At 51.6% G+C, this 70,353-nt stretch overlaps 1 protein-coding gene and 1 long non-coding RNA gene across 9 annotated transcripts; one reads left to right on the top strand and one right to left on the bottom strand.

Moving 5' to 3' along the window:
• Window positions 1-15,937: 15,937 nt before the first annotated feature.
• On the top strand, window positions 15,938-54,757 carry FBXO25 (F-box protein 25). 8 transcript variants are annotated; one of them, XM_017339324.3, is made up of 11 exons: window positions 15,938-16,585; window positions 21,714-21,854; window positions 29,916-30,019; window positions 31,274-31,323; window positions 34,254-34,346; window positions 40,641-40,734; window positions 41,646-41,830; window positions 49,097-49,276; window positions 50,339-50,482; window positions 53,421-53,447; window positions 53,890-54,757. In XM_017339324.3, exons 2-11 carry the CDS (start codon window positions 21,721-21,723, stop codon window positions 53,977-53,979), a joined length of 1,101 nt encoding a protein of 366 aa, XP_017194813.2. In that variant the 5' UTR covers window positions 15,938-16,585; window positions 21,714-21,720; the 3' UTR covers window positions 53,980-54,757. The 8 variants fall into 8 exon arrangements, with proteins under 8 accessions (XP_017194813.2, XP_008249788.2, XP_017194815.2 ...); XM_008251566.4 differs by having other exon boundaries at window positions 16,314-16,585; window positions 49,094-49,276; XM_070047258.1 differs by having other exon boundaries at window positions 16,541-16,670.
• Window positions 54,758-62,095: 7,338 nt separating this feature from the next.
• LOC138843403 (uncharacterized) lies at window positions 62,096-67,541 on the bottom strand. The gene is made up of 2 exons (XR_011378087.1): window positions 65,421-67,541; window positions 62,096-65,053 (listed from the first exon to the last, which is right to left on the bottom strand). It is a non-coding gene; the product is annotated as an uncharacterized lncRNA (long non-coding RNA).
• Between the last annotated feature and the right edge of the window lie 2,812 nt (window positions 67,542-70,353).

The following is a 70,353-nucleotide window of genomic DNA, read 5'->3' as shown; positions in this document are numbered from 1 at the left end:
CAGGGAACACAGGGCTGGCAGACAGCACACTGTGCATTGAGCTGTTAGGTCAATGTGAGTTTTCACAGCAGCCACAGGAAATGGATACAGCTCCTCCTTTCCCACTGATCTGCAGCTCTGAACATCAGGCTGACACCGCCCAACCCTCCAGATGGTGGAATCTGGGGCACATTTCTCTTTTCTTGTCTTTTTAAATTTGAAAGACAGACAGATGGACAGAGAGCTCCCATCTGCTGGTTTACTCCTGAAATTCCCATAGCAGCCAAGACTGGGCAGAAGCCAGGAATCCCATCCAGCTCTCCCACGTGGGTGGCAGGGACCTAACCACATGGACCATCCCCTGCTGCCTCCCAGGTGCCCACTGGCTGGAGGCTGGATCAGAAGCCGGGAGCCTGGACCTGAACCAGGCACTCAGGCATGTCACACAGCAGCTGAGCCACAGTGCCACACTTCTGCCCTGAGAGCACTTCTGAATCATGCCCCTCGCGGCATTTATAGGATTCCATTTTACAAAACCGATAGTTACAGAAATATTAACGTGTACAATTTCTCATCTCTAGAAATCTGGACAAAGATATACAGGATTTAGCATCTCATTTTATGTTTCTTCTTTTTTTTCCCATGGGATATTCTCAAAATTGTCAAAACCATGGGAGATACCGATATTTGCTGTTTTATATATGGGAGTATAGGGCTGATGCTGTGGCACAGTGAGGGGTGCTGTCATCCCATATAAGTCCCAGCTGCTCCACTTCCAATCCAGCTCCCTACTATGACCTGAGAAAGCAGCAGAAGATGGCCCAGGTGCTTGGGCCCCTGGACCCACATGGGAGACTTAGATGGAGTTCCTGGCTCCTGGCTTATGCCAGGCACGGCGGCCATCTGGGGAGTGAATCAGTGGATGGAAGATACCTCTCTCTGTGTGTGTCTTTCCCCCTCTCTCTGTGTCACTCTGCATTTCAAATAAATAATAAATCTTTAAACTCAGGAGTGGGCAGAGCACCAGCCACCTGAATGGATGCAGAGACCATGAGGCTCCAGCCTGGCCTGGAGGCCTGCCCCTCTGTGGGGCCCTTCCTGCTGCTGCAGCTGCATCTGTTCCCAGAGACAGCCCTTCATAACCACTGCTTTGCCAAGGTCTTTGAACATGAAATTATGCTCAGGAAAACACAAGGGCACTGCCATGGAATCCCGACGGTGTGTAGAGACCCCCACTGCTGGGGTGTTGGACCAGGTCCCCACTGCGGCCCTGGCTCCCACTTGCCTCGATGGTCAGACCCTCTGTGGCATTTGCAGACCCAGGAAGAAACCACATCCACACGGACACCACCACACATTCTGACTCCAAAAATGAGGCAGGGGGAGGCCAGTGTAGGCCCAGAATGTGCAGGACGCAGCATCTCTGGCCCCCAGGCCTCTCCAGCTCGCCCCTCCCTCAGCCAGCTCCACACCGACTTCCCTGAGAGCTTGCAGCATGCCTGCGTGTCTGCAGTTTGCACTCCAGCCCTGTCCAGGGAAGCAGCCTCTCCAGTGTGTGTGTGTGTGTGTGTGTGTGTGTGTGACTGTGTGTGAATTTCAGTAATAGTGCAAGGTGTATGTGTGCGCGTGTGTGTGACTGGTAATATCTGGTTGTGCACCCACGTGTTTGTGTCTATGGATGTAAATGTGTCTGTGCACACACTCACATATATGAACACACATGCAGGTTCGTATGAACACATATGTGGCAGTGTATGCACATGCATGTGAAGGGCATTCACAAATACAGATGTGGAAAGGAACCTTGCAGGCACTCAAGACAGGAGATCATCCTGGCACTCCCAGGTGGGCCCAAGGTAAAAACGTGGTCCTCGCACCGGCGAGGGGTGGGTGAGGGGAGCACAGAGGCAGAGGTGAGCGGGAGTGAGGGAGAGAGAGGAGAAAGAGACACAGAGAGAAGGAGACAGAGATAGAGAGTCAGGACAGAGGGACAGAGAGAGGGGGAGAGAGAGAGGACAGACGGGCGGGGGGAGAAATGGGGATGGGGAGGAGGGAGAGACAGGGCAGAGGGAAGAGGAGAAAGAGAGACTCAGAGAGAAGGAGACAGAGACAGAGAGTCAGACAGGGCAGAGGGACACAGAGAGAGAGAGACAGGAAGAGAGAGAGACGGGGCAGAGGGACAGAGAGAGACAGAGAGACAGGGAGAGACAGGGAGGCTGCCACATGGAGCTCGGTCCTCCCCATAGCCAGCCCTGAGTGCTGCCTCATCCTGACCGATTCTCCCAGCCACATGCAGTGCCCTTCGTCATCCAGACAGGAGTGTGCCGCCCTGGTCCTCCCAGGACCCGGCACACCTGGAAGGGCAGAGAATAAGGAAGAGATGCAGGCCTCTTCCCTCTCCTTGGCTGCTGTTCTGACCAGGTTCCCGGCTCTGGGCTGGGGCAGCCCTGGGCCCTCTCTGCCTCTGCTTGGGAGAAGCTGGCGCCCAGAGGGTTCCAGAGCTGCAGGGTGCAATGGCTGGGACCTGGTACCCCAAAGAGGCCTGGTTCCTGTGTCCTGGCCTAGTGCTGCCACAGAAAGACTTTCTTGTCCCTGTCCCCAACCCGACACCGCCCAAGATACCCTGTCACTCTGTCACCATCATGAAAAGTGCTCTTGGCAATAAACACACAGGAATAATTCATCTTCAGCTTGTCTTAGGAACTGGCCCTGTGGCATTTACAGCACCTGCTGGGAGATGTTCTTGCTCCTAGAAACCAGCATTGCTAAGAGGAAGCCACACAGTTTCCCATGCTCAAGGCAGAGCCCACCGTGTTCTGGTGCCATGGCGTGACTTTGCCCTGCCCCCTCAATGCCACACCCTGGCCCCTCTGGCGTGTGCCCTGGGCGACCATGAATGAGAACTGCCTGGGGCCATCTTCAGAGGGCACAGCTCAGCCCCAGGCGGGCCCAGGGTCAGCAGGGAGGCCCCACAAGCCCCACCTTTACCTGGAATCCTCTGAATGAGGACAGGGTCGCAGGGAGCAGGAGCCCATGGGTCCCAGATTTCCAACTCAGAGCCCAGTTACTGGAACAGAGCAAGGGGAACAGCAGGACCCACAAGGGCAGCGGGGCCCTAAGCCAGGCGACACTGGCAGTGGGGAGGCTGACACACAGCATGAGCTGCCTACTATTCTGCTTCAGCAACAGAACCACAGTTGGTGAAGGAATCTGATGACTGATAGGCATACAGCTGAGAACCCTCTCTGCCTTCTAGGCAGCAATTTCAGGGAGGTGTTTTTTGGTCTAATTTTTAGTACTTTGGTTCTTGGCCACCTGTTTCACAGAAATCACATCATAACACCTCTGGGTTACTGGCAAGCCAGTGTGGCCCCTGCCCCCCGTGCTGCCCTGGGCTCTCTCCCTTCCTCTTCCTCCTGACCTTCCTTCCCTGTTGTCTTTTTATTCTCTGCCTCCTCTTCCTGCTCACTCACTGCTCTCTTCTTCCTACCAACTCCCTGCTTTGACCCTGTCCCTAACACAGGGACCCGGTGTCTCTGTGCTGGGCAGAGGGGCGGTAAGGATGCTAGGTGAGAGGCATCACTGGCCCATCCACCTGCTGCCCTCCTCCTGTCCACGTGCCGGCCAGGAACAGGCTTTCCGGAACGAAGCTGTGAGGCAGTCTCTGAGAAGCGGCTCCCTCCCCTCTCCCTGCTGGTCCCTTGTGTGTACCCAGCACCTGCACACTCTGCAGAACCCCAGGAGCACAGCGCCAGGTCCCTGAGTATGGGAGGAGGCTGCGGCTCTAGCTGACATGGGAAGTGCGGGTCGGATGAGGAGAGGAAGTGTTTGTGGCAGGTGCACCTGCCAGCTGAGGCTGGGAAGGGCCTGCTCTCCAGCCAGCTTCCCCACACAGAGCATCTGGCTTTTGCAAGATAGGGTGCAGAGGCTGCCTACGGGCAATTCCCCTTCCATCCCAGGAGAGCAAGGGGTGGAGCAGGAGGCACTTCTCTGGCACCTGCAGGGACACAGTCTGCATCTGCTTCTCACAGATGCCCACAGCCCCAACGAGTACTGCAGGGAGCAAAGCTGGCCCTGGGTCAAAGGAGAGGCCTCTGTCCAGAGTGTGCGATGACTTCCCTCTCTGGCTTCCTGGACAAAGCAGTCCTCTCTCCACGCCCTTCTGTGAGACTTTACCCTCTGAGGTGGCAGAGTGGCCGCACTGCCTTGAAAGGAAGTGGAGCTGCAGAAAGGGTGTGGCTTCACCAGCTCCCATATAAGAGCAACCCAGCTCCAGGAAGCAAAACCAGCATGCAGGCTCGGACTTTGTCCCTGTGGGGCTGCCCCAGCCCAGCTTCCCTAATGTAACGAAGCCCCAGAGTCCACCTGTGCATGGGTGGGTCTGGGAAGAGGAGAGGCAGTGCCTAGCCATGGGAGTGCAGGCTGCAGTGCAGCAGAGGAACGCTGGGTTGGGTCCATATTTCTCTGCCTGCAAACTCAACAATGGGCCAGGAAAACAGCTATGGACAAGGTAACCTCAGAGTGCACACTCCACAAACCACCATGTAAACAGCCAGGCTAGAGTGCACACTCTACACACCACCTCTGTGCACAGCCAGGCTCAGAGTGCACACTCTACACACCACCTCTGTGCACAGCCAGGCTCAGAGTGCACACTCCACACACCATCATGTGCACAGCCAGGCTCAGAGTGCACACTCTACACACCACGACTGTGCACATACAGGCTCAGAGTGCAAACTCCACACACCACCATGTGCACAGCCAGGCTCAGAGTGCACACTCTACACACCACGACTGTGCATAGCCAGTCTCAAAGTGCACACTCCACACTCCACCATGTGCACAGCCAGGCTAGAGTGCACACACCACACACCACCATGTGCACAGCCAGGCTAGAGTGCACACTCCACAATCCAACAATGTACACAGCCAGGCTAGAGCATACAACACATACCACCACTGTGCACAGCCAAGCTCAGGGTGCACACTCCACACTCCACCATGTGCACAGCCAGGCTCAGAGTGCACACTCCACACTCCACCATGTGCACAGCCAAGCTCAGGGTGCACACTCCACACTCCACCATGTGCACAGCCAGGCTAGAGTGCACACACCACACACCACCACTGTGCACATACAGGCTCAGAGTGCACACTCCACACTCCACCACTGTGCATAGCCAGGCTAGAGCACACAACACACACGATCACTGTGCACAGACAGGCTCAGAGTACACTCTCCACACTCCACCCTGTGCACAGCCAGGCTCAGAGTGCACACTCCATACACCACCATATGCATAGCCAGGCTCAGAGTGCACACTCCACATTCCACCATGTGCACAGCCAGGATAGAGTACACACTCCACACACCACCATGTGCACAGCCAGGCTAGAGTGCACACACCACACACCTCCACTCTGCACAGACAGGGTGCACAGTGCACACTCCACATTCCACCATGTGCAGAGCCAGGCTAGATTACACACTCCATACACCACCACTGTGCATAGCCAGGCTAGAGCACACAACACACACGATCACTGTGCACAGCCAGGCTCAGTGTGCACACTCCACACTCCACCATGTGCACAGCCAGGCTCAGAGTGCACACACCACACTCCACTATGTGCACAGCCAGGATGCAGAGTACACACTCCACACACCACCATGTGCATAGCCAGGTTAAGACTGCACACTCCACACACCACCACTTTGCACAACCAGGGCTCAAGTACACCTCTTATATGCATCCTTGCTTTGTGAGTATTTTCATCCTCCCAGATTAATGTGGTTCCTGACGCATTCCCATAGATTCTCTCAGGTCTTTGAGAACTGGGCATACAACAGTTATAACCACACTGATGAACTGCCATCTGCTGCGTTCCTCAGTCATTCCCCTTACTACGTTCCCCTTTTCTTGAAGTCTGAAGCGCTCCCCGGTATTTTGTACAGAGCATTTCTGCTAGTTATGAGTTCTGTGGTTTGGCTTATTTTGAAACACCTTCACTGCCGCATTTTCAGACTGATTTTGCTATAGAGCCCTGCTCTTGTGTTTGTGCAATCCGAGTTTTCCACCCCATGCCTCCGGCCTGCGTGGTTCTGGTAAGAAATCAGCTGTCAGGCCGGCGCCGCGGCTCACTAGGCTAATCCTCCGCCTTGCGGCGCCGGCACACCGGGTTCTAGTCCTGGTTGGGGCGCCGGATTCTGTCCCAGTTGCCCCTCTTCCAGGCCAGCTCTCTGCTGTGGCCTGGGAGTACAGTGGAGGATGGCCCAGGTGCTTGGGCCCTGCACCCCATGGGAGACCAGGAGAAGCACCTGGCTCCTGCCATCAGATCAGCGCAGTGCGCCGGTCGTGGCAGCCATTGGAGGGTGAACCAATGGCAAAGGAAGACCTTTCTCTCTCTCTCACTGTCCACTCTGCCTGTCAAAAAAAAAAAAAGAATTCAGCTGTCAGTCTCATCCCAGAACCTCTTACATCTCGCTCTACTGCTCTCAAGGCTCTGCTTCCCTTTTGGACAGTGATGATGGGTCCAGGTGTGAATATCTGGGTTTATCCCACGAGGGAGTAAACTTGGAAGCCTGGAGTCTCTTGGATGTGTAGATGATCACTTTCCATGGAGCTTCAGAAGGCAGACCACTGCATCTTCAGATACACCTTGTGCTCTCTTCTCTCTGTCCTCACCTGCTCGGGCCCCAGCGACACCTCTGCTGGGGAATTTCATGGGCTTTGCCGGTCTCAGTTAGTGCTCCTCTTTCTTTATCTTCTTTTCTATTTTGCAGCTACATCTGGGCTGCGGTTGAGATGTAAGTGGAAGAGCAGGAAGAGACTATCAGAAATTCTCCTTGGAGCGGAGACATGCCTGTCGCTCCCCGTCTTCGTGGAGGAACGACACAGGACCCTGCGCTGTTCTTTCGTCTGCTCGGCCTTCCCCGGGTTTGCTGCTGGTTCTTCCCAGGTTGGCTGCCATCCCTCCACCTCCGTGGAAGGGCAGTTCCCCCTGCCACATTCCCCACTTCCGCGGGGGAGTGGCACACCGCCGGCCGGCTCTCTCGGGGGCTGCACAGGTGTTCCTTCAGATGTTCCCCTTAGATGTTCCTGGTGCATGCCGTCTCTCTCCTCCTTTATAGTCCTCTTCCACCAATCCCAACTCTGCTACCCACACACCAAGTACGCTGCTCTCCTCCAATCAGGAGCAGGTCCCACAGTTTATTGGTTGAACTGGAGGCAGCTGTGTAGAAGCTGTTTCCCTTCTCAGTGCCATACTGTGGGAAAGCAGATGCATAGAATAAGTCTTAATTCCAGTAACTTAGTCTAGTCCGAGTTGCTCCCAGTTGCTCCCCACAGATCCCCCTTTCTTTTTATTTTTGGCGTTGATACGCACCTGTCTTCGGTGCCCCGCAGCACACACTCTGCTCTGCTTGCTAGAGTTGCCCACAGGTTCTTACAAGTCCTATCAATCAGGCAAACCGAAACCGGGTCCTCTCTTCGCCATGTTGTGAGGAGGTTTTTAGGCGCTGATGCGTGCCTGTGTTCGGTGCCCTGCAGCGCATGCTCTGCTCTGCCTGCAGGTGCTTCCAAGTCCTATCAGGCAAACCGAATCCAAGCCTTCTCATTGCCGTATTGTGGGGAGACTTATTGGTGTTGATAATGTGCCTGTCTTCGGTGACCTGCAGCTCATACTCTGGTCGAGCTGCCTGCTGATGCTTACCGCCTTACTAATCAGGCAGACCGAATCCAAGCTCTCTCATTGCCATGTTGTGGGGAGGCCTTTCTATTTCTCTATTTCTCTATCTCCGGGCATTCCTATTTCTTCCATTTTACTTCTATCTTCCAGCATTCCTATTTCTCTCATTTTACTTCTAAACTTCTGTTTCTCTTATCCCTGTGGCTTCCCGGCGCCCGCCCCCCCGGCGGGCTCCCGGCTCGGCGTGGCTCGGCTTCGCGCGCACACTCCGCGGTCTCCACGCCCCTTCGCGTCCGCACCACGGCCTCGCGCCAGCCCCGCGTTCCCTATCTATTCACGCCCCTTGCTCTCTCTGCACGCGGCGGCTTCCGTGAGTCACACAGCGTAGCTTACGTCTCCGCCACTAGCATTCAATCCAAGTTCCCCGGACTAACCTGGCGAATTCCAACCTGGCGGCCCACGTCTCTGCCTCTGGTTCCAGATCTTCGCCTCTTGCTCCCCGGGCTGACTTGAAGAATTCCAAGCTGGCTTAAGTCTCCACCTCGGCCTGCACTCGCGGCTTCATCCTCCCTAACATTTTTCTCTACCCGGTATGTTTCCCTAAGTTTTCTTCCAACAATATTCCTCCCTCATTTCTCCTGGCCTCTCCCCACAGTCCGTATCCAAGTCTAAGTTTCTTATAGGTTTCACTTTCACTTTCAACCTGCAGTCCGTATCTGAGTCTAAGTTTCTTCTTGCTTTCACTTTAAATCCTAACTTCTTTCCCACAGTCCGTATCCGAGTCTATGCCTAGGCTTTCAATAGCTTCTTCTGGCACCTTTTTCGTCTGGCTTTTCCCTAGGCTGTTTGCTAGTCTCTCTCTCCGGTATTTTCCCATTTCTTCCCTCCTAAGTTTCCTATCCGAGTCACGGCACCATTATGTTGCTCCCCCTCTTCGTGGAGGAACGACACTAAACCCTGCCTAGGCTTCATATCCGAGTCACGGCACCATTATGTCGCTCCCCGTCTTCGTGGAGGAACGACACAGGACCCTGCGCTGTTCTTTTGTCTGCTCGGCCCTCCCCGGGTTTGCTGCTGGTTCTTCCCGGGTTGGCTACTGTCCCTTCCACCTCCGTGGAAGGGCGGTTCCCCCTGCCACATTCCCCACTTCCGCGGGGGAGCGGCACACCGCCGGCCGGCTCTCTCGGGGGCTGCACAGGTGTTCCTTCGGATGTTCCCCTTAGATGTTCCCTGGTGCATGTTGTCTCTCTCCTCCTTTATAGTCCTCTCCACCAATCCATGCTCTGCTACCCACACGCCGAGCGCGCCGCTCTCCTCCAATCAGGAGCGGCTCTTGCAGCTTATCAAGTTGGTAAGGGGCAGCTGGGTAGAAGCTGTACGCTCCACCTCCCAGCGCCACATTGTGGGAGAGCAGATGCATAGAATAAGTCTTAATTCCAGTAACAGTATAGTCCGAGTTGCTCCCCACACATGCCCTTCTTCCTTTCTGAGGTTTGGAATGTGGATGCAATGGCTAGAGCTGCCACAAATATCCTAAGCCTGAGGACGGAGACCTCACGTGTCAGAGTGCTGGAAGGGAAGGCAGCTGCCATGCTCTGGGCTTGTCAATATACAGATGTATTTCTAGATTTCTTCTGTGTGCCAGAGAAGTAAACGTATACCTGGGTTAAGCTGTTCTTATTTTGGATTTTCTGGGATAGACAATGAAATCTGTTCCTAACCCATGTATCATGCAAGCAATAAAACTCTCTAAAGTCATACAAATGAGTGAGACACCATCAGGTTGTAAAACTTACAGTTTATGGGTTTTTTTCAGGGACCTGAAATTAATAGGTATAATAAGTTGCTTCCAGTTTCTCCCCCAGAGATGATGTGATGTACCTACTTACTTACAAACATTGGAAGTTATGCTACCTAGCCTTCTCTCAGGAAGCTATGGCCTCACTTGTTTTCAACATTGTATTATGGGGCCCCCAAATCTTAGTAATTTAGGACTATTGCTCCCACGTATTCCTCTGCCCTAGCACAGGGTGTCCCCACCAACAGGGCTGATGCTGGCCCAGAGCTGCTGCTGAGTGAGCTCTGCCTGGTTGCCCTTTCTGATGCTGTGGCTCAGACCCCTTCCCATGCTTGGCTCTGTCTATGAAACACACAACCTGGGGGTGGCGTGGTGGCACAGCAGGTAAAGCTGCCGCCTGCAACACCGTCATCCCACATCGGGGCTGGTTCCTGTCCTGGCTGCTCCATTTCTAATCCAGCTCCCTGTTAAAGGCCTAAGAAAGCAGCTGAAGAGGGTCAAGTGCTTGGGTGCCTGCCACCCAGGTGGGAGACCTGGAAGAAGCTCCTGACTCCTGGCTTTGGCCTAGCTCAGCCCTGCCTGTTGTGGCCAACTGGGGAGTGAACCAGTGGGTGGAAGATTCTCTCACTCTGTATCTCTCCCTCTTTGTGTAACTGACTTGGGTCCCTGCCTGGTGCTCTTAGCATTGGCAATGGCCTCTCTGCTGCAGTCCACTGAGGCACCATGGGGAAGTGCTTCTCAGAAGGACTTTTCCAGAAGCTACAAGCTCCTGCACCTCTGCACATGGGCCTGAAATACAGGCTTCTGCTGATGCCACAACTCACTTCTGGCTCACGTCATGCACAGTGCAACCGCTCTTATGTCACTGCAGCCAAATAAAAGAAGCAGAAACACACGGAAACGTGTTTGCTGCTCTTCAGCTCCCTGCAGAAGCCACCTGGATGGTGGGCTCCAGGGACTGGTGAAGTGCAGGTGCTGCCCGGTCAGGAAGTGCCTCCCTCCCTGCAACCCCTTGCTGGGCCCGTCCTTAGTCCCCAGGCCACTGTGGCTGTCACCAACGTGGTTCTGGAGATGCTGAGCCCCAGTCATGAATCCAGCCCCTCCCTGCCTTGCCATCTTCAGGTGCAGCTGAGTTTTGCACCCAGACAGAATGGATTTTCATATTTCGATTTTGCCTTTTCCATGGGACATGAGGCATTTTTTTCTAAAAGGTCAGCACCATTCGTGTCAACATTTTCACCCATTTGCTTCTATTTCTTTTCTGATTTACAAAGAGCCCCTGCTAGTTGAATGTGCTTCAACTTATCGCCAATGCACATTAGTCATTTCTTTATTTTATTGCTCTTGACCAGACCAGAATTAATTTTCCAAAATTATGTAGTACATCAACATAATGATTTACTAAACCCAGATTGTGGGGAGCAGCCCGGACTGGACTGAGTTACTGGAATTAAGACTTATTCTATGCATCTGCTCTCCCACAATATGGCGCTGGGAGAGAAGTAAACAGCTTCCGCACAGCTGCCTCCAGTTCAACCAATAAACTGTAGGACTTGCTCCTGATTGGAGGAGAGCAGCGTACTTGGCAGGACTGCCCTGTGGCCAGGCATTACCTGCTGGACAAAGGAGTGCAGCTCTGGGGGCAGGGGAGCGGCCTTGTAGAGAGGCAGGGCAAGGCTCCCACAAATGTCCCCTCAGCGCACTGCCTGCGTCGCCATGGTAATGCTCCAAGCAGGAAGGGCTGCTCTGGGTGCTGTTTCCTGCTGAGACTACAGGGCTCCAAAGCTGACAGAATGGTATGTCTGCCTGGACTCTCCCTGGGGAACTGGGACCCCTCACAGCAGAGGCAGAGGCAGGGCTAGGCTGGAGTCTCAACAACCCTTGGGGCAGACTGACCAGTGAGGGATGCGAAAGTAGGCTAGGAGCACTGAGGCAGGGCCACTCACTAAAAATATCGCCCAGGCCACCACTGGACACCTGTGCATGGCTGTCCCCTCAGGTAAGAACCTCTGTCTACCTTACCCCTCCCTGATGAGACTCTGTGTGTATCTGCCTCCCTAAGGTGAGACCCTGTATCTGCCCCCATCAGGTGAGACCCTATGTGACTTTGCCCCTGTCTCAGGTGAGATACTGTGTGTATCCCTGACCCCCTCAGGTGAGACCCTGCGCGTATCTGCCTCCCTCAGGTGAGACCCTGTGTGTATCTGCCCCCCTCAGGTGAGACCCTGTGTGTAACTGCCCCCCCTCAGGTGAGACCCTGTGTGTATCTGCCTCCCTCAGGTGAGACCCTGTGTGTATCTGCCCCCCTCAGGTGAGACCCTGTGTGTATCTGCCTCCCTCAGGTGAGACCCTGTGTGTATCTGCCCCCCCTCAGGTGAGACCCTGTGTGTATCTGCCTCCCTCAGGTGAGACCCTGTGTGTATCTGCCCCCCCTCAGGTGAGACCCTGTGTGTATCTGCCCCCCCTCAGGTGAGACCCTGTGTGTATCTGCCCCTCTCTCAGGTGAGACCCTGTATGTATCTGTATCCCCTCAGGTGAGACCCTGTGTGTATCTGCCCCCCCTCAGGTGAGACCCTGTGTGTATCTGCCTCCCTCAGGTGAGACCCTGTGTGTATCTGCCCCCCCTCAGGTGAGACCCTGTGTGTATCTGCCCCCCCTCAGGTGAGACCCTGTGTGTATCTGCCCCCCCTCAGGTGAGACCCTGTGTGTATCTGCCCCTCTCTCAGGTGAGACCCTGTGTGTCTGTCTCCCCCTCAGGTGAGATACTGTGTGTATCTGCCTCCCTCAGGTGAGACCCTGTGTATATATACCCCCCTCAGGTGAGACCCTGTGTGTATCTGCCCCCCCTCAGGTGAGACCCTGTGTGTATCTGCACCCCCTCAGGTGAGACCCTGTGTGTATCTGCCCCCCCTCAGGTGAGACCCTGTGTGTATCTGCACCCCCTCAGGTGAGGTCCTGTGTGTATCTGCCCCTCTCTCAGGTGAGACCCTGTATGTATCTGTACCCCCACAGGTGAGACCCTGTGTGTATCTGCCTCCCTCAGGTGAGACCCTGTGTGTATCTGCCTCCCTCAGGTGAGACCCAGTGTGTATCTGCACCCCCTCAGGTGAGACCCTGTGTGTATCTGCCTCCCTCAGGTGAGACCCTGTGTGTATCTGCCTCCCTCAGGTGAGACCCAGTGTGTATCTGCACCCCCTCAGGTGAGACCCTGTGTGTATCTGCCCCCCCTCAGGTGAGACCCTGTGTGTATCTGCCTCCCTCAGGTGAGACCCTGTGTGTATCTGCCTCCCTCAGGTGAGACCCTGTGTGTATCTGCCCCCCCTCAGGTGAGACCCTGTACGTATCTGCACCCCCTCAGGTGAGACCCTGTGTGTATCTGCCCCCCCTCAGGTGAGACCCTGTGTGTCTGCCCCCCCTCAGGTGAGACCCTGTGTGTATCTGCCCCCCTCAGGTGAGACCCTGTGTGTATCTGCCTCCCTCAGGTGAGATCCTGTGTGTATCTGCCCCACCTCATGTGAGACCCTGCGCGTATCTGCCTCCCTCAGGTGAGACCCTGTGTGTATCTGCCTCCCTCAGGTGAGACCCTGTGTGTATCTGCACCCCCTCAGGTGAGACCCTGTGTGTATCTGCCTCCCTCAGGTGAGACTCTGTGTGTATCTGCACCCCCTCAGGTGAGACCCTGTGTGTATCTGCCCCCCTCAGGTGAGACCCTGTGTGTATCTGCACCCCCTCAGGTGAGACCCTGTGTGTATCTGCCTCCCTCAGGTGAGACCCTGTGTGTATCTGCACCCCCTCAGGTGAGACCCTGTGTGTATCTGCACCCCCTCAGGTGAGACCCTGTACGTATCTGCCTCCCTCAGGTGAGACCCTGTTTGTAAAGCCTCCCCCTCAGGTGAGATACTGTGTGTATCTGCCTCCCTCAGGTGAGACCCTGTGTGTATCTGCCCCCCCTCAGGTGAGATCCTGTGTGTATCTGCCCCCCCTCAGGTGAGACCCTGTGTGTATCTGCCCTCCCTCAGGTGAGACCCTGTGTGTATCTGCCCCCCCTCAGGTGAGATCCTGTGTGTATCTGCCTCCCTCAGGTGAGACCCTGTACGTAGCTGCCTCCTGCTCACGTGAGACCTTGTCTGTATCTGCCTCCCTTTCAGGTGAGTCCATGTTTGTACCTGTCCTAATATGTGAACCTGTGTTTGTTTTTTTTCCTCTTTCACGTGTGATGCTGTGTGATTTTTTTCCTCTCTCAGGCGAGCAGCTGTGCATGCCTGCCCCTCTCCTGTGAGAACTGAGTCTCAGCAAATTTCAGTTAGTTGCTCCAAGCTGTATGCTCAAAATACAGAGGACAGCCCCAGCCTGTGACCCTGCCCACCCCATGCTTCTACCTGCGGACAGTGGCTGGGCATTGTGCCAGGCTGAAGCAGAGGACTCGGTGCCTGTGGGGTCTGGGACGACCAGCCACTCTCAGGACGGGTCCTGCTGAGGTTCATGGCAGGCAGTTTCAGGAGCGTGGGTCAAGCTGTGGTGACACGGTCAACACTGTGGCCTGCCCATTCTGACATCACAAGTGCCTAAGTGCATGGCTCTGAGATCCTGTGTAAAAACCTTATCTGAACGATAATGAGACCAGGACCAAGAGATTCGAATGGCAAACGAGAGCTCTCCTGGCCCTGTGTGCCGTCCTGGACTCCCTGCTGCTGCCTGCTCACACCTGACATCCACAACCCTTGACCTCGCAGCAGGCAAACTCAGAGGGCTGTTTTTGTGCCAGGATCCTGAAATATTTGGCACACGCTCAGCACTCCTCACCCCGTTCTCTCACTGCACATTTGGCATCCGAGGTCCACATCACAGGGTAGACTCCTGAAAATCTGGGATTTCTGCTTGATATCTGTAGTGTCTCTCATGGTGCCAGGGAGCAGTGGCCATCTTGTTCATGCCACGAGGGACCAACATGAGAAGCAGCAACAAAAATGAGCTTAAATTTCCCCAACCCCTTGGCTGCCGACAGGTCTGTTTTGCTTTGAAGAAAATGAAAACACATGGTATTTTCCTCCCCGAGAGTATGAGCTTGCAAATAGACATCTGAATGCTCAAACATCTGTGGTCACCACTGCGCCACAATCCCCAGCCACTCCACCTATTTGAGAAACTTTTCCCTGCTGTGTGGGCATCTGCCCTGGTTCTTGGTGAGATTGCAGAGGGCACTACACCAGTTAACATTCTCAGGAGAGAGCTGTGTGTGACAGGGGCAAAGCACAGGCTCGGTGAGAGTTGGGGATGTGTAGGGACCCGGGTGACTCCTGGGCTGCAGCTGTTACTCTGTGAGCTACTGTGTTACTCTGTGGGCTCCTCTATTACTCTCTGGGCTCTCTGTTACTGTGTAGGCTCCTCTGTTACTCTGTGGGCTCTTCTGATGCTCTGTGGACTCCTCTGATGCTCTGTGGGTACTGTGTTACTCTGTGGACTCCTCTATTATTCTCTGGGCTCTCTGTTACTGTGTAGGCTCCTCTGTTACTCTGTGGGCTACCTTGTTATTCTGTGGACTCCTCTGATGCTCTGTGGACTCCTCTGATGCTCTGTGGGCTCCTTGTTGCTCTGTGGGTACTGTGTTACTCTGTGGACTCCTCTGTTACTCTATGGGCTCCTCTGATGCTCTGTGGGCTCCTCTGTTACTCTATGGGCTCCTCTGATGCTCTGTGGGCTCCTTGTTGCTCTGTGGGCTACCGTGTTACTCTGTGGACTCCGTTAGTATGTGGACTCCCTGTTACTCTGTGGACTCCCTGTTACTCTGTGGACTCCCTGTTACTCTGCGGACTCCTTGTTGCTCTGTGGACTCCCTATTACTCTGGATTCCTGCTACTCTGTGAGCTCTATGTTGCCCTGGGCTCCCGCTGTTCCTCTGCGGATCCCTCTGATACTCTGATCTCCTCTTATGTGGGCTCCTCCTGTTACTCTGTGGACTGCTGTTACTCTGTGGGTTCTACTTTTACACTGCAGACTTTTTTCTATCCTTGAGTTCCTTCAATTATTTTGACTCCTCAACATGCAACCTGGGGAATTCTTTCGTTGGGAACTGTGTTCCTGCTGGACAATTAGGCTACAATTGGTTCGGATGGTCCTTGATACAGGATGGCTCAACATTTATTTATTTAATTTTTTTTTTACTTCGAAGGCTGCGAATGAGGTACCCCTACAACCGTTCTGTTCCCCACTTCTGGCACGGAAACAAATCTGTGTCACTGGGCTTTGGTTGGATGATTTCGCCGGGCGGTGGGCTCCGGTGCGTTGACCACCAGGGAGGCGCTGGCGGCTCTGACGAGAGGCTGAGGGCCGGCAGCGTCTACCCAGGCTGAGGCTCTGACTAAACCAGGGCAGGTCCGGAAAGGAGGGGGAGGCAGGGGCGAGGTCGGCGGAGGACAGGGCGGAGCGCAGGGAGGGCGAAGGCTTCGGAGCCACTGGGCCGACTCTGCGACCGCGCGGCACCGCACAGCCCTGCATCGCCCGCACGGGTCACGCACGAGCTGTTTTCCAGCAGCAGCCCCTCCCGCGCGCGCTGCGGAGGCGGAAGCACTTCCCGCGCGAAACACGCACGTTCGTGCTTGGTCACTGCACTTCCAGCCGCTTCGAGCGCGCCATCTCGCTCGTTCCCGCAGAAACCCCGGAAGACAAGCGCCCCGAACTCGGATCGCAGGGCCTCCGGGCCGCCTCCGCTTCTCTCGGCACTCCAGGCCCGCAGCCGGAAGGCAGCCGGGCCACAGGGCGTGGCGGCCGCACCGCGCACCGAGCGCACGCGGCTGGGACGCGCGCCTGGGCCGGGCCTCGTCGTGTCTGGCCGCCCCGGGAAGCGAAGGGTCCGGGCGCCCACAGGGGCCGGCCTGCGGGGCGGGTCAAAGGGCGGCCCCGCCCTCCGCGCCCTGGCCCGCCCAGGGCCGCCCAGGCCCGCCCCCGGCACCCGCCGGCCGAACCCATTGCGCATGCGCGCCACGGGCCTCGGGGACGGGGTAGCAACAAGGCCACGCGGAGCCTCTGTGGCCAATCAGCGGCCGGGGGCGGGGCTTTCCGCACGCCCTGGACGCGGCGGGTGACTTCCGGCAATAATCCCAGACGCGTCGGCTTCAGGTGCGGACTGAGGCGGGGCGCGCCAGGGGCGGACGGGGCTTTGGCGTTCGGGTTGGGCACTGGGACAGTCTGGCGGACGTGCCGGGTGAGTGCGAGGCCGTGACGGTCCGGGGGGGACGAAGCCACGGGCAGTGCCGTGCCCATGTGGCCGTGGGTGGTGCGGTGGGATGGAGGTTGGTGCACCTCGCAGCCGCTGCTCTCGGTAGACGCCGCCCTCCCAGGGTCTGCCGGCTCGGCGTGGCCGGCCCCGTGGCCCCGGGTCCTGCCGGCCCCCCTGGCCCACGCCTCAGCCCGCCCGCAGCCCACCGGGACGGGCCTGGCCGCTCCGGCGCATCCTCCGCGCGCTCCTGCGCCCCCTGCCCCCCGACCTTGTGCTGCCGGCCGCCAGCCCGGCCTGTGGGTAACCGCCCTGGGCGCCTGCTCTCCTGGCTTCCGGTCAGTTGCCCTCGCCGCCCGCTTCCCCGCCGGCGGAGGGAGAGGTCCGAGCCTCTCCTGGTGAGAGGCTTTTGCCCGCGACGCCTCCTGCGGGTCAGCGCGTCTGGTCTGAGAGCGCAGACGTTTCCTCCTCACACCCCAGCCCTCTCCCTGCCGTGAGCAAGAGAGAAGCAGACGCGTATGAAGTGAAGGCCTTTTCCCTCACCCCAGCGCAGTGCAGATTAGTCTATCATAACGAAAAGTGAGAGGGGGAAGCGCCCTTTGCCAGCTGCTTTCCCCCGAATACGCGATGCCTTGCCATTGTTTCACGTTTCTGTGCTGTGTGGAGCCTTGGCCGTGCGGATCAGGGTGACCGCGCCAGCGCTGGCTGTTCCAGTTACTGCATTTACCTTCCGTCCTGCGGAGCGCGAAGACACGGAGCCCTTCGTGGACTTTCCTGTCTTGTTCTCCTTGTTTTCGTGTTCAGAGCCATCCCGGGTTAGGTCATGTTGGTGATATGGGGGATGCACGTTAATGTAACAAACGCTCCTAACCTTGTAATTTTACGTGGTGGGGTGTCCGGTGTTGCTGCTACTGAGTACTACAGCAGGGATCTTGGAGTCTCATTTTATTCCCAGCTGCGTGTCGGCATCAGTAGAGAATTAAGCCTGAAAAACGAGGATAATTGAAGCTTCCTGCCTTGTAGGGTGCGGTGAGAGTGAGGGCCGACGTGAGGTGGTGGTTGTAGGCTGTTGAGAGTCGGCCGGCACCAAGCCCCGGCAGGTGCTGGTCCTTGTTAGTACCATTAGCTAAGAAAAAGCTGCTGGTGGACGAAGAGAGCTTTGGTCAGGTCTGACTCCTGCCGAGAATTTCCACGGCACACGGGCGTGGTGAAGTCCATTCTCCTTCAGTTCCCAGCCCAGGGGTCGGGAAGAATTTAAGCGGCTCAGCCCCAGGTACTTGCCCACATGTGTCAGTGTGAAATGTACTTAATGAATGAGGTACATCACAACTGAGTGGTGTAAGAAGTAATTTCTATTGTATGTATGTATTTTCAAGGCAGAGAGCCTTCTCATCCACTGATTCCCAGCCCAAGTGCCTGCCAGGAGCTGGGACTGAGCCGGGCTGAAGCCAAGGAGCTGAGACCTCAGTCCAGATCTCCTTTGTGGGTAGCAGGGACCAAGTGCCTGAGCCATCACTTGCTGCCTCGCAGGAAGGTGGACTTGGGAGCAGAGCTGGAATTTGGACCCAGGCACTCTGATGTAGGATGTGGGAGTTGTGCCAGACACCCACTCCCAGGCGTGATACTAGTTTTTTATTTTTGCATGTGCAGATTTTCTTTTTTTTTTTTTTGCATTTGCAGATTTTCAAAACAAAGGTACTTTGAATTAAAATAAATCTATAAAGCCCTAATACATTCACATTTATTTAGTAACATTTTCTGACTTAAAAAATCATACCTTGGATTGGAAATAATTTGAATGCTGGAAACACAGGCCTTTGAGATTGCAAGTTGTCTTTTTAAAGTTTTTTTTCTGTTCCCCAAAAGCTTTTTGGTTACTGTTTTTTATTTTGTTTTATTTGGAAGAGTTAGAGAAGGAGAGATCTTCCATCCTCTGGTTCACTCCCCAGATGGCAGCAACAGCTGGGACTGGGCAAAGCCAGGAGCCTCGCCCAGAAGTGGAGCAGCCTGGACTTGAGCCCATGCCCATATGTGGTGCTGGTATCATTTGCTAACCCAGAGCACCAGCCCATGTTCTGTTGAGTCTTTGTTTAGTTCATGAACTGCATAGATTACATCTTAAGCTAGAACTTCACCGTGATCTAGAGCAGAGCCTGGCAGGCTCATGAAACACAGCGTTTCTAACGCACAGCCCTGGACTCTGACCACACTGCTGTTGGAGCAGTTCCCTGCTTCCGGTCCTTAGCAACATTTGAGCAGACGTTTGCAGCTAAAACATTCAGACCAGACTGCCCTCCTTTATCACCAAGTGGTTAAAGTCACGATGAATGATAGCACCTGGAGTTTTGGTGAGTGTAGAAGAGTTGGTTACTACTGGAAACACCCATAGGCGCTTTCTGTAAGCGTCACAGGGCTTGTTTGGGAGGCCAGAAGATAAGTGTGTTAGTGGTGAGGGCTGTGGTGTCTTCCAGCTGTGAGGCACCACGTCTGCACACCCATGTGTGCAGTCTTCCAGACGAGCTCTGTCCACAGGCAGATTTTGTTTTTTTCCTATCTCCAGTCTCCATTTGACCTTTGCTACAGACTCTAGAAAATTATCAGTCTTAAGGAAACACTGCTTATGTCTAGAGATTAAAGTCCGAATGCCTTTGGTGCCGCAGGCTGGCGGTGGCCTGGCTTCTCACCTTTCCAGACTTCCCGCTGGCCTCAGCTGGGATCAGGCCTCTGTAGGCACCTGCTATGCTTGTGGCCTCCCACTCCGGGGATGGCTGCTTTGTTCCTTGCCTCTCCAGTCCCTTGAAATACAGATGTATGTTAAGGCCACATACGTGTCCTATCACCTCAGAGCCTTCCTAACTGAATGGCTTTCTGTCTCCAATTTTAATTTTTCTGTCTTTACTACTCATCGGGTAGTCTTGTTAGAAGATTGCTTATGTGTGTGTGTGCCTGTATATGTGTGTGTTTTATACTTTGTTACAGTATGTTAATTATATTGCCTGTATATGGCATATGTGTGTCTAGTACTTTGTTTTATTGCAGTATGTTAATTATCCATTTATGTATGCAGTATATGTATCTGCATTTTTTTTTAAGATTTATTTATTATTTGAAAGAGTTACATAGAGAAGGAGAGCCAGAGAGAGAGAGAAAGAGGTCTTCCATCCACTGGTTCAGTCTCCAGTTGGCAGCAATGGTAGGAGCTACACCGATATGGAGCCAGGAGCTTCTTCTGGGTCCCCAACTTGGGTACAGGAGCCCAAGGATTTGGGCCATCTTCTGCTTTCCCAGGCCATAGCTGAGAGCTGGATCAGAAGGAGAGCAGCTGGGTCTCAAATCTGACACCCATATGGGATACCAGCACTGCAGGGGATGGCCTTTACCCTCTATGCTACAGTGTCGGCCCCATTTGCATGTATTATACTTTGTTTTATTATAGGTTAATTTTATTAACTGTGGGTAGAGTGTGTGTGTATGTGCTGTGGCTTTTTTTTTTTTTTTTTTTTTTTTTTGGTAAGTTCCTTGACCCGATGGTATACTTTTACACCTTGAGGGCAGGGGTTTTTCAGGATTACCACTTAATTTTTTTGAGAAGACATTTCTGAGTCTACAGTTTTGATATGTATTGAGAAATACTTGGGCAGTTATTAGGGTCCTAGCAGCCCTTTTTTCTGCTGTTTTCTTGAAACTGAAGTAGTCGTTGCTGCCTCCCAGTCCCTGCCCTCTTCTGTGGAGTGTTCCCCGTCTGTGGCTGGTGTTCATGCGGGCCAGGTACGCACTTTGGAGGTGGGCCACGCTAAGTCTGAGCTGCCTGGCGTGGTGGTAGCTGTGAGGCAGGTTTGGAAGATTAGGTCCAGCAACGTAGTGCAGGGGTATAAGGGATGTCTTTAAAGCAAAAAAATTTAGAAGTGGTCTGAGGTGGGGCTAAGCAGTTATGTTTTTTAAAGGTTTCCCAGACTGATTTTAATGCCACCTGCTTGTTGAAAGCCACTGGCCAAGGGAAAGGGAACCCAGTCAGTGGGGAGACCTCAGTTTAGGTTTTGGGCTTGTCAAATTGTAAGGTCTGTGAAGTAATAATGTGTCATTTAAAAAATTTTGAAAATTACAATCTTCACCTGGAAGCCAGGCCATTGGACCCCAGCAGGAAGGCCAAGAACAGAGGCAGCAGATCCTTGCATCCTTGTGTTCCTCACTGCAGAGCCAGGGGCTGAAAGACCGACGTGATTTCTTCCTCGCACGTCCAGCCTGCCTTCCAGGGCTGTGGACTCTGCTCCTGGGCATTCCTTTGGCACCATACTCGCCTGGTGATGGCCATCTTCGGTAGCTGCTAGTCCTTACTCTTTCCTCCTGGAGTCAGCCTCTCCCCACAGCTTAATCCTGAGTTCTTGGCAAACCTCAGGTCTGGGCAGATCTCTTGCCTGTGTGAGTCCCTTTCTTGGGCTCTCATTGCCCCTCTGACTTGACCTGGCTGATAGTGACTTCTCCATTCTGGCTTCTGGCCCCTCCCTCACCTCTATTGTAGTCTAGCTTCTCCCACAAATCCATTCCGTGCTATATCGTGGGTAACTCCAGGCAGTAGGACACTCTGTTTGCAGTAATATTCTGTTGGTTTTCCCACACCTAGAACCCTGCCTGTTCTTCAGGGCTGAGCTTTGATGTCACCTCTGGTCACCTTTTCACAACAGATGTAATATTGATTGGGCTGGTAAATTGACCTACATTAGGGCACTTCAAAAATTTGTTGGAAATAGAAATAAAAGATGTTTATCTTGGTGCAACAAAAGTGAAATCTGCAGTTTTTTGGTAATATTTTCTGTGAGCTTCTACAATTCAGATGTGTTTATCACTTCAGGGTGACATTATTATTTTTTTTTGGCAATTATTTTTTTTTTGGTCAATGCTATCTGGCTGATGTTGACTGATAAGCAGACATGTAAATATTAAGTAAGGATTTTAGTGGTTAAGATCGATGAACAACTGCTTGAAATAAAAATAAACTTTTGATGTATATACACATTTAACTTTTTTTTTTAGGAGAACTATGCCATTTTTGGGTCAGGACTGGAGGTCTCCTGGATGGAGCTGGATTAAAACAGAAGATGGCTGGAAAAGGTGTGACTCCTGTAGTCAGGAACTTGAAAGAGAGACTGACCAGTGCAGCCTCAGCCACAACATGTAAGTCAGCCTTATCTGTTACTCAGGGCACAACAAATAATGCTCACAAAAACCCTGGACACAGGTGTGAGAAGGAAAGTTTGCCCACCCAGGAGGCAGATGTGAGGAGACAAATGAGTTTGTCCACCCAGATGGAGGTGTGAGGAGTTGGATGAGAGTTTGCCCACCCAAGAGGCAGGGGTGAGGTGGATGAGAGTTCCAGATGGAGGTGTGAGGTGGATGAGAGTTTGTCCACCAGGAGGCAGGTGTGAGGTGGATGAGAGTTTGTCCACCCAGATGGAGGTGTGAGGTGGATGAGAGTTTGCCCACCCAGGAGGTAGGTGTGAGGTGGATGAGAGTTTGTCCACCTAGATGGAGGTGTGAGGTGGATGAGAGTTTGCCCACCCAGGATGTAGGTGTGAGGTGGATGAGAGTTTGTCCACCCAGATGGAGGTGTGAGGTGGATGAGAGTTTGTCCACCAGGAGGCAGGGGTGAGGTGATGGTTGAGAACTTGCATACCCAGGAGGCAGGTGTTGAGGATATGGCTGGGATTTTTTTCCACCAAGGACACAAGTGAGAGGAAACAGCTGAGAGTTTTCTCACTTGGGAGGCAGATTTGAGGAGACACCTGAGATTTTGCCCATCTGGACTCGGTATGAGGCCACAGTTGAGAATTTGCCTAGCCAGGTCACAGGTAGCTTAAAGTCTTTCTCTCCTTGGAATTTCGTTTATGTAATGCATTACCTTGGTTCTCTGGATGTCTTTGTCTACTTTGAGTAGTTGAGCATTTCTCAAATCATGACTGTCTTCATTTGTAGCCCTGGGATACTGAACCATTAGATACTCTCTAGTTGTTTTTTGTTTTTTTTTGACAGGTAGAGTTATAGACAGTGAGAGAGACAGAGAGAAAGGTCTTCCTTCCTTTGGTTCACTCCCCAAATGGCCGCTACGGCGGGCGCTGCGCCGATCCAAAGCCAGGAGCCAGGTGCTTCTTCCTGGTCTCCCATGCGGGTGCAGGGCCCAAGCACTTTGGCCATCCTCCACTGCCTTCTCAGGCCACAGCAGAGAGCTGGACTGGAAGAGTAGCAGCCGGGACTAGAATCTGGCGCCCATATGGGATGCTGGCACCTCAGGCGGAGGGTTAACCAAGTGAACCATGGCGCCGGCCCCTCCAGTTAGTTTTAAAAGTGGCAGAACGTGGGTGTTACAGGGTGACTGAGAAGTTCATCAGTGAAAGGTGGGAGTCCCCTCTTGGCTTCTGGTTTTAAGGGGTGCTGTTCTCAATGAGGAAGCCTTGCCTATCTTTTGGAGGGCAGCAAGGGTAGCCTGTCCACTGTGCCCTAATCCCAGAGATGAGGATCTATTCTATTTTGGATTTCAACAGGGAGATCATCCAAGTTGGGTCTGATCTTGGTTCTCATTGACATCATAATAAAATATTTATGTTTAGGGATAATGAGCCAGGAAGAAGTGCTTCGGGAGGATAGCAAGTTCCTGTCAAGTGATGTAATTGGACATTCTGGCATCACCAAAAGCTGGTGGGAGATGAGGACATCTGTCTAGCAAACCAGAGGCATAGTAAGTTGTCGGAAATGGCACTTGCCATCACTCCTGTGATAACACAACTCTCAGGATAGGAGTCCCAGATGACTGCAACGGCCGGAGCTGTGCCATTCTGAAGCCAGGAGCCTCCTCCTGGTGCCCCACATGGGTACAGGGGCCCAAGGACTTGGGCCATCCTCCACTGCCTTCCCAGACCATAGCAGAGAGATGGATCGGAAGTGGAGCAGCCAGGACTAGAACCAGTGCCCACAGGAGATGCTGAACCTGCAGGTGGAGGCCCTACCCACTATGCCACAGCACCGGCCCCTGTGTTAGTATCTCTTTAAGGCCTCTACCAGCCATTTCTGGAATAAGGCTGGATTCTGTTCCTTAGCTGTGTCACCCCACTGACTTTGTTATAATTTACTTGCTTGATAATACATTTTTTCATCCCAGCCCCTAAACCATAAGGTCTCAGCACCCTAAATCCTCATGACCTCTTTGCTAATACCATTGAGGATCTGTTGGTAAAACCGTCTGGCTCCTGCAGCATGTTGGTTGGGCCGCTGGGGAGACACCATGGGCATGGGCCTAATCCCAGATTTGCTGTTTGTCCTTCAGGATACAACAAGCATGTCGCCCCAGATTCCTCAGTATATGTGGTAGGATTTTCTAAAAACCTCCCCTCATTTTGCTGACACTGATTTAGACCAGTCATGGAGAAAAGGACATGTACTCCCAATTTTCCAGCATCACCATTGGCCTGGGTGCTACCAGGTCCCACTTTCCTGTAGTAGAGGGGGAAAGGTTAAGTTGTAGGGTACAGGCTGTGGGCAGGTAAGGGAAAGAGAACTGAGGTCTGAGGGGGGAGCCTGTACCCCTGGGGGTAGTACTGGGACAAGCTGAGTTCAAGGTAGTTGGACCCTGATGGTGAATCACTCAATAGTAAGTCATCACCCTATGTACCTGTTCCTGTGTGTCTTGTGTCTCTAGGACAGGGGCATAGCACAGGCTGTACATATCTCCTTGAAAAGTGGGGGCCTAGGGGTGAATCACGTGCAGGCATGGGTGTACAGATTTATGACCACTCTTACTGGTCCTTTACAGAAGATGCCAAGTTGGCAGATAGTATTAAAATTGAGGTCCAGATTCTCCATTCTCTAGCTTATTATTGTGTCCAGTGTTGAAAAAGAAAATTTTTTTCTTGTTTATAGCATCTAAAGTTTTCTAATTTTTTTTAAAGATTTATTTATTTTGAAAGTGACAGTTAAGAGGGGGAAGAGAGAGAGAGATCAAGATTGATCGATTGATCTTCCATCCACTGGTTTTCTCCCCATGTGGCCACTCCTGGCTGGGCAAGGCTGGAGCCAGGAGCTTCATCTGGATCTCTCACATGACTTTAGCCATCTTCCCCTGCTTTTCCCTGGCTGTTATCAGGGAACTGGATTGGAAGTGGAGCAGCCAGGATATAAACTAGTGCCTATATGGGATGCTGGTATCACAGGAGGCAGCTTTACCTGCTGTGCCATGATGCCGGCCCCAGTTTCCTAATTCTTAAGGGGTGAGTCCATGGGGCTAGATGGGGAAGGAGTGGGTTATGGTCCCTGTTTTGCTCAGGCACCCATGGCCCCTGAGGCTCTCTGTGAGCCCATGGACTAAGTTAGATCTGCAGGATCTCAGTCATGTCCTTTGGCACCTCAGGCATTTCTGGGTGCCCCCATGTGGGCTAATTTGGACCTGGTCTTCCAGATCTCAAATAGGATCCTTGGTGATAGAGCGCCTTTGGGCCCCTTGGTGGCCCCTGGGCTTTCTTCGAGGAGGGTGGTTTACAGAGTTGGTAGTGGGAGACTTTGGGCCTTGGTTGTACTGTCTCAGCAAGGCGATGGCCTGCTTGTTGCTTCAGGCATGTTGAAATACTTCTGAAAGGTGTCAGTTGAAGGGAGAGTAGTTTTTGAGTGGAGTGTTCCTTGGAGCACTTGTCAGTCATGTCCCAGGACCACATCCAGATCCTTTGTTCTGGGCTGTACCATGGGGGATGACAACATTGTAATAAACAGTGAAGTAAACAGAACCCCAGGATAAAAGTCGGGGGAGAGAGCAGTCGGTGTCAGGTCATGTAGATATTGGAGCTTGGAACATGAGTGTTTCCAAGTGTGCTTAGGGGTCAGTGGATGACAGGATTTATTTTCCGTACATAGGAAGATGCTAAGTGCACAGGAACCAAATATCTCATTGGAAAAGGTGACAGAATATGGCTGGGGAAATCTTCCTTAAGGACCAAAAAGGCTGGAGGTTTAGAAGCATAAGCGAAAGAGAGGCTAGGCAATGTAGGAAGTCCATGCCAGATAGCGATAGGAAAAAAAGAAGACCCTCTGGGCACTGTACTGCTTGGGAACGAGTCCCAGCCACTCTCATGAACCTTCATGAAGGACCAGATTTGCACAGCGTTGGCTCCTGGCCAGTTCCTGGTTGGGTTAAGAGGAGTTGGTCTGAGAGGATCAGAACGAAGTGGAGGAGGAGAGAAAGGCAGAAAGAAACGAAGACCCTCGGCTGGCGCCGCGGCTCACTAGGCTAATCCTCCGCCTAGCGGCGCCGGCACACTGGGTTCTAGTCCCGGTCGGGGCGCCGGATTCTGTCCCGGTTGCCCCTCTTCCAGGCCAGCTCTCTGCTGTGGCCAGGGAGTGCAGTGGAGGATGGCCCAAGTGCTTGGGCCCTGCACCCCACGGGAGACCAGGAAAGGCTCCTGGCTCCTGGCTCCTGCCATCGGATCAGCACGGTGCGCCGGCCGCAGCGGCCATTGGAGGGTGAACCAACGGCAAAGGAAAACCTTTCTCTCTGTCTCTCTCTCTCACTGTCCACTCTGCCTGTCAAAAAACAAAAACAAAAAGAAACAAAGACCCTCAAGCTCAAGGCGAGGTGATATTTGTTAGAAGAACTCACTGGCATTGTCTGGGTCAGCTTCCAACTCCTGCTCCAAGCTCCTGGCTGGCTCACCGCTGATGTTGTGAGGTGGATGGGTCTAGGTGCTTTTCTTAATTCCAAGAGGGAGTTGAAGGATAGGTGCAGATCCAGGTCAGCAGAGAAGCAAGGTTCATTTACACGGTGAGGGCAAGTGTGACGAGAGAGAAAGCAAGCAGGCTCAGGGCAGCTGCTCAGCAGGCTTTGTGGCCATCCCTTTGTGTGTGCTGAGAGGCATACAGGGTGGTGTTTGGAAGGAGACTTACTGAATATTCAAAGAGGGTGGAGTCTGAGGCTAGACAGAGTGCCACCCATTTCCTTGTGCTTTTTTTGGAAATCTTTGAAGTGTTATACATCATGGGTGGGGGAGTACCAGTCAAGGAAATTTTATTATAATGACATTGTAATGAGCTGAAGGTCATCCCAGGGATGCACTTGCGGCCATAGTGGATATTTTTTTTTTAAAGATTTATTTATTTATTTATTTGAAAGTCAGAGTTATAGGGAGTGAGAGAGAGAGAGAGATCTTCCATCTGCTGGTTCACTCCCCAAATGGCTGCACCAGCCAGGGCTGGGCCAGGCAGAAGCCAGGAGCTCCATCCTGTACCCACGCGGGTGCAGGGGCCCAAGCACTTGGGCCATCCTCTGCTACTTTCCCAGGTGCATTTGCAGGGAGCTGGATCGGAAGTGGAGCAGCCGGGTCTTGAACCCGTGCCCATATGGGATGCCGGCACTGCAGCTGGAGGCTTAATCTGCTTCGCCACCACGCCAGCCCCCATAGTGGATATTTTTAGTTGGCACTAACTAGTTCTGAGTGGCGGAACAGTGGAAGTGCAGTTTTCACTCCACGGAAGGAGGGTGATTGGTGGTGCATGGAAGCAGGGGCTTGGGCAGTGCAGGGGAGGGAGTGGAGGGTTTGGGTGGTTCACTAAAGGGGAGTTTGAGCAGTGCAGGCAGGGCTGCAGGGCCGTGCTGGCTTAACTCCTCTCTTCTGTGTTTGCTGCCTCCTTCAGTATGAACTCATTGTTTTGATTTGCTAAGTTAATTTGCATTTCCCTAATGATTAGTGGTGTTGAGCATCTGTTCGTGTACTTGTCCATTTGTATATCTTTACAGGAATATCTACTGAAGTCCTTTGTGCATTTTTAGATTGGGTTGTGTGTGTTGTTCAAGGTTCCATTTTTTTTTTTTTTCCTTTTTGACACGCCAGAGTTTTTGACAGTCAGAGTTTTGACAGAGAAACAGAGAGAAAAGTCTTCCTTCTGTTAGTTCACCCCCCAAATGGCTGCCATGGCCGGCGCGTTGCACCGATCCGAAGCCAGGAGCCAGGTACTTCCTCCTGGTCTCCCACACAGGTGCAGGGCCCAAATACCTGGGGCATCCTCCACTGCCTTCCCGGGCCACAGCAGAGAGCTAGACTGGAAGAAGAGCAACTGGGACTAGAACCCCAGGCTGCCAGCGCCACAGGCAGAGGATTAGCCTAGTGAGCCTTGGCGCCAACCAAGGTTCCATTGTTTCTTAACTCAGGGTAGATGATGTTTATCTTAGGCATAAAAGAGGAAGGGTTTGCTTTGAAATGTCTTGGATCTGTTGTTTACATACATGTAATGTAGAAAGATTTGTACAAAATTCATGTATATATTGTAACTTTGGAAGCATGTATTTTTCTTCCCTGTTTTTGATTTTTGTTTACCCAGTGGTATAAAACCACTGCCAAAAATGTTTCTCCCCCTGTTTAAAAGACTGTAAAAATAATAACTAAGTTAATAGTTTCTCTAAAGGAGCAATTTTCCTGCAGTTACCACTTTTGGACCCAGGCTTGGGGCTTGCAGATTCCCTAGAAGCCTGACCTGAGATCTTTGGAACCCAGCAGCTGCCCCCACCTGCCTAGGCAATGCCTGGTGGAACTGAGTTGGCTCCACTGCAGAGCCTGTTGGTGTGTGGAGCCCGCCAAGGGGTCTGGGAGCAGATCTCTAGGACACCATAACAGCAGCCTGAGGCTCTTCCCTCCCTGTGGGCAGAGTCGAGTCAGAGTGCAGGCTCCCTGTGTTTACCTGGTGCCTGCTCCACCTCATGAGACCATGGGCAGCCTCCCTTCTCCTTCCAGGTTTTCATTTTGGGTGCCAAAGGCACTCTGGGTCGTCTTCAGTGTGTTTGTTATGTCCATGAGAAAAGGTGTTTCTGATCCAAAGCGTCACATTCATGATCTGAATCAATGACAGCAAACTAGCCTAGGAGTGGTGTGTGTGTTTCCAAGTGCACCTTGCTTGTCTCGATGGTGACAGCCAGTGCCGGTGCTGATTGCTTGTCCTGACAGTGATAGAGTTACGTGTCAATCTCAACTCTCCTACTGAAGTGAACACTGGTGAGGGGAAAGGGGCTTGTATATGATTTTTATGTTAAAACGTGATGATGAAGAGATAGACAACTTTAGTGTCCTAGTTTGAGTGCCAGCCCCACATCCTCTGCCAGCCAGCTGGGCTCAGTAGTGTCTGCTTCCTCAGCTGCTCACTGGACATCACCCCAGTCACCAGGGTGTAAAAAGTGAAAACAGTATACATCTTTAGTCTTGAGGTTGTGGACTGCTATTTACAGTTGTTGGTTCCTTGTTTTTTACTATGAAGAAGAAACATTTTTTTTAAAGAGTTTCAACTCCATCCAGTTTCCTTTTTTTAAAAAAAGGTATTTTTATTTTTAAGTTACGGGGCGAAGGTGGGTAGTGGCGCGGAGGGGTATCTATCTTCTTCCCCGGGTTAATTCCCCAAATGGTTGCAGTGGCCAGGGCAGGGCCACGCGGAAGCTAAGAGCCGGGCTTTTTCCAGGTCTCTAACATGGGTGCAGAGGCCCAAAGACTTGGGCCATCTTCTGCTCTTTCCCAGGTGTAGTAGGAGGGAGCTTGGATAGGAAGTGGAACAGCCGAGCGCGGACCTGGCACCCACACTGCCATTGCAGTCGGAGTCTTAACCTGCTATGCCGCGATGCTGGCCCCAAGAAGAAACTTGAAAGAAGAGCTTTTCACGTTGTTTAGTTACTGCTTTCTGATCTTATTTCCTTGTTTCATAAAAAGAAATAGTGGGAAACTTTAAATTCAAGCACTTACATGGTGAAGCTGCGTGCTTTTTGGTGATGCTGGTGAGAGGATGCACAGTGCACAGATGAGGGCAGACGTGCTGCCCAGGCGTGCACACTCATCCGTGCAGGTGTCACTCACTCACTCCCGGAATTTCAGAGTTTTGCTTACCATCTCTGTTATTTTTGATCATTTTGATGTCTGAAGCAGCCTGGCAACAACATCAGAATGCTTGGGAAATTCTCAAATGTTCTTGACATGTTCTGGGTAACCCTCCCCCAGGACTAGGAAACATCTGAGGTTTCTCTAAGTGAAAACCCTGTATTCCACATTTCCCTTGTAATTTTGAGCCCATGATTGTTGTTAACCAGCACCTTCAGAACTTAATGTCATGTTTTTGTTTTGGGTTCCTGAATTGTAAATCAAATATTTATTGCATTCTCTTAAAAAGAGAAACCAAAGGAAGATCTCTCTGAAAAAAATATTTTAATAAAGTGTACCTTTATTTCAGTATCCTGAATAGTGAGAATGAAGAAGTTTTCAGTAACGAAGAGCGTGAATATGCATCCAAGAAAAGGAAAAAGGACCATTTTAGAAGTGATGCAAATTCTCAAAGTAAGATGATTTCATTAACAACTTTCGACATTTTCCTTAAACAGCTTGATGTTCTGAGTTGTTTTGGCAGGGCTGGCTCATGAAGGTAAGGGGAGGCAGGTGTGTCAGTGGCAGCTCTGAGTCCATGTGGCCACTGATGTGTGACTGCAGCCCACTTGCCGAAGTTGGAAGGTGTGCAAATGGCCCCATTATGGCCGTAAATTCAGTTCATTCCTGAGCAGTAAGGCGAAACCTAGCAGTCTTGACGGGATAGGGTCACTGGATATTGGGAGCAGTGTGGTTGGAGCAGAGATTGGAGGCACTGCATTTGGTGTGGGATGGGGGAGCCGGGAAGGCAGAGGTCCTCCATCACCACACAGCTATGCATCACCACAACTATCTGCTTTACACACTGCCTGAGGACCTTGGGAGCGTGACCACACGCACTGCCTCAAGTCAGCACAACTACCACTGTGCTAGGACACACACAGCCTGAAGTCCACACTTCTTCACATCGCTGGGACTGTCACTACACTAGCTCACGCATTGCCTCATAGCACTGTGATGACTGTCACCATACTGTCATACGTACAACCTGACATCCCAGGGATTGTTACCACCCTGCCTCATATCACACAGCTGCCACCACACTGGCTCACATTACTGTGACTGTCACCTCATTGTCTCATATCGTGATCGTCACTGCACTTCCTCACATCCCTGAGACTGTCGCAACACTGCCTCACGCATCGCCTCACATTGCTGCAGCTGTCATTGCACACTGCCTGACGTCACTGTGACTGCCTCCTGCACAGCCTCACAGCACTGGTAATGTCACCACATTGCCTTCCATCACTCCAACTCACCATACTACCGCATGCACTGCCTCACATCACTGGACCCTTTGGAACTTGAGTTATATGAGAATTGTGTTTCTAGGGTGAAAGAAGACTAGAACTCTTTTTAAGGTACATAATAGCTTATGAACAATTTAATTGCATTTGTATAAAAATATGTTTCTATTTGACTACAGTCATTATTGACACCAACTTTCTTCTAAGGTGCTAGATCTTGATGCTCCTTTAAATTATTTTCCACATAAGAGTGCTTCAGTGCTTTTGAAAATAATGCCAGCAAACTAAGCAATACCATTTATATTTACTAAGAAAACCAGCTATTAATATAGTCAGTCATAAGACTGACAGTTATTGAAATATTTTAAATCTTCATTTTGAAGTGATTTGCCAGATATAAAAAAGTTAATTTTTATTCTAGGTTTTTATCGTGAAAAATGGATCTATGTCCATAAAGAAAGCACAAAAGAAGTAAGTACTGTGTCATAGCATACATCTTCTGTCGTTTCTGATAAGTATGTAACATCACATTAAATAAATTCCTCAGCAATGTCAAATCTGTGCTCCCTTTCCAACTGTTGAACGCATACCAGAACTTTTAAAGCACATTATATGGGGAGCGGTAGTGGTTTATGTGTAATGCGTACATGTGTCAGTTTGTGGTGTGTGTAGTTCATGTGTGTGTGGTTGTATTCAGCATATGGTGGGTGTACAGGGTGAATACTGTGTGGGGTATGTGAGTGTAGTGATTGTGATGTGCTGGCTGTGCATGATGGGGGTGTGGTTATGTGGTGTGATAGGTGTGTATTGAATGTATGTGTTTGTATGTCAGGTACAAGTATGTGTATAGTATGTCAAGTACAAGTGTGTATAGGGTGTGTTTAGAGTGTTCATGGGGCTGTGCAGTGTGTAGTGTGTGTAGGGTAAGAGTTGGGTGTACAGTGTGGGAGTATGGAGTGTGTGTGTGTGCTATGTGTCACATGACTGGGTTGTGTCAAGTGTGAGGGGTGTGCAGTATGGGAAGTGGTAGTGTGTGTCAAGTGTGTGGGCTTGGTATATGTGAGTCAGATGTGAATGTGGGGTATAGGGTATGTATAGTGTGTTGGGTGTGAGTGTGGGATATGTGGTGTGTAGTGTGTCTGGTGTGAGTGTGTGATGTGTCTGTGAAGGGGTATATGAATGTGTGCTGAATATCTGTGTGAGGTATGTATGTAATGTGTACCAGGTATTGGGTGTGTGTGTTGGGTTTGTTTGTGCCTTGAGTGTGTGTTGGTGTGGGTTGTATAGCATCAGGTGTGTGTAGTATGTTTTGGTGTGAATATGGGATATAGTATTGGGTGAGTGTGAGGAGTGTGTAGCATGTTGCGTGGGAAGCGTGTCTTGGGTGTGTGGTATGTGTAGGGTATGACAGGTGTGAGAATGTGAGGTGTGTAAGTGACAGGATTGAATGTGCAGTGTGTATGTCAGGTTGTGTTGGATGTGAGTGTGAGATGTGTGTCAGGTGTGAGGTGTGTTAGGTCTATGTGGGATGTGCATTCATGGGTGTGTGTGTCAGGTGTCTGATGTGTGGGTATGAGTATGTGGTGAGTATATATGTTGGGTATAGTGTGCAGGTTGTGAGTGTGACATGTTAGAGATCTGTAGTGTGCAGTGGGTGTAGAGTTTTGGTGTGTGTGATATGAGCATGTAAGGTGTGTGTTGGGTGTGATTCTGAGTGCGAATTGTGTTGAGTGTGTCGAGTTTCTGTGGTGTGCAGGGTATAAGCGTATGGGAAGTGCATTCACATGTGTGCAGCACCTGGTCCTCTGGCCATGGGTTCCTTCTTATGGAGCCCCCAGAGCTCGCTTCCTCGGTGAGGGTGCCTGGTCCTCCCTCTGCAGGGAGCCTGCTGTGCAGTTTGAACTCTGCCTTTCTCTTGCCGAGTTGGCTAACTTTTATGATCCGTGAAGCAAACTAGTTTATTTCAGCTGCTTTCTGCTCGCCCGTATTGGGCAAGCTTGGTCCCTTTCACAGTCCTGGAAACTCTGCGTTGGCTTTATCCTGTGGGAGCAGGTGTCCGTCATGTTGTGTCATGCTAGGGAAAGCCAAGCTGTTCTGACACTAGCTCTCCATCCTAGCAAGTCTGCTTGGTGATGGTCACTTCCTAACCTGCGGGGGAAGGTTGTTTGGCAGGCTAACCTCGTTTGTACCACAAAGCTGAGTGCTAAGACAGACTGTGACATGTGTCCATGCCTGACCACAGGACAGAGTCCCCACTGGTGCAGCAGGTGAGGCAGGGATGTTCCATGAGTCCTGGGAACAGGGATCTGACTGGGAGCCCACTGGTCTGGAGGTCAGGGTGCAGCTCCGGCTCTCTCACCTGCTGTGCCCACACGGCTGCCCCACGGGCCCCCACGGACATGGTGTGGTGTCAATGGTTCTGGGGCCCTGCAGGGGCAGACTGCTCGCTGGGATCCACTCTGTGAGGGAGGCTGCCTCCTCCGTGTCTGTGCACCCTCGGCCATGGTTCTGTGTTCTTGGGAGGACACAGAGTAAACATGTGTGCCGTCATATGTGGATGCGTTTCACTGACATGCACACGGTAGGACTGCTGTTGACTACTACAGTACACCTGTGACTGAGACCGAGGACGGCCTTGTCTCGCCCCCGCGTCCCTGCTGACTGGAATTCTAGGATGAGCTGTTGCCCCGTGTCCAAGCCGTGCAGAGATCTGAGGATCACGTTCTTCCCAGTTCGTGCTGTCGCAACTCTGAACTGAAAATCTCTGCCTTTAGTATTTCAGATAGAGAAGTTGCAGTTTAGAGTGACTCCTAAGCCTAACATGCAAATCTGTAGAAAAGGAAAATCCCAGACCAGAAGAGCACTTGCTTTTTCTATTCTTGGGTCTGATTTTCGCTTCTTTGGGTTTTTGGTGCTCAGCACCGTGGTGCCAGCCTTGCATGGCCATGCCTTCCACATGGCCGCTGGCCACCCAGGGGCCTCTGCAAGAATCCTGGTGTCCACACATGCTCCCAGCACCCACACCTTACACTAGGGCTGTGCAGGTCATCTGTGTCTTAGCAGAGGATGTCACCAGGTTTTTATGGTCTTAGGCTTAATGGAGTCTGCCTCAGTCTGTCTCCAGCAAAATAAACCAACAACGTTTAATAAATGTTTGCTGTGTTATTGTCTCATCAGTGGTCTAAAAAAGTCAGTTGAGGCATCACATCTTGCTTATGCATAAGTAGCTTAAATTTAGTACTGCTATGATTTTACTCTCCTCTAAACCTGGGATAAATCTTCAGAATAAAAACAAATGTCCCTTGCCAGTTTGTTGAAACGCATGTGTGCGTTTTAGTTGCCATTGCCTGTTGGCTTGTTCCGACAGTCGACTGACCTAGCTCCCCTGTGCTGCTTCCCAGAGGCACGGCTACTGCACCCTGGGAGAAGCCTTCAACCGGCTGGACTTCTCGAGCGCCATCCAGGACACCCGGAGGTTCAACTATGTGGTGAAGGTAAGTGTTCCTCATAGGAACTATGCTTTGAAGTTTATATATGTGAGGGTGTCAGATGCCTCTGGTAGCTTCACAGAGCTATGCTGTTTGCTGTGTTGGACAAAAAGTGGAGTGGGTTCAGGAGGAACATTGGGAACTGAAGATCCTGATGGTGTTGCCTGGAGACAGTGGCTGCAGCTGAGCCAATCAGCAGCCAAAAGCTTCTTCCAGGTCTCCCACAAGGATGTAGGGGCCCAAGCACTTGGGCCATCTTCCACTGCTTTCCTAGGCCAGAGCAGAGAGCTGGATCAGAAGAGGAGCAGCCAGGACATGAATTGGTGCCCATATGGGATACTGGTGCCACGGGCTGAGGCTTAGCCTACTACACCACAATGCTGACCCCTTAAGACAGCTTTTCATGTAGAGGTTTTATTGCATTAATAATAGTTACCTGAAATTTTTATCTTGGGCTGCATTTGAGAGGTTGCATGCTTGAGCCTGTTGGCATTTGTCACTTGCTGTCTTTGTCTGGAGGCTGATTACTGTGCAGCCCGCTCTCCTTTTGTTGGAGGTGAAGTGAGAGTTAGGGTGTGTGGGATCATCAGTTCTGGGCTTCAGTGTGGCTGTGAGACCTTGGGAAAATTTCTCCCACAACTTCTGAAAGTGTTCCTGGGAGGCAAACAAAAGGGGTGAGTGAAGGGAAGCCCCAGGGCGTTGATCCCCTCAGTTTTTAGTCCCAGGCAGAATATTCCAAGGCATGGCCATGGCCCCTGCGTGATGGATGCCCAGCCGCCGTGCACGTGTCTAGGCTGTTCCCTCCTGGGTTTTCGGTGATGGCTCCACCGCCCCTCAAGTGCGTGTTGCAGGTGGGGAGACTGAGCCCTGTCTCAGCTGTGGGAACGTTCAGGAATCAGGTCAGCAGAGAGGTCTGACAGGGAGCGCTTCTACATACAGCCTTCCTGAAGTGGGTTTAGAAGCAGTTATTGGCCACTGTGGGTGGAAGATGTGGCTTGGCATCTCAGGGTTGACCGGGGGAAGGTTCAGTGCCCCATGTTGTGCAGGGGCCCTCTGCAGGCCAGGGCTGGGTCTCTTGTCCATTCTGTCCTGTGAACCCCTTGGTGATTTTGCTGTGTCCATGTATCATACGCTGCTGTCCTTTATCAGGTAACTGGTAACTTTTCTTCAGGTTTACCTACTTAGCTTGATCCTGCAGATTATACCTGTCCATGTGAGATGAATACCTAACCGGGATCCAGAAGTTGTGCTGTGCACCTGTGTCCTGGTCTCTGCTTGCAGCATGGGAAGCTCTGTCCCTCGGGACCACCTTCCAGTGGTGGGAGGGGGAGCTGGTGAGTTTAAGAGGTTGCTGGGGACTGCTGGCTTCAGAGCCTTTCTCCCCAGGTCCTGCAGAGTTTTCCCAAATTGATGTGATCACGCTGCCTTAGCTGAAAACCAGACCAAACCCTCCTGTGACGACATCCATGATAAAGCTGGTGCTTCCCCTGGGCCTGGCCTCTGGGACATTGCCCACTCCTCCACCATTGCACCCAGGGCCCCCGAGTTGTCTTCTGCTCTCAGCTCTGCACTCCACACACTGCCGTGTCTCCAGGGGGCCATGTGGCTCTTTGAGCCAGCCACACTTGGTGTGGGACTTGGTTATTTCTTCACAACACGCCTGAGCAGCTTTGTTACTGGAAGAGAGTGTCAGATCCAGTGTAGTGTAGTTCTGATCCTGGAAGCAGGTGATTCTCAGCTGCTGGCCCATCTTCAAGCACTCTGCTCATTTGTCCCGTTGATAAGTCTTGTCCAGCACCTTCTGTGTTGAGCACTGGTATGCCATGCCTCTGGAGTCCTGTGTCGGGTTCCCTGTAGCATTAGCATCTCTTGGCACATGTGCCAGTGAGGCCAGCTAAACTCACCAAGCATGGTGTCCTGCAAGATGATCACAGCGATCCGGCTGGGGCCTGGGCGGCCGGGGCCCGCCCCTCTACCCTCCAGACTGTACTGCCGACCACCTCACGTGAGGACCCCAGCATGAGCCCAGGGGAGCAGGGATGTGGTCTGTTCTCAGGTGAGCCCATCAGAGTGGGCGGCTCAGCACAGGTGGGTGAGCTGTGTCCATCTGTTAGGCTGTGGGCTAATGTGGCTGCATCTTTTATTTAAAGATTATTTATTTGAAAGGCAGAGTTACAAAGAGGCAGATGCAGATAGAGAGAGGTCTTCCATCCACTGGTTCACTCTCCAGGTGGCCGCAATGGTCATAGCTGTGCCAATCTGAAGCCAGGAGCCAGGAGCATCTTCTGGGTTTCCAACATGGGTGCAGGGGCCCAAGCACTTGGGCCATCTTCTGCTCTCCCAGGCCACAGCAGAGAGCTGGATTGGAAATGGAGCACCCAGGACTCGAACCAGTGCCCAGTTGAGATGCTGGCTCTGCAGGCAGTGGCTTTACCCACTAAGCCACAGTGCCAGCCCCAGTGGCTGCGTCTTTATTTAGCCCTTTGTGGTCTTTTCCTGTAGCACTGAGAGCAGCCAGCCGCACCTCACTTGGGCAGCTCTGACCACAGGTTGCCCACTGGGGGCTGAGGAACAGCCCAGGTGTGGTGCGGACATGCTGAGAACTGCTCTCTGTGACAGCTGACCTCTTAGGTGTGTTCACTGTGTGGTATTTGCTGAGGTGGATGCATCTGGAGTCCGCACTGTAGCCCTGAGGTGCCCCACCCTGTTCCCTCCCCTCAGGGCGGCATAGCTCTGCTTTCATAGCTGGGCCTTCATGGAGGTGCGATAATGTGAAGCTCTCGGAGCCGACTGTCGGCTGCTACGTTGGTCGTCTTTGAGGATGGTTCAGGCAAAGCGTTAGCGGTGTGTGCAGACCCATTGCAACCCTAGTGGGAGGAGAGCAAGGACAGTGCCCACATGCTCCATCCTGACAACAAGCGTCGCCCTTGCTCTGTGGCCTCTCTGATGGGCAGCGGGGCTGTCATAGGCACAGCATGGGGTGGCCACGCAGGACTGGTCACACTGCTAATCAAGCCTTTCCTGCTTTGCTGAACTGTATCTCAAGGGAAAATCAAATGCTAACTTAGCATCCCATGCACTTGACAAATAGTAGGTATTTTTATTCCTAAGTTGAATGAATGAACAAACTATGTTCACATGGATTTTTTTCAATTATTTTTTACCACTGTTGGGTATCGTCCATAAATTCACACAGATTCAAATGACCCCCCAAGTCCCACCAGTAGCATGAGCAGTGGCTGGACGCCTTGGGTGCTTGGCTCTGGCTGGGTACGGGTGCTACCTCTCTTCAAGAAAGCTTGGCTTCTTGGGTTTGGCGCTGTAGTGCTGGCATCCCATGCCGTGCCAGTTCGAGTCCTGGCTGCTCCTCTTCTAATCCAGCTCCCTGCTGATGGCCTGGGAAAGCAGTAGAAGATGGCTTCAAGTGCTTGGGCCCCCATACCCACGTGGGACACCTGGAAGAAGCTCCTGCCTCCTGATTGGCCAGCTCCAGCCATTGTGACCATTTAGGGAGTGAACTAGCGAATGGGAGACCTCTCTCTCTCTCTCTCTCTCTCTCTCTCTCTTTCTCTTTCTCTTTCTCTCTCTCTCTTTACCTCTCTAACTCTGTCTTTCAGATAAATAAATCTTTTAAAAAAAAAAGTTTGTACAGAAAATGCACGTCTTCATGTTTGTCGTGCTTGTCGAGTGTGGACTCAGGGATGGAGTGCAGAGCCCTTCGTTAGGTCCGGTGTTCCTCCTCAAGAGCGGCTTGGCCTCCCTCCCACGCCTCTGGTCTGTTTCTGACTTCAGTCTGTGGCGCAGGTGCCACGGGGCCTCTGAATGGGAGGATGGGCTGGGGGCGGCATCTCAGAGGACCATGGGAGCAGCCAAGTGGGAGTGGGACAGACGTGGGGCTCAGGAGCCTGCCCACTGCCTATGCCCTCACTTCTGTCCTGGGAGTGGAATAGAGCTCGTGAGTTATCTGTTTCCTGTCTCCTCTCAGGAGTAAACGATTTTGTATTTTCTGGTCTGTTTCTCTCGTGCCCTCAGCCTGTGGGAAGATGCCTCCTTGGGCAGTTTGGGGAATTCAGGGAAACCCGTGGGTGGAGAAGGAGGCTGTATCACGCAAGAGAGCCCTCATGACATCCCCTGGGCTGCACTTCTGGCCTCACCACGTCAGCTTCTACTGCAGGACACTGAGGCAACCTGTCTTGAGTCCTGGTATGAGCTGACCGTAAGCAGCACCTGCCCAGTTGGCGGTGCCAGCAGGGGGTTCCAGTAGCGCTCGACTAAGCAGGGAAGCCCTGGGACAGGCTTGAGGCCTGAGTGGTTCTCTGTGAGCTCAGTGCCATCTGCTCCATGTGTCTGGAGGGCTTGCTGTAACCAGCCTGGCATTACCTGTGGCTGTTGCAGGAGAGTGCTGGAACTTCCTCCTGCTGGAGGGTGGGAAAGAATGGGACTCATGTGTGTCAGGCTTAGCAGAGGCAGCTGAGGCACAGATGAGAGTGGGCCAGGCTTGGCGGTGCTCACACCTTGTTAGCGGAAGGCAGAGGCCGCTGTGCTGAGCCCCTGCTCAGCGGGAGGAGCGAGACTGCAAGGACAAGGGCTGGCAGCAAAGGGCTGCCCAGGCCCAGATGTACTCAGAGATGGGCTGTGTGGCTGCTCCTGGGATCCACACAGGAGAAGCAGCAATGGGGCAGGAGCCACCGAGACAGTGGCCTAGAGCCACCCTGGCCCGGCTCTGACCTCCTACAGGATGGCTGCCATGCCCAGGGGAGTCGGCTGTAGCCCTGATGTTACCCTTTGGGCAGAGTGCAGAGCCTGCAGGCAGGAGGAGTGCCGAGACAGCTGTCAGGCAGCAGGCTGGGCACAGGAGCACGGTTGTACAGAGGGTCCCGGGGCAGAAGTGCTGCAAAGGAGAGGGAGCTGTTGAAGCAGACGTCACGTGGGTGCAGGACTCACGGAGAGTGTTGGAGATGATGGCAGTGACACCAAGCTTAAAGGGTCAGAGGGTCACAGTACCCAGGACTGTGAGGGGGTGGGGCATGGGTACCACTGGGACAAATGTTCTAGAAAACTTCTCGTGGTATGGAATAGACTTGGGTCTGTGCCTACAGAGGGAGCCCTGCCCAGGGGGTCCTTCACCTCTGGAGGGGACTGAATCCCTCCTGGGGAAAGCCATCAGGGTCCTCCAAGGGTGCCCCTGAGGTCATGGCCAGCCCCCGTTCTGCTCTGCTGCCAGGCCACAGACAGCATGAGAACTTGGGGTATTGTTCTCATGTGTTTCTGAAGAAGCTGACTTCCCCATCTAGAGGTGGTTGGAGAAACAGGCCCCAGGGCAGGACAGTGGTGACAGAGGAGGCCGCATGTGCACAGAGCCAGTCAGCACGGTGCGGGTGGGGCGGGGAGGAGGAGAGCAGTGAGAGCTGCTTCACGTGACCCAGAGTGCTGGGCGTTGTGTGGTTGCAGCCACAGTGGTGACTGCAGGCAGAGTCGTGCATACCTTTGCTAAGTGCCAACCCACAGAAAAACGACATTTTTTAAAGCTACAAAAACAGGAGCCATGAATTAAGACCAACTGTGTGTATCAGTAAATGTGCATGTCATGTCAATGGCTGCTGAAGGTTTTCAGATTGGATCAAGAAGCAAACCACCACCCCCCATCCCCCGCACTTGTGTGTGAGCACACCTGGGAGTCAGCGACTCACGCGGGCAGGAGGGCTGGTGTGCCAGGCAAACTCGAGCAGAAATGCAGGGGAGCAAAAGCGTTAGAGGAGGGCAGTGTGGCTGCAGTGCCCAAGGTGCAGGTGTGCGTGTGCATGTGCAGTGAACTCCAGGGTACACCCCTCCCGTAACAGCCGACCTGTCCTTGTGAGCTCTGTTTCTTTGGTTTGTGGTCATTGTTTTCTAGATAGGCTTCGTTTTCTTGCTTGACCAAAGTGCTGCGTTAAGTTTTAGTCTGGTTTTGCTTTTAAATTCCAAATGGAAGGGCATTTTAATTTTCTGGTTTCTGGTCATCAGAGAACAGTGATTCTGGCCTAGTCCTGGACAGATGCCTGTCGGTGGCCAAACATCCCTCAGCCTCCTCCTGGGTGCCCTGCACAAGGGAGGTTGGGAAACTAAAAAATGCATCTGAGGCTCCCCTGCAGCCAGGGACTTAGGCTGGTAACCCCACGCCCGGCAGGCATCTGTTCTCCCCAGGTTAGCACTGAGGGTGAGCATCCCCTGCCGGCACCACTTGGAGAAGTCTCCTCACTGATGTGCGATGCACTTTGCCGTGGATTCTGTGTTGTTCACTCTTCCACTCTTGCCTTTCAGCTGCTAGAGCTCATTGCAAAATCCCAGCTAACGTCACTGAGTGGTGTGGCACAAAAGAACTACTTCAACATCTTGGATAAAATTGTTCAAAAGGGTAAGATGACCACTGGTATTTTAAATCTAAATCCTAACTAGAACTGTACGTGCCTGCCATGCCCCAGCGGCATTCCGTGTGCTGGCTGGCTGGTCACAGCTGTTAAAGCCGATCTTGCGATTGAGCCACGAGTGTGATGGGAAGGCGCCTGCTCGCAGAGCTGGAGGAGGCTGTTCCACGTTCACTGCCAGCCAAGCTCCATGCAGCTCTGAGTCTCCATGGTCAGCAAGGTTGTGACTTACACATTTAGGCATCCAATAAGCCAGTAATTTTCCTTTTAATTTAACAAGCTTGCTTGATTAATTAGTGGTTATTAGTACATTGAACTTTCAGATTACACGCCACATGTCCACAATCGTTATTAATCCTCTTTATGATAAAAGCAAAAGGAAGTATAAACCATTTAATGGCAAAACTACAGACTCCACTGAAAAGTACTATCAGACATACTGGTGATATCTTAAAAGAGACATCACTTGTGGGTCACTCTGAAGTGTGATCCTGGTTTCCCACTGTTCGCAGCCCTTGGGCAGTGGCTGGTACACTCACCTTGTGGTGTGACTCACCAGCCTCCCTCCCCAGAGCAGTTTCTCTTCCCAGAGTCCGAGTTCCATTGAATGGCAACTCCCCTGTCCCCCTTGCCCGAGCCCTGGCCCCACTCTGCCTCCTGTGTGTGGATTCGGTGCCTGTGGGCCCCTGTGACTGGCGTGGTTCATGGAGGGTGATGTTCTCAGAGGTCCCTGGCATTGGAGCAGCGCCAGAGCTCCCGTCCTTTGTGCGGCTGAGTAACGTCTTGTTGTGGACGGGCCACGTGGTGCTGTCTCACGGGTATCTGGCTGCACGTTTGGGTGGCCCCACTCATGGTTTGTGTAAGGAGCTGTGCTATCTCTGGCTCTGTTTTGTGCATCCAGTTCTCAGGGACCACCACAATCCTCGCCTCATCAAAAACCTCCTGCAGGACCTGAGCTCCACCCTCTGCGTTCTCATCAGAGGGGTTGGCAAGTCCGTCTTGGTGGGGAACATCAACATCTGGATTTGCCGGCTGGAGACCATTCTGTCCTGGCAGCAGCAGCTGCAGAACCTCCAGATGGCAAAGGTGAGGGACTGTGCCTGCTGTGTAGACAAAGTCACCTCCAGATGATGAAGGTGAGGGTCTGTGCCTGCTGTGTAGACAAAGTTGCCTCCAGATGAGGATGACGAAGGTGAGGGTTTCCCGAGCCAGAATTCACTGCACCCAGCTGTGTAGACAAAGTCATGATCCCTTCTAAGCAAACATGAGCAACTGTTGCAGTCATTTCAAATATATTCATTAAGTTGTCGTAAAATATAATAGGACCAAGAGATGGCATTAATGGTTCACAGGTTTACTGGGAAGGCAGCAAGGGTGGGAAGCGTTGAACAGGTTGATACTCGGGGTACTGAGGTGTCAAATGCTCATCTTCAGAGGACACTGCTTCAGGCTGAACAGGCACCCAGTCAGGGAAGGTCAGGCTGTCCGAGCAGCTGTCAGTCTAGGTGCTGCCTCGTTCCCCTTGCTGCTGTCCTTTGCTGGGTGCCTGCAGCTCTTTGAGAAGAGTGAGCAAGGAAAGAAAGTGCAGCTCCTGTTGTTGGTGTTGATCTTCTTTAATGCTAGAAATAATTTCAACAAGAAAAATGGTAGTAGAACCAACTAAAGTCTTTAACTTGGCTTCTTGTTTATTTCTATACTGAATCACAGAAAGACCTCCACAAACATCAGATCTACAGGTGCTCAAGTCCTTGGTAACATGGCCTCCTTTGTACTGTGTTTTTATTTTTCAGTTTGATCTATGTGGGCGTCTGTTCTTGGACAACATAATTATACATATTCACGGGCACAGTGTGATGTGTGATTGGGCTAGAGAAGTGGCGTATCTGTCACCTTCTCCTGACTACTTCAGAGAGTCCACTGCCATGCTGTGAGCGTGGTGGCCTGTGCCTCCTGCCTGGGACTCTGTGTTGCCTGCTACCTCCCCTGTGCAGCCTCTGCTGACCAGTGCTCTGCTCCCAGCTTCTCACATATGTACTGGCCTCTGACCTGGCTCGTGTCACGTGATGTGACGCCCTCTAGATTTATCCAAGTCACTCAGTGACAGAATCTCAGCTTCTCTGTGGCTGGGTAGTGACCCATCCTGTGTGTGGCCTCAGTGTTGGCATGGGGTCTGGGTAGTGACCCATCCTGTTTGAGGCCTCAGTGGTGGGCGTGGGGTCTGGGTAGTGACCCATCCTGTTTGAGGCCTCAGTGGTGGGCGTGGGGTCTGGGTAGTGACCCATCCTGTGTGTGGGCATGCCTCCATGTACCCTCTCAGTGGTAGGCACAGGTGATGCACTGCTGCTGTGAGGTGCAGCAGTGACCTCGGGTTTTTACTCAGGCATGGGGACTGTAGTATCCAGGACAGCTCTGGTTGTAAGCTTTCTGAGGATGTTAAACAATTTTATGCTACGAGTTTTGATAACTTAAGTAAAACACACATATTTCCTCAACCCCAATTCAGAAAACTGATATGGAATGAAAAGAAATTTTAAATAGCTCCATATGTGTTTAAGAAATTTAATTCATGTTTAAAGGTTTTATTCCAGAGATGTAACTAAAGGCCTAAATTGTTTCTCTCGTGAATAATTCTGAACATTTATTTATTTATTTATTTGAAAGGCAGAGCTACAGAGATGGAGAGACAGAGATCATCCATCTGCTGGTTCACTCCCCAAATGGCTACCTAAGGCAAGGCAGGGCCAGGCTGAAGCCAGGAGCTTCTTCTGGTCTTGACGTGGTGCAGGGCCCACGTACCTGGGCCTTCTTCCACTGCTTTCCCAGGAGCCTTTGCTGAAGCTGGATGGGAAGTGGAGCAGCTGGGACTAGAACCAGCACCCATATGGGATGCTGGCGCTGCAGACAACGGTTTAACCTGCTACACCACAGTGCTGGCTGCTCTTCTAAACATTTAAAGAAACAGTTGGGCCAGCGCTGTGGCACAGTAGGTTAATCTTCCGCCTGCAGCACTGGCATCCCACATGGGCACCGGTTCTAGTCCCAGCTGCTCCTGTTCTGATCCAGCTCTCTGCTATGGCCTGGGAAAGCAGTAGAAGTTGGCCCAAGTCCTTGGGCCCCTGCACCCGCATGGGAGACCTGGAAGAAGCTCCTGGTTCCTGGCTTTGGATCAGCACAGCTCTGGCCATTGTGGCCATTTGGGGAGTGAACCAGTGGATGGAAGACCTGTCTCTCTCTTTCACTGTCCATAACTGTACCTCTCAAATAAAGAAAATAAAAAGTCTTTAAAAAAAAAAGAAACAGCACAATAGTAGGCTCTTTGGGAGAGCAGACAAGGAGCCAGTGCTTTCTAGCTGATATTCAGAGACCAGTCCAATCCAGATATCAGAACCTCATGAGCCCAAGAAAAGCATTTACAGAGCTGCAGTCCCAAAACTACATATGCAGCAAAGCACAGCCAGAAATAAGTGACAGTAGAATCCCCATCTTAAGATGTTTCTTTCTCTTCTCTGTGTTCTGTGGCTCCTGCTTCCGAAGGGAACACCTCAGGCGTGTAGCGTGGTGTTCTGGTAATGAAGACGTCCTTCTGTTTCGCTTTGTCATGGAAAGTCCACATTTCCCCTTCATTTCTGAAGGCTAGCTTTGTTGGTGACAGGTTTTTCCTTGGGGACACTGAAGTGGGGCTGCATTGGTGCCTTGGTGCTGTGTTGGTGCCGATTGCCCAGCTGTAGTCAGGGCTGGTGATGTCTGGTGAGGCAGGGTTGTAGGGATGGGCCAGTTTCTCAGGGCTGATTTTCCATTTGCTTCCCAGGTAAGGAAGGTGGGGCTGTCCGGCTGCTGCTGGGGCAGCAGCAAAACAGGGCTTCCCAGCTGTTTGCTGGGCTCCCTGCTGGATGAGCTGTCCAGGGTGCTGTCCAGCTTCTTCCCAGGCTATGGGAGGGGGAGCGTGTCCTCCTGGCTCACCAGGTGGGTTCTGCAGAACTGCTGGGAGCAGCTGCCCCACAGGTGGTGAGACTTGAAGATGATTCCTATAGAAGGTGCCTGGGGCCAGTGAGGGGCCAGTGTGACAGAGGGGGGCAGTGAGGGCAGGGACTGGGCAGCATGGGCAAGGAGAGGGCAGCGTGGGCAGGGACTGGGTAGCGTGGGCTGGGCTCGCTCTCCAGGACAGTGTGGAGCTGTCCTAATCCAGCCTCTCAGGGCCGTCCAGTGGTGTGAGTGGGGCCTGCCAAGGGCCTGCTGCTCACCCTCCTCCCACTGAGCAAAGGCCCTCATGGTCCAGGCGCATCTCAGGAGAGGCAGGAGCAGATGCTGTGGGCTTAGTTCCCCTGGTCACAAGGCCACTGTGTGCTTGCTCTGCAGTGTCCAGCCCTGTGCTCTTTGCTGCCCAGCTCCCAGTGGGTGGGGTCTTCCCCCAGGCTGTGCTGCTGCCTGAGGATCCCAGAGACTCAGTCCCTGGGTACTGGCCTGGGGGCAGGGGCTGTGTTGTCTGCGTGGCACTAAGTTCAGGTCTAGGTCTGGACAGCTCCCATTCCCACTGCCAGGTGTGATGTGTGTCTGGATGTGCTGCTGGGAGCTGGGGCACAGTCCGACTTCTCTTGATGTGGTAAGACCAGGCACTGAGCATCTCACCTGGCTTCCCGGCTCTTACAGGGCTGGACTGGGTGTGAACAGCTCTTCAGCACTGGTATCTCTGGGAGATGGGGGAGTTGCTCTTCCTCTTTCCTGCACACTTCGGGGAATGTGTGGGTGACTGACAGCACCTCACACAGTGCTAGGCACAGTGGTTGTCATGATGACAGGAAGCTAACCTGCATGTGCTCAGCAGAGACACATTCCCCCTATATTGTCAGCTCACGGTTAGTGGAACCCAGCTCTGTGTGTCCTGCAGGCACAGGCTGTGTGGCTGCAGTGGTGTGAGTGATGCTGCAGACCGTGCTGCCCTCACACTGCACCCTGGTTCCCCATAGAGGGAGTTGTGAGTGTGAGATTTGCAAGGAGAGAGGTGACTCCTAGTTATGACTCTGAAACACACACCTGAAATCCAGCAGTCAGCAGCACTGGGAGTGGAGGAAGTACACCTGCCTCCTCTTCCCTCCCCCTCCCCTCCCGCCCCCGGATATTCCCAGTAGCCCAGCAGCTCTGCCTGCACACGCACAGGTCGGTCACACCAAGAAGCAAGGACCTGCCACCAGGTCCCACTCAGCCCTCGTGTGGTGACCCTTGCCCGCAGTAGGGTGTCCATGGGAAGGCAGCCTCCCTGGCCTGGCCAGGAAGTTCTGGGTGGGACTCGGCCACGCGCAGTCCTGGGAGAGAATTGTGGGTGAAGGACAGCCTGGGCCCCGAGAGAGAGCTGTGCAGATCATGGAGGGGAGTCTTCGTCTCAGAACAGGGGTCCCTGTCGTTGGCTGACTGTTCGCGTTCACTGAACAGATGGAGGAAGGGCACAGTACAGTGAGGTCGGCCATTCTGCAGTGGAGCAGTGAGGACAGCACACGAGTATGGCCTCAGGGCATCCTGGGTGCCCCCAGACCTGGCTTGACCCTCTGGGTCTTGCTTCTTGCCCACTGTGCTCCCAAGACACCCTCATGAGCTGTGCCATGGTCTCTGCAGAAGAGGCATTGGTTTGGGATTGAGCTTGGGGCATACACCTTGGACTGTCTGAGCTGCTGGGGCATTTGGCTTTCCTGGGAACACAGTTTGAAACCAGAAAGAGCTCTTTGCAGGATCAGCTAACTCCACTGTGTGTAGACAGGCCGCCAGCCTGCTCTGAGCCTGTGTATGCCACGCCTGGTTGGTGCCCATGGGCTGATGGCCACCTGCTCTTTTGCTGTCAATTGGGCAGCAGGGCCAAGAGCTTCCAGGGACCTGGGGGCAGGCAGCCCAGCCTCACAGGGGCAAGGCCTCTGCAAGCTGAGTCTTTTTCCCTTCTAAAGTCTGAATTCTCAGACCCCCAAGAGTAAGCGGAAGCTGAGCACATTTCAGCAGTGCTGAGTTTCTGAGAACACTAGAACCTTCTCCTGGTCCTGCTCCCAAGTTTACCCGCCTGACAGCTCAGCAGGACTGATGCTGTCCCCCCATGGGCCCTAACTGAGGGAGCACTGCATGGATACACACCACGTGCCCTTGTTCTCAAGCTCCTGGTTTCCTTTTTAAAAAATTTCTTCTAAAATTAATGATTTTTTTTTAAGATTATTCATTAATTTGAAAGAGTTACACAGAGGAGGAGAGGCAGAGAGAGAGGTCTTCCATCCGCTGGTTCACTCTCCAATTGGCCACAACGGCCAGAGCTGCGCCTAGCAGGAGCCAGGAGCTTCATCCAGGTCTCCCACGTGGGTACAGGGGCCCAAGGATTTGGGCCATCTTCTACTGCTTTAGCAGAGAGCTGGATTGGAAGTGGAGCAGTCAGGATGCAAACTGGCACCCCTATGGGATGCTGGCACTACAGGTGCAGCTTTACCCACTACTCCACAGCACTGGCCCCAGCTTTTTCTAATTTATTGATTGCTTGTTAGAAGTAAAAGTACAACTTACTAGGTTTAAAAGTGAAGTTTTCCAAAATTCTGCTACCTTGTGTTCTGTGTTGGGAGCAGCTCCTGGCCGCATGGTGGCCCAGGGTCTCAGTCACGACTGGCAGTGGTCAATGTCCTGGTAGAGAATACAAAGGCTGCCTGGAGTCCAGAGGCAGAGTGTAGGTGGTGGTCAGCTGTGAGTGTGCACAGGAGAGGGAGGCAAAAGAGGACTGAAAACAACTTAGGCTCTTGTGCTCTTAACCTGGTGCCTTAGTTTTATGACTTTGCTGTTGAAAAAGGCTCGTTTCCATCCTCAGAACAAGCATCAGCTCCTCTGCACCCAGGAGCGCAACACAGGGTTGAGGGGCTGGGGGCCAGGCACTGCCCTGTGTGCGTGTGGATGCCAGTGCTGCACGCACACACTCTGTCTAGGACGGTGTCTTGCAGGCACAGTCGCTGAGGGACACAGGCAGCAGCTTCCTCTCTGCTGGAAGGTGTGAGTGGTCCCAGCAGGTTCCGTCTCCTAGTGCCGTCCCCATGGTTACCTCACTCAGCACTTCCTAGCCCACCTGCTCAGTGTGCACCTCAAGGGACACAAAAGCAGGATTGCTGGGGGTGAGTGTGCTGGTCAGGGCGCTGCAGATGCTCTGGGGATAGAAGTGCCCAGGTTGCAGCCACCACAGGAGGTCCGCTGTGAGCAGGCCGGAAGCGAGGGAGTTTCTGCTTTTCAGGCGCCTGGGCTCCTGGAGGAAGGTGTGGAGATTCAGCTTGGGGCCTCTGCCTTCCACACGGGGTCACCAGGTGTCACGAGGGTGCACACCAGCAGTGCCTGGTCTGCCAAGTGCAGTATTGCACCTCCAGTCCTGCACATGCCAAGTATTTGCCCAGTGCATGCAGGGGCCTTGCTGCTCCACAGCCCAGGATGGTGCTGATGGCAGAGACAGGGTGGTGGGAGGAACTCAGGGCAAAACAGCACGTTATGGCCTGCGAAAACCTCATGACGTAGCCAGGATGTCACTGCGGCAGCAGTAACCCAAAGCCCAACCTCTCACCCCTAACCCGCATGCCGTGTCTGCCGTACGGGGTCTCAGGCTTGTCTGGTGGACTCTGAGTGTGCTGACACGGGAGCAGGACTTACGCCCCTGTGCTTCCCCTAGGATGCACAGGAAGGACCCTGAGCGGCTGACACTGCTGAAGTCGTGAGGAAGTGTTCCTAGCAGGATACAGGAGGGGAGCAGAGAAAGACAGCTAGGCCCCTGCGGCCCACACCATGACAAGTTAATCGCGCTGTGCAAGAGCAAGTCATAAGTGTCCAGATAAGGCAGCAGAGCCAGCTGTCCCCACAGCTAGGGACAAGGCCTGGTGAAGCACAGACCATGCTGGGACAAGCAGGACGTGGGCACCAGGGCTGCTTCCAGGGCCCCCAGCTCAGCCCCAGAGCAGGTGGATCCCAGAGCCGAGGCTCCAGCTCCCAGGGCCGAGCCACTGTGCACCCTTCCCATTAGTGGCCCCAGCGCAGGCTCCTGTGGTCTCCAGGTCCACGTCTGGGAAGAAACGGTCACTGCAGTGGAGAAGTCGAGGGTTCATCGACTTTGGGTCCCTCAAGGTTGTTCCAGGTGTACCAGTGGGGAACTCACCTCCAGGTGTTCGGGGTAGACCTGGTGCCTGGGTGGATGGAAGGGTCCTGTCAGGGTAACCCTGGCCCTACCAGCCACCCAGGCTCCAGCTGCTGGGGTTGGTGAGTGTGGGACTGAGCGCCCTGCGGGAGCGAGGTGCTGCTGCATCTCGGGCGTGCTTGCTCCTCCTGGCTGTGTCTCATTCGCTGCCCGTGCTGTGCTTCCAGCAGGTGGACACAGGGCTCACCCTGGTGGACCTCCCTCTGCACATGCTGAGCAACATCTTGTACCGCTTCTCGGACGGGTGGGACATCGTGACTCTGGGCCAGGTGACCCCCACACTGCACGTGCTCAGTGAAGACAGGCAGCTGTGGAAGAAACTGTGCCAGTACCACTTTGCTGAGAAGCAGGTGAGTGCCACGCGGCAGGCCCCGTCCTCTGAGACTGTGACAGGCACGAAGTGCATAGACATTACCGTGACCCGGCTGTCAGCACCCTCTCGCAAGTCATGCCCTTCGTGTGAAATTTGTACCAGTGTTTCTTTCAGTTCTACAAAGTAAAACCTGTTCATGTGCTCCACTCCGTGCCACGATTTATAGGCAAGAGAGTGTGGGCTCCCCACCCCCACCACGGCAGCCACTGACCCTCGGCCACGCTCCCTGGTGTGCGCCTTTGTACCGCTTCCGTGGGTGCAGGCGCTGCAGAGCTGCCATGTCCTTCAGCTGTCACCCGTCATCTGCCTGGGGTCCCCACCGATCACGTCGTCCCTGGTGCTGGGGATGCTGGGTGCCCCTCATGAGCACTCTGAGCAGTGTCCTCAAGGCTCTGAGCTGCAGCGGGAGCAGAGCCTCGTTCCCTTCCATGGCTGCCTGACGTCCACTCTGTGGTCACCAGGCTGTGTTCCTGCTTTCCTGTCTGTATGCACCTGTGGCTCTGTGGCCCTTGCTGGCTCACGCACAGGTGACAGGTCCTGGCTGTGGCTGCTGGGTCAGGCGGCAGCTCTGGGCTCAACCTTTTGAGGGACAAGCAGGGTTTTCAAAGGGGTTGTGCTGCTTTGCATCCCCTATGGCAAGTGAGGTACCGGCTGTCCACACCCCCAGCACGGGCTGCTGAGACCCTCACGGCCACCCTGGTGGGTGTGTTCTTCCTCAGGATGAAGGCCTTGTGAGTCCTTTGTCTGTTTTTAAAACTGAGTTGTTCGTCTTTCCTCTGAGCTGCGAGTGCTCTCAGTTTGTGATGTGTGTACTGTAAACTCGATGCACTGTGGGTGTCCTTCCAGATCTGAACCTGCATCTCTAGCAGCTGCCTGGTGCCCCTCAGACACAGGCCTGCTGGTGTGACCTCAGCCACTCGAGCTTGATGCAAGTAACGAAACGAGCCACAGCCCAGCCGGCGTTGTAAAGACAGCTCGCCCCAATGTTGGATGTTGAGCTCAGAGCGTGCCTGGTTCTGAGCGGGATCTCTGTGTTCAGTTCTGTAGACACTTGATCCTCTCCGAGAAGGGCCACGTCGAATGGAAGCTGATGTACTTTGCCCTGGAGAAGCACTACCCAACCAAGGAGCAGTATGGGGACACCCTGCACTTCTGCCGGCACTGCAGCATTCTCTTCTGGAAGGTACTCGCTGGAAGTGGATTTACCTCTGCAGCCACTCACTCACATTTTAAGTGTAAAGGCTTTTTTTTGAAAAAGAAAAATACTGTTTGTGATGACACAGGGCAGGGTCACAGGGTAAAACTAGGGCTTTGAACCAGACCCCGCAGGGTGGCCTTATCCTGTGGGCATGTGTGGCTGTCCAGGACAGGGCTCTGGCCCCTGCCCCAGCCCTCAGCTGGGGCATGAGAGTCAGGTTTTCCCTGCTGTCTCCACACCTGGCTCTCGCCTGCAACCCCAGTGCCTAGAGCCCTCCCTCTACATGGCCGTGCCGAGGGCAGGCCTGCCAGGGTCTGCAGGTGGCCAGGAGTGGTCTAGGGCTTCCAGTCCGACAGGAGCAGTGGGCCCAGAGGAAGCCACTGGCATGGTAACCTGACAGGACAGTTGCTGTATGTTACCACGTCTGTCCTCCAGCATGTCTGTGTCCACAGAGTGAACAGGGAGCCCTCCCAGTCAGCCTGCACTGTCCCAGCCGGCCCCCACTTCTGCAGTACCCTTGAGTGTGTTCTCACCATTTGCCTGGAGCTTTCCCTGCTCAGGCGTCAGGAATGGGCGCGTCTGCCTCTGCTCGCTGTCTGCTGGGGGACCCCGCTTTGTGTGCATCTCAGCTGTCAGAGGGTCTCAGGCAGGCTCTAGACCGCTCCCACTGTTCTGTCAAATCACATCCTCGTCGGTGCTTTTCACTGCTCTGAGCCGTGGCTGGCAGGGATGTGAAGGGCTGAGGTCCCCTGTGCCACTTCAGGAGTTTTGTCTCCAAGGTGAGTGGCCCCACAGCCAGCTGCAGATGGCTCCGTGTGTGGGCAACTGGAGAGAGTGTGTTAAGTGACTGCTTGTTCTGTGTGTTGGTGTACCTGCCCTCTTTGCAAAATTGATGCAAAAAATTGATACTGCGAGATGTGCACAGGTGTGTGGGTGCTGCTCTCAGGTGTGGGGACTTGTGTGTAAACTCCTTCCCGTGTCAGTGAGCAGACCGCAGTGTGCACTCAGCCCCTCTGTGGAAGTGTCAGGCAGATGCTCGTGGGGCACTGTTCCTGGAGCAGACGGTTCCAGTTTTGCGAGTGATGGAATGAGACTCCGTCTGTCTTCTGGCTCTGAGCTGTCAGGCAGAACTCGGCACTGCCAGAGTTTCCTTTTTTAAACTGATTTTCTAGCTTCACAAAGGCATTTGTCTGTGGTGAGAATCAGACTGGGTCTCCTCTGTGAGGCCCTGGAGGTTGGTGGTTACCTCGCAGCCGCTCACAGTTCTGAGTGCAGGTGCACGGGTGTGGAACAGTGCCATTCCCCGGCTGCTCCTGCTGGGATCACATTACCTCCTGTCCTGCTGTAGCTGTCCAGGTGCAGAGCAGTCATGGAATCACAGGCCTGGGGCTGTCTTGGGTGTGGCCACAGCAGGTCCCCAGGCCAGACAACTGTTGGTGTTCTGTAGCATCTCCCTGGCTGCTTGTGTTGACTGAGAAACTCAAGTAACATCAGACCTACTAACAAACGGGGAGGGAGCTCTGAGTTCTTCCCTGGCCCCAGACCATCCACCAGCCAGGCCATGGTTATGTGCCTAGTAGGGCTTCTGCCAGACGGGGGCTGTGCCCTGGCTCAGAACACACGGGAAGCTGGTTTTGTCTGTGGACTCCCTTTCTTGCCTTTTTTTTTTTTTTTTTTAAAAAGATGCAAGTAATTTACTTGGGAGGCAGAGTTAGAGGTCTTCCATCTGCTGGTTCACTCCCCCAGTGGCCTCCACAGCCAGAGCTGGGCCCATCTGTAGGCAGGAGCCAGGCGCTGCTTCTGAGACGCCCATGTGGGTACAGGGGCCCAAACACTTGGGCCATCTTCTGCTTTCCCAGGCAGAGAGCTGGATGAGAAGTGGGGCAGCCAGGACACGAACCGGCGCCCATGTGGGATGCCAGCACTGCAGGTGGATGTGTAACCTACTACACCACAGTGCTGGCCTTTAAGGACTAGCCTCAGTGGCCCCTGGAGAGTCCAGTGAGGTGACCTTGCTGGGTTCCAAGGCTGGACAGAGTTGTGCCCTCTGCTTCTCCAGCTGTCAGAAACTGAGCTTGTAGGGTGGGCAGGGGAAGCTGGGACAAGGATTGGGCACTTCTGTTTCCTTGAAGCCAGGGCTGGCCCCGTGGGCATCAGAGCAAAACAGTAGCTGGGACAGGGCTGCTGTGGAGCAGTTGAGACCGGGACAGAGCAGGGTTCTGGAGGTTGGGCTGGCTCGGGCGGCCACAGAGAGAAGCTGATCTTGCTGCACATGGGGCACAAGCACACAGGGATCCAGGGCGCCCCCAAGTCTGCCCACGTGTGAGACGAGCATGCCGACTCCTCAGTGAACTCCTGTGTTGCTGCCTTGCTGCTGCCAGTCTGAGACTTGAGACAGAAGTGCTTTTCCAAGAAAATTTTCTCGGGTGCCTTCAAGTCCTGTGGGAACTCGGGGTGTCTGATGGGGCGCTGCACGCTGTCCTCGTGCTGTGCTGGAACTCGGGGTGTCTGATGGGGCGCTGCACACTGTTCTAATACTGTGATATAACTCAGGGTGCCTGATGGGGCGCTGCATGCTGTCCTCGTGCTGTGCTGGAACTAGGGGTGTCTGATGGGCCCTGTGTGCTGTTCTAATACTGAGATATAACTCGGGGGTGTCTGGGGCACTGCACGCTGTTCTAATACTGTGATATAACTTGGGGTGTCTGATGGGGCGCTGCACGCTGTCCTTGTGCTGTGCTGGAACTCGGGGTGTTTGATGGGGAGCTGTGTGCTGTTCTCAGTCACTGTGCCTGACGTCCAGTGGCTTTTGTGAATGACGTGCTCTAACCCTGACAGCCCTCCGCAGTCTGGCTCTTTCTAATCCTGACTTTTCTCTCTCCTCCCCTTGCTGCACTCCTTGCCGACTCTTCTGTTTTCCAAGGACTACCACCTTGCTTTACTGTTCAAGGTACTGCCCTGTGGTCCACACATGCAATGTCGGGCCCTGCAGCAGCTGAGCAGGAACCAGCACCCGAGTGATCGGGGCTTAGCCTGAAGGGAAGCTCTGGCCGAGAGGGTCAGGACCGACAGACGCGCGGGCCCCGCACGTCCCTGAGATGAGGTCCACAAAATGGATTGTCCTTTTGCCACTTGCCCTGAGCAGTGGAATTGTCAGCTCTACCCGCTGCCTGCACAGGAGCCTCCTGGGGTTGAGGGAGGAGTGGTGGGGCAGGAGGACAGGAAGGGGGGAGTGAGGCAGAGACCTGGTTCTGAGACTGCCTGGGCAACCACGCGAGGCAAGCTGGCCGTTGTTGCAGTAATTCTGTTAGAGGTGGGGCTGGGGTCCACATGGCCACAGGAGCAGGGCTGATGGCTGTATAGTGCTTCTGACCTATCCCCTCCCCCTGCAGGACTCTGGACACCCCTGCACTGCGGCCGACCCCAACAGCTGCTTCACGCCTGTGTCTCCCCAGCACTTCATCGACCTCTTCAAGTACTGAGACTGCTGGCACCCGCCGTGACCAGATGCAGCAATCGGGGTTGGGGGACTGGCCATGTCCTCCCCCAAGGCCTGCACTTTCAGAAAAAGCCGGAAATAACGGGCAGTGTTCAGGGTGCTGAGCCTGGAAGCACGGGCTGGGTTTCCACCTTTGAGGGGGTCGGGGGATGCAAGCAAATCATTTCATTTCTTTCCTTAAAACTTGTAAGCATACTGAAATTTGTAATTTTACATATTTTATAAGAATGGACCAAAATATTAGGGGTTTCAGCCCCACATTCTGTGCTGAACTGACACAAATGGCCAAGAATATGCTTCTTAAATGTCAAATTACAGCTTCCCAATGTTCTGGTAATTGGGGGTGGAGGTAAAACAGTTGATCCTTGTAAATACATTGTGCAGAATATTTATTTTTTCTTAAAATGTATTTTCACGATGTCACTGGCCATGTCCACATGAGCCTCTCTGGATACAAATGGACCTGGAAGCTGTCATTGTCCAGTGTCCTTGGGGCTATGAGCTGTGCAGACCACCAGCAGTCATGGCCAGGAACAGCTGGTGATCACCAGATTTTACTGTGTCGACTACTTTTATAAACAAAATGATAAATCGTGTGTCCTGACTGCATTGTGGTTTTCCATCATGCTGAAAGAAACACTGTTAGTGATTTTGATATCATTTACTTAAGTCTTTCAAAGACTTTTAAAATAATACATGTCTATTTCAGAAAATTTTGAAAACGGGTCTATAAAAGAAAATAAAATTCATCCATAATCAGACACTGCAGGAAAGAGACATTTTGTCTGTTTTCATCTTACACGGTCAGATGCCTAGCAAACCAATTTAAATACCTGTGGCACATTTATGAATACGAGACAACAGATTTGGGCTTGAACACTTGGACACCCAGGAGTGCACTTGTGACTCAGGTTTCCAACCAGATACCTGCAGATGCACACGTTGGACTTTCTCCTGAACCGCCAAAGCCCTTGTGTTCACATTGTCCATGCACATTTTCATGGGCACCGTGAACACCATGCATTTCACCTCACTTGATGGCCAGGCCATGAACACCCTACGTGCAAAATCAAACACCCTACAAACCATTTAATTGCATGTGCTAATCCATGAACACTGGATGTTCCACTTTGACAACTGACTGCATGGTTGCCCTGTGACCACAGTGCAATCTAACTGCCCCCAGGGCACCCTGCATCCTAATTCACCTTCATCACTGGCCCTGTGAACATTCTCTGTTCCACTTCATTTGATGAACACATTTATGTTCCAGTTCGTTTAATTCAGGCTGCGTGAACGCTTCTTTTTTTTTAACACACCCACATAAACAACCTTCGTTGTACATTAATGTATGACCATGCCCGTGAACACCGTATGACCACACAACAAACACTATATTCCACTTCACGTCATGACTGCGACCATGAAGATCCTGTGTTCTTGTTACGGCCAGGTCTAAAAATCCCTGTATTCTGCATTTTCTGATGGCCCATGAGACACCACGTATCCCACGTTCAATTTATGGCTATCCCCAAGAATACCTTTCTACTTCATTTTATGCACAGAACTGCAAACACCCTAAATTCCAGTTCATCTTATGGCTGATACCACACCACCCTGTATTCTGCTGTTTCTTGTAACTGGCTCTCTGAATACTATATTCCACTTAATTTTGTGAATGGCTGCAAGACAACGTACATTCCAGTTTATTTTATGGCTGGCTCTGTGAGCACACCACCTGCCACTTCACCTTATGACCAGGCCCACAAGCACCGTAATTTCCACTTCATCTTATGAACAGACCCATCAGCACTGTACACTTCACTTCATGACCAAGTTCATGGACACACTGCATTCACCCACATTCCATGAACAGCCCAGGTCACGCTTCACTGTGTGACTGGCTCCACGAACACCCTGCACCCACTTCATTTTATAATCAGCCCCAAGAGCACTCTGCATTCCACTGCATTTTGGTAACACATCCAAAACATCCTACATTCCAGTTCTAATGAACAGATTCGTAAGCACCCTGCATTTCTCTAGGTTTTTTGACCCACCCTATGAACACCCTGAATTCTACTTCATTTTGTAACCAACCCTATGAAAAAACTGTATTCCACTTCATTGAAAGTATAGCTCCAAAGACAATATGTTTCACTTCAGTTGATGCCTGGCCCCTTGAGACCCAGTAATCAGTAGTTCGTTTTGTCATGGACCCCTTGAACAACTTAAATTCCACTTCATTGAAAGTGTGGCCCCAGGAGCACCCTATATTCTATTTCATTTAATGACCAGCACCACAGATACCCTACATTTCACTTCATTTTGTCAACAGACCCATCAACAAACTACAAATTAATTTTATCACTAGCCCTGTCAACACCATATATTCCATTTCATTTCATGACTGGTCCAATGAACACCTCCATTCCCCTTTACTTTTTTTGAACAGATTCATAAACAACTAGCATTCAATGTTCATTTTATAATCATCCCTGAAACCTCTCATACTCATGTCCCATGAACACCCTGCATTAAGCTTCATTTTGTGACTGGCCCCATGAATGGCCAACACTCTACTTCATTCTGTGTGAGCCCCAGGAACAACAAACATTGCACTTGATTCTCTGTGTGGCCCTTTGGACGGCAAACATTCCACCTCGCACTGTGTGTGACCCCAGAAACACCCTGTGATACACAGCATTTTGGGAGCAGCCCCAAGACAATGCTGTATTTGTCTACATTTTATGATCAGCTCCATGAAACTGCAGTATAACTGCAAGTTATACTTTATTGTAAGACTGGCCCGGTGAATATTATACATTTTGCTTCACTCTGACCCCAGAAATACCCTGCATTTCATGACCAGCCCAATAAACACCCTTCATTCCTCTTCATTTTTTGACCAGTGTTTTTCCCCTGAGTGATCGACCTCTTTCTTAATGGTCATTTGCAAAACTGGCTCTACAGCATCAAACAGATGAGCAACCCTTATCATCTCCGCATTGGGCTGTTCTAACTCCAGTCTACACTGTGCATCTGTGCGTCTGGTAAGCCAGCAGTGGATCCAGGTAGTGATTCCGGCAGCTCACGGTGTTACCTGCCCGTGCAGATGCTCGTGAGTGTGCGTGACTGCTGTAAGGGCATTTCCTTCTTTCTTGGTGCTGGGTAAGAGTTGGGGCTGTTCTTACCACGTTACTTTCTTCTTCAGAGGCTAATAATCCCTTGAGGTCTCAGTTCCAATTTGCCAGGACCCCTCTGCTTGATGTGATGTTGTGGGCTGAGCTGTTCTGTGGAGTCATACATACATGCTTTGAGCTTGTAAACTGAGCACTTCCTGCTTAAAAGCAACTGTGCCCCTCCCCTGGCACACTGCAGCCAGCCCATACTGTGAATGCAGGTAGGCCAGCCCCCAGCACAGCTGGGAAATGGAGGCCTCTACCACTAAGAAGAGCCAGACAAACACAGAAGAAAGAAAGTTTTGAGCCCATGATTACTTGCAGGTGGTCAGACGAGAATCAGCCGTAAATGTATGCATTCACACAGAATCCTGAATGCAGACCCTGTTAGGCTGCCTCTTGTCATTGTATTAGACTCAGTCATGAGTCTGTTTGCAGTGCAGAGGAGGCAGAGGGACCTAGGAGTCCGGCCCCAGACCTCTCCCACAGGTATTGCCACGCACTCCATACTCCGTGCCCCCACTGCTCACCCAGGTGCCACTCTGCCTCCTAGCCTCTGTGTGGCCCTCCTACCGCAACTTCCCTTTGTGGGTTGAGGCGTTTCTCACTTCATCTGTGAGCAGGCGCACATCACAGTGGCCAGCAGAGTTGCAAGGGGCACCTGCGTGCTGGCTGCACACACGGGCACAAGTGCCTTACGTGCTGACTGCAGAATCAAACCCTCATGCAGGATCTTTGTATGCTGATCTCGTATCCTGCAACCTTGCTAAAATAGTGCATTAGCTCCAAGAGTGGTAGCGCTGTATCCAGACTGATGTCATGTGCACATAGACAGTTTCACTTCTTCCTTTCAGTCTAACTGCTGTTTCCTGTTCTTGCCCAGCTAGGCCCTCTAGCCCAACGCTGAGCAGACATGGCAAGAGCTGACATCCTTGTCTTAGTCCTGAAACCAGTGGAATACTTCCATCCTTCAACCTCGCCAGCGAGGTCCGCTGTGGGGTCTTCAGGTTGAGGAAGTCCGCTTCTGTCGCGAGTTTGTTGTATATCATGTGAGAGTGATAGGTTTTCCCCTCGTTCTATCAGTGAGGTGTAATCACACTGTTTCTGGATGTTGAGCAGACTGTGCCTTCCTCAGTTACACCCACTTGGTCACAGTGTGGCTTTAGACCCACCTGTTGGACGTGGCATGCTGGTATTTTAATGAGGATTTTTGAATCTGTTTTTTTATGAGATGTAGGTCTTTGGCCTCTTTTCTTGTGATGTCTTTGGTTTTGGTGAAAAAGGACCAGATAGGATGAGCCCAGAATGCCCCCCTCCACCCTGTGGGAGGTGACGACTTCCTGTCGCTACCCCCTTACACAAAGAACCAAGAGCCAAGGAGAACTCCTGTGGCTGTCTCAGCGGAGACTCCCTTTTGCACAGTCCTTGCCTTGTAACTGACAGGAGGAGGCTGTTTTCCTGGGATGTCCTGGGAGAAGCCTGCAGAGAACCAACTCAGAAGAGCTGCTGTGATGCTGTGCTCTGTGGCCAGCAGTAGGTCCAGGGCCACCTCTGAAAACCAGTGCATGAAATATACACCTCCCCCTACTCTCCACAAGGGCAGAGGATTGAAGCAAGTGTGGAGGAAACTTGAGGGCCTGGGTGGCCAGCAACTCCACCCAAGGGCTCTGACGCCCGATGCCCCTTGGCTGGAGGTCCAGTTTCCACACTGTTCTCAGCTTGTTGCACCCTTGCCTGTCTAAAGGCAATTGCAGCTTCAGGCTTCCCTCACACGCCCCATCCTGGCCCGCCCCTGCCACTGCCCTGCGGTGGAAACACGCTTGACTTAAGACCCAGTTTGGACCAAACTGGTCTGCTCGGACACGACTCAGAGCTGTGATGTCCACCCGTCAGGCTCACAGCAGGCAACTGGTGCAGGGTGGGATGCCTTCACCTTTCACCCCCTCCTGCATGTCCCTGTGACAAAGCCCACTGCACTGACGGTGCAGAGGCCTGCAGTGGCACAGGCCCACTCGGGTTCCGGGGAAAGCCGTGCCCTCCATCCTCTTCCCTCAGTCCTGTCACACTGTAGGGAGCAGAAATTAAACAGCTCCAGCGTAGTATTAGCAAGAAACATCAAGAGCTACGCTGACTGCAAAGATCAGCACGGACTTGGTAAGAACCACGTTGGCCCCCACAGCCTCCTGGGACCTGATCAGCCCCACACTGACCACCAAAAGTGAGTATCAGCTGCAGACTGACGAGGCCCAGGGAAAATCCCTGAACACTCTCCTGAAAGCAGCAGAGTGAAAGCTCTGGGTTCACCCACTGCACTGAGACCTTCCCGTGAGAGAGTTCTCCCGGCCAGCCCTGCTCGCCCGACGCCAAGGCTCTGCTCTCGTCCAACACTGAGCCTGCTTGCCTGCCAAGGCCCTGTGCTCACCCTACATGGAAGCTCTGCTCACCTGAAGTGGAGAGTCCACTCACTCGCCCTTCAAGACCCGCATCCTTCCGCCCAGAGGCAGCACCACCCCCCATGCGGATGCTGCAAGAATCCGCCTCTGTGGCTACGGCACGTGAGGAGCACCGGAGGTACTGTGGGAACCTTGGGTGGTCAGTTTGCCCAGTGTGTTGTGAGAATTAGAACGTGTGCCTTTCCCACTCTTAATAAAATCCTTACCGGAACCAACACAGCCTTGGTGCCGTTACTGCGCTAAGGCAGAGAGGTGACTGGCAGGAAGAGGTGTCAGGAGCAGTGGCCAGGGATGAAGCACAGATTTTCCTCACCTGACCGTTGAGGCTTCCATGGGCACAGCTCCCACGGCACTGCCAGGGGCCGGGCGGACCCCACGCAGAGCGGGACCCTCCCACGGCACTGCCAGGGGGCCGGGCGGACCCCATGCAGAGCGGAACCGCGCCCTTCCTGCTTCACCAGCATCTTTCCACGCACTCACAATGAGCAACCCAAAGAATTAAGGACACGGTAAAAAGAAGGAACTACTCAGAAGCTCAACCTGGGGTGAAAGACTGGGGCACTGAGACTACAAAAGCACGGGAGGACAGCGGCTGCCCACTACGACGCCAGCATCCCAGGTGGGCACGGGTTCAAGTCCCAGCTGTTCCAGCTCCCTGCTAATGCACCCGGGAAAGCAGCAGAGGTCCCAGCACCAGCCCCGTGGTCCCTTCTCTGATGCTTCTGTTGGTTAATCTCCACATACTGTGGACTGCTTGTGTTTCCTTCTCCCAGATACTTTGTGGTGTTTGTTTTCTGAAGTTGACTAAGAACATGATCTTCCCTGGAGGAGGCCCGCATGGCTGTGCCTGCAGCTGTGGCTGGAGCTGCCGTGGACGTCGGTCGCGCCCCGCCCCCGGCTGCACTGTCTTGGGTCAGGTGCTGTCCAGTCTCGAGCAGGGGAGCTGCTGGCCCTTCTGCCACTGCAGAGCTGTTTCCTGCCCCAGCTGTCAGTCTGCTTTATATATTTTGGAACTCTGATGTTTGGTACAAATGTATTTATTTTCCTGGAGAATTTTAAAACTTGAGCCAACTGAAGGTGAGATTATAACAGGTCTGGACATCGCTGGGATGGGGTGAAGACAACCGTGGCTGGCGAGAGGCTGGAAGCAGTGCGCGAGGCCTGGAGTTGGCACGTGTTTCCTGCTGAGGCACGCAAATGCGATTTGGCTGTGCAACTGTCTCAGCTGAGCTGAAGCAGCGTGGAGCAGCCCTGGCCATCCACGCACAGGCGAGCACGGCCGTGTCCTGCCACACTGCAAGCGGCTGACGCCGGAGTTTCACAGATTTTCATCTGCCACAGAGCACTTCACCGTCTCACTGCTGAGAAAGGTAGAATCCGTCCTTCCCCGTGGGTACGGCCACACGCGGCTGCAGCCTGCCAACCTGTGATTGGTCCTGCCCCCTCTTTTTGCATTTTCCAGTCACACTTGGCAAACAATGTTGCTTTTTCTGTCCTTATTATCCTGTTTCTTGATGGCCAAAGTAACATACGTACATTGTAGAGTTTTTTTTAAAAGGCCCAAAGACTTTAGCAGGCTACGCAGCTCTGTCCGCTCTGCTCTCAGCCGCCTTTCTCTTGCCTCACTCGTTGAAGATGCAGGGTGGGGCCTGCAGAGGGCAGGGCCAGGGTGCACCCACCGATCTGCCACCTGCGGATCCCACACCCAGCCTGGACTCTTCCAGTGCCTGTGTGTCGTGCTCCAGAGGCTTCCTACAGAACAGGGCCACCACCAGCTCCTTGGGGCCCACAGGCCATTCTGATCTCCAAGAGAAAGTGTGGAAACCCTAGTCTCCAAAACAGGGGTGGGGACACTTTGTTCTGACCAGGTTATAGCATCATTGTGGGCCATGCAGAATTATCAACTTAGAAATTAGCCTGGAGAGTTTTCAAGATGGCAGAATAGAGAGGGCGCTTACTGCTCCAGTCTAGAGGAAGGCAGTTTAAAAAACGTGGAGCGAGCAATCTCAGGGAAGAGTTAGGGGGAAACCGCAGAGGAGATTCTTGCAGATTAGAGGGGCACTGTGGACCTACATGGAGGGCATGAATGTGTACAAGTCAGGACCCCAGCGGCCGAGAGCCTCAGCACCAGCTATGGAGGGAGATGAGACCCACCTGCAGCAGCCCTAGCCACTGTGATGAAGCTGCGGAAGAGCCCGACATGACTCCAGCTTGGGGCCCTGGGGGGACAGTGTACTTGCCCACCCAGAGGGGAAAAAAGGGGCACACTTTTCTCTCCCCGACCACCTGGCACCTGCGTACTGTAACTAGTGGAGAGGTCGGGCGCCATTTTGGACATGCATAACAGCTGTGCCAACTTGTGTCCCCGCGCCCAGCAGCCAGCTGAGAGGAGCCGCCTGAGTCTGGCTGGGAGAATTGACAGGGGGCTGGGTGCTCGTGGCTGAGGGAGCCTTGTGTGCCAGGACTGTGAAAAGACTGTGGCTGCGTGTGAGGGCACACGGTGTGGCTGGGACTTTGGGCAGACACTGTGGCTGGGACTTTGGGCAGACTCTGTGGGCAGCTCCACATGCCCAGGGCTCCCTGGTTCCCTGGCGAGGGTCACTGCTGCAGGATCTGGGTTCACACCGAGGACTGCACAGGTCCTTTGTATGGTTCTTGTGGCAGCACGGATGAAAACTGCACCCACTGGGGCTAGCACCCAGGCATTGGTCTCTAGGAGGTGACATGAGACTAAGCCAACAGAGCAGAACAAACCTCCCCTCTGATAATGCCCAACTTGAGTGTCACCTTGGACACTTCTTTCACTCTGGAGCACGATCAGAGCTCCCTGGCCACAGCCAGCACACATCTCAGGGTATTCACTGAAAGAGCAGACACCCCACTAATCCCCTGAGGCACGGTGTAAAGATAAAAGCCATCATGGGGGAAAAATAGCTCCACAAGTGCCTACAAACAAATGCAGCAATTCAAGAAACAAGAATAAGGAAGACAACATGACACCCCCAAAAGAACACAACACTTCAATACCAAAATGTGAAGATAAAGAGATTGATGAAATGCCAGAAATGGAATTCAAAAAAATTGATTGTAGGGCTACATAGATGTAATCAAAACCAAGTTCATGAGCTAAAGAAATCTATGCATGATTTCCCATAAAATTGAGATTTCAAGGAGAAATAAAATGAAATATTGGAAGTGAGGAATGCAATAGCACGAATAAAAAATGTGGTGGAAAGCCTTAAGAACAGACTCCGTGAGGCAGAATAAAGAACATCCAAATTAGAAGACAAATCTCTGGAAATTTTACAGGCAGACCAAGAAAAAAATTAGAAAACTAAAAAACTGTGTTGGAGATTACTGGGGTACTATCAAACAACCCAACATGCAGGTCATAGGAGTTCTTGAGGCCTGAGAAGACAGAATGAATTAGAAGGTCTTTTTAGTGAAATAATTATAGAAAATTTCCCTAATTTGGAGAAAGAAAGGGACATCCAAGTACAGGAAGCACATAGAACTCCTAATAGAAGTGGCCAGAAAAGATCCTCACCATGACACATTGTAATCAAACTCTCCACAGTAAAACAAAGATTCTAATGTGTGCACAAGAGAAACGCCAGAGTACTTTCACTGGATCTCCAGTTTGACTCACAGCTTACTTCTTATCACAGGGTAGGAGAGAATGGTGATATTTAGTCCTCATCTTAAGAGAAAAAAACTGTCAACCCAGAATACTGTACCCTGCCAAGCTCTCATTTATCAGTGAAGGTGAAATAAAGACCCTTCCATAACCAACAGAAATTGAAAAATTTTGTCACCACCCATCCAGCCCTGCAGAAGATGCTTAAGGATAAGCTACACACAGAAACACAGAAACACGGTCATCACTATGGAAGAAGGTGAAGGCAGAAAATCTCCCAGTAAAAGTACAAAGGAAATCCAAAGTAAAAAGTAGGAATATTTATGAGAAAATGGCAGGGCCAAGTCATTACTTATCAATAGTCACCTTGAATGTAAATGGCCTCAATTCTCCAGTTAAAAGGCACAGACTGGCTGAATGGATTAAAAAACAAAATCCATCTATTTGCTGCTTACAAGAAACACATTTCACCAACAAAGACGCACACAGACCAAAAGTGAAAGGATGCTAACAGAAACCAGATAAGAGCTAGTGTAGCCATCTTAATATCAGACAAAATAGACTTTAACACAAAAACTGTTAAAAAAAAAACACACTATATAAAGATTAAGGGATCAATTCAACAGGAATATGTAACTATTATAAACATATATACACTTAATTACAGGTTATCAGGCTATTTAAGAGAAATGTTAAGGGATCTAAAGGGAGACACAGACTCCAACACGATAGTAATGGAGGATTTCAGCACCCCACTTTAGGCAATGGACAGATCAACTTGACAGAAAATCAAAAAGGAAACAGCATATTTAATCAGCACTACAGACCAAATGGACTAACAGATACCTACAGAACTTTCTATCCTATATGTGCAGAATACATATTCTCACCAGCACATGGAACTTTCTCTAGGACAGACCACATGCCAGGCCATAATGCAAGTCTCAAGAAAATTAAAAAAAAATTAAGTCATACCATGCATCTTCTCTGACCACAATGAAGCTGGAAATCAAGAACTCAGGAATCTCTAGAGCATATATAAACACATGGAGATTAAACAACATGCTCCTGAATGAACAGTGGGTCATTGAAGAAATCAATAGAGAAATAAAAAAATTTCTGGAAACAAAGGAAGACAACAATACAACATATAAAACTATGGGATACAGCAAAAGCAGTATCAAGAGGAAAGTTTACCGCAGTTGGAGCCTACATCAAGAAATTGGAGAAGCACGAAACAAATGAGCTATCAATGCATCTCCAGGACCTAGAAAAACAACAGCAAACCAAACCCAAAACTAGTAGAAGAAATGACATAATTAAATAAAATTAAAACAAAAATAAACCAAAAATACAAAAGATCAGCGAAATGAAAAGCTGGTTTTTTTATTGACACACCATTGGCCCAACTAACTAAAAAAAGATGGAGAAGATGCAGATCAATAAAATTAGACAGGAAAAAGGAAATGTAACAAGATACCACAGAAATAAAAATCATCAGAAATTAATACAAATTTCAGCTGTAATGCCAACAAATCAGAAAACCTTGAAGAAATGGACAGATTCCTGGACACATGCAACATACCTAAATTGAGCCATGAAGACACAGAAAACTTAAATAGACCCATTACCAAGACAGAAATTGAATCAGTAACAAAGACCCTCACAGCAAAGAAAATCCTAGGACCAGAGGGCTTCATTGCTGAATTCTACCAGATATTTAAAATAGAACTACATCCAATTATTCTCAAGCTATTCAAAACAACTGCAAGGGAGGGAATCCACCTAAACTCCTTCTTTTTTTTATTTTTTTTTTTATTTTTGACAGGCAGAGTGGACAGTGAGAGAGAGAGACAGAGAGAGAAAGGTCTTCCTTTGCCGTTGGTTCACCCTCCAATGGCCGCCGCTGCAGCCGGCGCACCGCGCTGATCCGATGGCAGGAGCCAGGATCCAGGTGCTTTTCCTGGTCTCCCATGGGGTGCAGGGCCCAAGCACCTGGGCCATCCTCCACTGCACTCCCTGGCCATAGCAGAGAGCTGGCCTGGAAGAGGGGCAACTGGGACAGAATCCAGCGCCCCGACCGGGACTAGAACCCGGTGTGCCGGCGCCGCAAGGTGGAGGATTAGCCTATTGAGCCACGGCGCCGGCCTACCTAAACTCCTTCTATGAAGCCAGCATCATCTTAATTCCTAAATCTGAAAAAGATACAACAGAGAAGGAACTACAGATGCGTTTCCCTAATGAACACAGATGCAACAATCCTCAACAGAATACTAGCCAATTGAATCCAGCAACACATCAGAAAGATCATTCACCCAGACCAAGTGGGATTTATCCCTGGTATGCAGGGATATTTCAGCATTTGCAAATCAATCAATGTGGTACATCACATTAGCAAACTGAAGAACAAAAACCATATGATTATCTCAATAGATGCAGAAAAAGCATTTACTAAAATACAACACCCTTTCATGATGAAAACCCTTAAGCAAATTTGGTGTAGAAGGAACATTCCTCAACACAATCAAGGCAATTTATGACAAATGAATGGTCGGCATCCTATTGAATGGGGAAAGTTGGAAGCATTCCCACTAAGATATGGAACCAGGTAAGGATGCCCACTCTCACCACTGCTATTCAATATAGTCCTGGAAGTTTTATCCAGAGCCATCAAGCAAGAAAAATCAAAGGGATACAAATTGGGAAGGAGGAAGTCAAACTCTCCCTCTTTGCAGATGACATGAGTCTATATATATGGTATCCAAAAGACTCAGAGACTATTGGAACTCATAGAAGAGTTTGGTAAAGTGGCAGGATATAAACTCAACACACAAAAAATCAATATCCTTTGTAAACACAGACAAGGCCATGGCTGAGAAAGAACTTCTAAGATCAATCCATTCACAATAGCTACAAAAAAATTAAATACCTTGGAATAAATTTAACCAAGAATGTCAAAGATCTCTATGATGAGAATTACAAAAAAAGAAATAGAAGACGACACTCAAAAATGGAAAAATCTGCCACATTCATGGATTGGAAAGTCAGTGTCATCAAGATGTCCATACTACTGAAAGCAATTTACAGATTCAATGTGATACCAATCAAAATATCAAGGACATTCTTTTCATATAGAAAAAATGATACAGAAATTCATATGGGAACACAGGAGTCCTTGAATAGCTGAAGCAATCTTATACAACAAAAACAAAGCTGGAGGCATCACAATACCAGATTTTAAGACATACCATAGGGCAGTTATTATCAAGACAGCCTAGTACTAACATAAAAAGATTGATAGATCAATGGAACTGAATAGAAACTTCAGAAATCTACCTACACATCTATAATAATCTGATCTTTGATAAAGGAACTAAAATCAATCCCTGGAGCAAGGACAGCTGTTCAACAAATGGTGCTGTGAAACTGGATCTTTGCATGCACAAGTGTGAAGCAAGACCCCACCTAACACCTTACACAAAAATCCACTCAAAATAGATTAAAGACCTAAATTTCTGACCTGATGCCGTCAAATTATTAGAAAACGTTGGGGAAACTCTGTAAGACATTGGCGTAGGCAAAGAGCCTATGGAAAAGACCCTAGAGGCGCACAGGCAGTCAAAGGCAAAATTAACAAATGGGATTACATCAAATTGAAAGCTTCTGTACTGCAAAAAAAAAAAAAAAACAAAAACACTCAGCAAAGTGAAGAGGCAACTGACAGATGGGAAAAATTACTTGCGAACTATGCAACTGATAATGGATTAAAAACCAGAATATACAAAGAGATCAAGAAAACAACAACAAAACAACCCTTTTAAGAAATGGGCAAAGTACTTAGGCATTTTTCAAAAGAGGAAATCCAAATGGCCAAAAGACACACGAAAAAATGCTCAGGATCAGTAGCTGTCAGGGAAATACAAATCAAAACCACAATGAGAGGCCGGCACCGTGGCTCAATAGGCTAATCCTCCGCCTTGTGGCGCCAGCACACCGGGTTCTAGTCCCGGTTGGGGCACCAGATTCTGTCCCGGTTGCCCCTCTTCCAGGCCAGCTCTCTGCTGTGGCCCGGAAGTGCAGTGGAGGACGGCCCAAGTGCTTGTGCCCTGCACCCCATGGGAGACCAGGAGAAGCACTTGGCTCCTGCCTTCAGATCAGCGCAGTGCGCTGGCCGTGGCAGCCACTGGAGGGTGAACCAACGGCAAAGGAAGACCTTTCTCTCTGTCTCTCTCACTGTCCACTCTGCCTGTCAAAAAAAAAAAACAAAAAAAAACGAGGTTTCACCTCACCCCAGTTAGAATGGCTGTCATAACAATGCTGGTGAAGATGTAGGGAAAAGTTAACCTTAATCCACTGTCGGTGGGAATGCAAACTGGTAAAGCTGCTATGGAAGACAGTATGGAGATACCTCAGAAATCTGAATACAGACCTTCCACACGACCCAGCCATACCACTCCTGTGAATTTACCCAAGGGAAATGAAGTCAGCATATGAAAGAGTTACTGGGACCAGCACTGTGGCATAGTGGATAAAAGCTGCTGCCTGCAGTGCTGGCATCCTATGTGGGCATCGGTTTAAGTCCTGGCTGCTCCAATTCCAATCCAGCTCTCTGCTATGGCCTGGGAAAGCAGCAGAAGATGGCCCAAGCCCTTGGGGCCCTGCATCCACGTGGGAGACCTGGAAAAATCTCCTAGCTCCTTGCCCCTGGCTTCGGATCGGTGCAGCTCCAGCCGTTGCGGCCAATTGGGGAGTAAACCAGAGGATGGAAACCTCTCTCTCTCTCTGCCTCTCCTGTGTAACTCTTCAAGTAAAATAAATAAAGATTAAAAAAAAGAAAAAAGAGTTATCTGTACCCCCATGTTTATTGCAGCTCAATTCACAGTAGCTAAGATATGGAATAAACCCAAATGTATGTCAACTGAAAACTGAATAAAGAAATTATGAGGTGTGTACACCATGGAACACTACACAGCGGCAAAAAAAAAAAAAAAATCCTGTTGTTTGAAACAAAATAGATAAAACTGGAAAGCATCATACTTAGTGAAATAAGTTAGTTCCAAAAGGACAAATCTGTGAGAACTAACTAAAAGGAAATCTATAGAAGTGAAACTGACACTTGGAGATGTAGTGACTTTGCACATCCCTTGTCCCAACTGCTGAGGAACAGGTTTGGTTTTTTTTTGTTTTTTTTTTTTGTACAATTTGTTGAACTCTTTACTTAGAGTTAATCTCATGGGTATAAATTTAACTGAAAATAGATCTTAGTCTCTTAGAATGACATTCACTGTAAATAACACTCTGACCTCAGAATCAACCCTTAAGGCTTCCTGGTCTGGCTGAAAGGTCTGTAAGAGCATTTCAGGCATGGAAAGCCAAGACTCTGTGGCAAAAAATATCCTACACAGAGGATCTCTTTGAGACCTCAGTGGAAAAAAGGGGCCATCAAAGAAAGATGTACTTTTCTCTGAAGGGAGGAAAGAACTTCCACTTTGCTTATGCCTTGTCCAAATGCTAATGGAGTCTGTGGTCACAAAAGGCTTCCATAGCCTTGGCAGACCATGGCAAGAGCCTTGGGTGATCACTGACGTCATAAATAAGAGTGTTAAAGGAACAACAGAAGTCATTGTGTACTTACTCCCCATGTGGGACCTCTGTCCTTGATGAGCTGTGCTATGAGAAGTAACTGCAAATCTTGTTCTCAAACTGTTCTTTATACATTGCACATATGTGTGGATGCAAACTGTAGAAATCTGTGCTTAACATGGAGTTGGTCCTCTGTAAAATCAAAAAATGAACCATAATGAAGAAGGGGATGGGAGTCGGATGGGAGGGTGGGTATTGGGGAAAGAACCACTATGTTCCCAAGGTTGTGCCTATGAAAAACACATTCATTAAATAAAAACGTTAAAAAATTAAAAAAGAAAATATCTCTTAGTAAGAAAATAAGAATAGGGATAGGAGAGGGAGGAGGGAGAGGGGTGGGAGTATAGGTACTGTGGGAAGAGTCATTATGACCCTAAGGTTGTATTTATGAAATACATGAAGCGTGTACTCCTCAAATAAAAGGTTTCTGGGGGAAAATTAGCCTGCTGCTTGGGGCTGGTGCTGTCAAGTAGTGGGAAAAGCTGTCACCTGCAGTGCTGGCATCCCTGCGGGTGCTGGTGCCAGTCCTGGCTGCTCCACTTCCGATTCAGCTCCCTGCTAAGGAGCCTGGAAACGCAGCAGAAGGTACCTGGAGGAAGCTCCAGGCTCCTAGCTTCTGCCTGGTCCTGCCCTGGCTGTTGCAGCCATTTGGGAAATGAATCAGTGAACACATGATCTGTCTCCCTGTCTCTCTGTGTAATTCTTCCAATAAGTAGATAAATAAATAAATCTTTAAAGAAAAAAATTAGCGTGTTGTGGATTTATTGAATTTCGGGTTTTGTCTGCAGTTGCTTTGGCAGGGCTGGACTTCCCTGACCCCTGGACTAAAGGAAAAAATCACTTCTCAAAAATTAAAATGCAAATAAAGAAAACAGTGTTTCCCTTATCTTCCACTCACCACATTCAAGTTTGTTCGGCTTTCTTGAAAAGATAAATTATCTGAACTTTGTAATTTTTAAATCATAAAAATACTTCTAAAACTCTAATACAAATCCTGACTTAGTAAGAAAATTAATTTATGTTAAACAGAAGAAATCCCACAGGGAGCCATACCAGTGCCTATAAAATACTACCCAGTGCACTATCACCCTCTTGGGACAGCTGCCTGCATGGTTCTGACCATTTCCCAACGTAACCAGGAAACCAACAGCAGGTCTCAGAGCCATGGTGACCAACCTGAGAGGACCAGCCAGCCTCGGAAGCTGGCCCCACGTGGGTGACCAGCAGTGGGCACTGTTCCCCAGCTCAGCAGGCAGAACCAGCCCTTTGCCCAAGCTGTGCAGGCCCTATTCTGGTGCCAGCTATGTGCACACCCAGACAGGCAGCTCTCTCTCGGGTTCTCACAGGAAGCTGGGGCCTGGCGCCCGACTGCCACCGTGTGGGAACCCGGCAAAGGACAGCACAACCTTGGCCCTCACAAGGCCTGGCCCTGCCCCTCCCTT

Source organism: Oryctolagus cuniculus, chromosome 8, assembly GCF_964237555.1.
Source record: "Oryctolagus cuniculus chromosome 8, mOryCun1.1, whole genome shotgun sequence".
Classification (NCBI taxonomy): domain Eukaryota; kingdom Metazoa; phylum Chordata; class Mammalia; order Lagomorpha; family Leporidae; genus Oryctolagus; species Oryctolagus cuniculus.
Note: the sequence above shows the minus strand (reverse complement) of the source record. Positions and strands in the feature narration are given on the sequence as shown.

What these genes read in the sequence shown, in the direction of transcription:
- FBXO25 (XM_008251566.4), top strand. Translation starts at nt 21,721, where the DNA reads ATGCCATTTTTGGGTCAGGACTGGAGGTCTCCTGGATGGAGCTGGATT. An exon ending in AGAACCTCCAGATGGCAAAG is followed by an intron (nt 41,831 to 49,093) that starts GTGAGGGACTGT and finishes CTGTGCTTCCAG; the next exon opens with CAGGTGGACACAGGGCTCAC. An exon ending in ACCTTGCTTTACTGTTCAAG is followed by an intron (nt 53,448 to 53,889) that starts GTACTGCCCTGT and finishes CTCCCCCTGCAG; the next exon opens with GACTCTGGACACCCCTGCAC.